This window comes from Oryza sativa, chromosome 10 (genome assembly GCF_034140825.1).
Source record: "Oryza sativa Japonica Group chromosome 10, ASM3414082v1".
Taxonomy (NCBI): Eukaryota; Viridiplantae; Streptophyta; class Magnoliopsida; order Poales; family Poaceae; genus Oryza; species Oryza sativa.
Genome location: NC_089044.1, coordinates 19,317,131 through 19,375,360, shown reverse-complemented (window position 1 = coordinate 19,375,360; position 58,230 = coordinate 19,317,131). Strand labels below are relative to the sequence as shown.

Sequence of the window (58,230 nt, the reverse complement as noted above, 5' to 3'; positions counted from 1 at the left end):
TGCAAGCCTCAGCATTTCTTGCTTGTAACACATGATAATCACAATGGTATGGAATGTGTGTGTTCAAAGAACTTAATGGTTGAACTGCTGGGATTTGTTGGTGGCAATGATTAGGAATGAATCAGCAACAGAGAGAGGACAAATATGGTTGGACCAAAAGTACTATTGTCCCTTATGGCTCTCATCGTCTCACCTATTTCAAAGAATTCAGTTAGGAATAATAATACTCCCTCTGTTACTAAACATTTGACGCCGTTGATTTTTTTAAACATGTTTGACCGTTCGTCTTATTCAAAAATTTTAAGTAATTATTAATTCTTTTCCATCATTTGATTCATTGTTAAATATACTACTACTACTCAAGTTTTTTAATAATATTCACAAATGTTTTTGAATAAGACGAACGGTCAAATATGTTTAAAAAAGTTAACGGTGTCAAATATTTAGGGATGGAGGGAGTAACTAATAAGAGGTCACAGTAACTATGGATTTAGTTTTTTCCTCTTTGAAAATAAAATTGCCCTGGGATTTGTTGTTAGCCTTCGTCTCTTGAGCTTATGCTATACATGTTCGTACATCCATGCGTGTATTGTGTTTTCCTTGTTATATAAAAAGGGGAATACCTATATGACATTCCCTAGAAAATAACCCCGAAATATTTCAAATTCTGGACCGTTGGATCACTTTGAAATTTGTACAACTATTCTCAACCCTAATCTACCTTCTCTCCCTCCCTAATGTTGAGTTATTATCTATACTTTCCCAACTCACCCCCTCGTTTTCCCTAATGCCGAAAGGCGCCACTGGTGCAGGTGAGCCCACCCCCAACCGACCTCCTCCTCCCTCCCCTCTTTTTCCCAAGATGGCGGTGGCGAGTGCCCCTACCCTGCAATCTTCCCTGTCTCTTACGGCTCCCCATCACTACTGGCCATCACTTCCTAATCACAAGCTTCGCTTTGCCCCTACCGGCAACGCTGACCTACCTTCCTTCCCATTTCCGTGGCTTTGGTGTTTTTGTTGGTGCCTCGTTGTTCATGTCCACCGTCTATCGTCGGGGCGCCAACTCCCATAGCCATCCCTCTAAGTCCGGTGATCTTCCATCTCTTTCTCCTTCCCCATCTCCAACCCATGCCAACCCTAACCCAAGACCTTAAATCCTAACTAGTTGGATCACCATCGATCGCTGTAACAGGAGGAGTTAGGGTTGTTGGAACACAAATTGTGAAATACTCCCTCCATCTACTTTTGATAGTCATATTTCTAAATCTGAAAAATTTATTTTTGATAGGCATATTTCAATCCAACAATCTATCCTTGAATTTCTCGAATTTAATGCGTGACTCTCCATTTTTCCACACAAGATTGGCTACAGGGACACCGAGAAATGTAAATACTAATGAATCGCTTGTATACGAAAAATGACTAGTAGCATGTTTGAATGTATGATAAGTAGAATTACTTATTCTTGGTCTGTGTGTCAAGATGAAATATGACTATCAAAAATAGATGGAGAGAGTAAATCTTAAGGTCTGAATTTTGCAATATTGGAGTCCTAATTTTTCGTCGGATGTGATCTGCCAATTTTCACGGAGAATACTACCTTAATATAAAAATATAGCAATCTTTGTATAGTTGATTATGGAAGTCATAAATATATTGAAATACTCAAGACCTCAGGATCTGAGTATTGTCAACTGATGAAGAACATGGAGAGCATGAAGTCACGACCTGAGTTTAGGGTCGCAGCTTAGACCCACACCACCACCCATCAATAATTCCACTCCCCTCCTAAACTCCCCACTTCCCCCAGCATTCACGCCGACCGAGTCACCGACACAAACGCGCAATAATATGTCCTCACCTCGACCCAAAAATCGAGAAAAATCACCCCAAAACAGAACACTGTAGCATCACATTACTACTATCACACATCACTAGAAAACAATCCAAACCACAATTGCAGCAACACTATTACCACTAACAGCGATCATACACTACTATTAAACTAAAAAGAGAAAAAAAAACACTAACAGCGATGCAAATGCAAGAGAAGCTGCCATCTCCTTCCTGAAAAGTCGTGCTTAATTAGTGGGACGGGTGACGAGCAAATCACTCCAAACCTTGCTTCTCCTCCTCCTCCTCCTCCTCCCCCATCTCCGGCGCCGCGCGCCGCCGCCCGGAGGAGAGCTTCTCGCCGGTGCTGCTACTGCTACTAATCCCCACACCCACCTGCTCTCAGCTCAGCTCAGCTCAGCTTCCCAGCTCGGCGAAGAAGATGAAGACGAGGAGCTCGGGGAGGGGAGGAGGGGAGCCGAGGAGGAGGCTGAGGAATGCGGCTGTCATGGCGCTCATGCTCTCCTCCCTCGTCGCTCTCTCCCTCGTCCGCGCCAGGTTCTCCCCCATCGGTAATCGAATCGAATCCCCCCATCCTCCTCCTCTTCGCCGCTTAATTGTTTTTTGTTGGATGCTGCTATGGTGGCGAGGAGAAGGCGAGAGCTGATTCGGAGTTCTTCTCCCTTCCTTCGCAGCTAGTGATGGAGGCGAGGCCCTCAAGCTCAAGGCCGACGAATCCAAGCTCGTCGTCACCACCAATCACGCCGTCGTCAACACCGAATCCGGCGACTCCTCCTCCTCCTCGTCGTCGGCGGCTGGTAATTACGAGATGCGTTTCTTGGATCTTGAGCGGCGCAGTGCAGCGCATTGCTTGGCTGATTCGTTCTTGGCGATTTCATTTCGTATCCGTTTTTTCGATTCGAGTTTAGTTCAAACGAGGACTAGAGGAGAGGAAGAAAAAGAGGAAAAGGAATCGAAGAATCCATGAATTCCACTGGCTGTTTAATAACTAAGAAGAAATTGAATTTGTTTTTTTTTTTGCGAGTTGTTGTCCTAGTTCATAATTTATTTCTTGGGCTTTTTGCGGAGTTTTTGCGCTAAAGAATGGCGTGGATTCGGCTGCGAGATTCCGCGACCACAGATCTAATTAAAACCGATTCTCCTCGTGTTGCTGCAGCGGAGGAGGAGGAGGAGGTCGCCGCTCCGGCGAAGCCCGCCGCCGCCGGCGGCGGCGGGGCCAGGCCGGTGTGCTACGAGACGAGCCGCCGCTCCGACACCTGCGAGGCCGCCGGCGACGTGCGCGTGGTGGGGGGCAGCCAGACCGTCTACGCCGACACGCTTGACCGCGAGTGGAAGACGAAGCCCTACTGCCGTAAGCACGACGCGTTCGCGCTGTCCCACGTCAAGGAGTGGACGCTCAGGCCGCTCCCCTCCGGCGATGGCGGTGGCGGTGGCGCGGCGGTGGCGCCGAGGTGCACGACGAACAGCACGGCCACGGCGTTCGTGCTGTCGACCGGCGGGTTCACGGGGAACCCGTTCCACGACTACACCGACGTGCTCATCCCGGCGTTCATCACCGCGCACCGGTTCGGCGGCGAGGTGCAGTTCCTGGTGAGCAGCTACAAGTCGTGGTGGATGAACAAGTACATCCAGATCTTCCAGCAGATGAGCCGGCACGACGTGGTGGACGTCGACGCTGACGGCGACGAGGTGAGGTGCTACCGGAGCGCGGTGGTCGGGCCGGAGTTCCACAGGGAGCTCGGCGTCGACCCAACCAAGACGCCGTCGGGCTACTCGGTGCTCGACTTCCGCAAGATGCTCCGCGGCGCGTTCGGGCTGGACCGCGCCACAGCGACGCCGAGCGGCGACCGGTGGGACATCCGCCGCCGACCCCGCCTCCTGATCATCTCCCGCCGCGCCGCCCGTGGCCGCGCGTTCATGAACGAGCGCGCCATGGCGGACATGGCGGCGAGCCTGGGCTTCGACGTGCGTGTCGGGGAGCCCGACGCGTCCACGGACACCTCCAAGTTTGCTCGCCTCGTCAACTCCTGCGATGTCATGGTGGGAGTGCACGGCGCCGGGCTCACCAACATGGTGTTCCTACCCGCCGGCGCCGTGCTGGTGCAGGTGGTGCCATACGGCAAGCTGGAGTGGCTGGCCCGGAACACCTTCGCTGAGCCGTCGTCCGCCATGGAGATCCACTACCTGGAGTACGCCGTGCAGCTTGACGAGACAACGCTGAGCGAGCAGTACCCCGCCGATCACCCAGTGCTGCGAGACCCTATGGCCATCCACAAGCAAGGCTGGGAAGCTCTCAAGACCACTTACCTCGACAAGCAGAATGTCCGGCCGCATCTCGGCCGCCTCAAGAACACCTTCCTCCAGGCCCTCAAGCTGCTGCCCCATGACAAGGAAACCATGAATTAGCTTAGCTCATCAGAACTGTTGATCGTCATGGATTGTCATCGGCACCGTCATCGCCATCGCCATGCCATCGTCATGGTGACTTGAATTTGTGGTATAAATAGATAGATAGGTAGCTAATTTTTTTTCTTTTTTCAAAATTATTAGTATTTTGTATTGATCCCTAGCAAGTTGCCAAGATCAGGTATAATCAGTAGCTTATCTGAAATAATCCGTTGCAACGCACGGGTATTTGGCAATGTCTATAGAAACAATGGTGATATTGTTTGTATGCACCATATTTCTTAACATATCAAGTAAGCCAAATTATCTTATACTAGCAGAAACCCATATTTTCATGGATTTCTTCCAAAATGTCTTCTCCTGGCATATGTGTGGTTCATGATCATTATTTTGCATTGGTTAGTCAAGGTTGATGGCCTGTTCTGTGTTAGTGATGTTTTTGCAATTGTCAGGACTTCTCAGGTTGTCATCAAGGAAGCAATTTGCATGTGTTTGATGAATAGTATGACACTAATAGACAACATGTTGATGTGAAGGCAGCACATGGTCTGAAGAACCTGAACAGGGAAGGTGTCATGGCCATCATCTTCAGTAAACTCACCAAATTATTGCTGAGAGGCAGCTTATTTCTTATTTTCAGTATACTCCTACTAACTTTGAATCAAGTTTATTTCTGTATTGCCAGATCCAAAGAAAGCTGTATCAGGAGAATGCAATGGTCTCCCTTAACACTGTTGTTAAGTGAGCTTTTCGCTGACATTAAAGAAGAACCAGCAGCTGCTGACACTGAAACTGAGACTGAGACATCAAGTGCAACATCAGAAATTAATCAATGAGATGATGATAGATCTGAATGGGAACGACTGGAGACATTAGACATTAAGGAAAACAAGGCATATGGTAAAAGTGATGCTGGAAAAGGTTCAAGCCAGAAAAGAGAGAAGACTTGTGCATGAGCATCAACTACTACTCCTATGTGAGAGTAGTATAAATGGAGACAAGAGAGACAGAGGTGAGCTGTATGAACATCCTGATGTTCTGCATCACTGTAGAGACAACTGAATCCGAATGATGTTTCGTTTTGGATCTGCAATCCCCACAAAGAATGACAGTTCAGAGTCTTCAATGCGAGTAAGCGAAAGATGTTGTCATTGAAGGCATTTGTGCAAGAGTATGGGAAACATTGGAAAGAGCACCGAAACCCATCCAGCGAGATAATATATACATTCCAGAATTGCAATTTAGCGCACGTACGTTGCCAGTTCAATATTTTCAGATGAAAGTTTCGTATTTTGAATTGAAGTTTTTGTAATTCAAAAAAAATAAAGTTTTAAGGTCACAGTCGAAAGTTTTGTATGGTTTGAGTTAAAAGTTGCACTGTTTGAGTTGAAAAATTCTTGTGAAAGTACAGGTGTATGTTAGAAACACATGTTCGGTAATTAGCAATCCATTTCTCTCTGATTATGGATTAATTCTTTGTACTTCCGTCTTGTAGTTATATTGTTTCTATGCTAGTTTTGTCATCCCCACCTATCTAACAAGTAGTGGCCACTATCTACCTTGTATGTGTCCATCATTGATGACCAACACTGTACTGGAATGAGAAGCTATGTTTGTTTCATGCACACCATACAACACACCGTTTATCCTACCATCATTGATCAGAGCTTGAGAGTGATGATTTAGTTTTAATCAGTCCATCTAATATAATTATGCTAGTATTAAGAAAAAGAAGGCCTCCCCTATTGTTTCCAGTAAAAAAGTAATAATAAAAATAAAAAGCAAAACCTATACATTCATGCATTCAGCTACCCCTAGAGGCCTTGTTTGATACTCCGTTTCATATTATAAATCATTTGACTTTTTTTAAGTCAAAACTCTTTAGATTTAACCAAGTTTATAAAAAAACTAGCAACATCTATAAGGCCATCCCCAACCCAGAAACTATCCAGTAGTTTCCATACTTACCATGTCATATAGATACTATGTATAGAAACTATATATCTAATGGATAGTATCTTCAAATTAAATTCTCATCTAATTATCTCCCTTCTCTCTCCTTTTATCCACCTATCCTTTTGTCTTCATTCTTAGTTAGATGGTTTTTTTCATGATAAATGGTTTCTTCGTACTTTTATCTCTCTCCTTATTAACTCTATTGCCACGTCAGATTTTTACTTATATGTTAATGTATTTAACAATAAATTAGTTTCATTAAATTTAACATTTAATATATTTTGATAATATATATTTTTTATTAAAATTGTTACTATAGTTTTTTTACAAACTTACCAAATTTAAAGAAGTTTGAAAAAAAAATCAAACGACATGTAATATTAAATGGATGGAGTAATGCCTAAACCTCGGCCCATTTATGGGATAGATGGACCGGGCCCAATGATCGGTAGGCCGCTGCAGCTGCAAGTGCAGCAGCAAGACAACCGGACGGCGGCGATGCAGCCGTCGGCGAGTTGGCTGGGTAACCCAAACTCCCAAAGTGTAGCGTGAGAGAATCAGAGAGAGTAACAGACGTTGGCTTTATCTTTTTTCTTTCTTTCTTTCTTTCTTTCTTCATTCTTTTTCTCCTTTTCCTTTTTCAATAAATCCAATCTGTTCCTTGGTTTGGAGGCTCAAGAAAGCATCATGCTTTGCGAAGACTGCTGCTGCGTGTGTCTTGAGCCTCAAGACGTCCTCTCCCAACACCATTAGCTGGCTGCCAAAGTGCCAAGTGATTGGGTGATGTGTGTATTAACCATATTTTCTTCAATGAAATGTAGCAATCACTATGGGCAACAATATGAGGCATGCTTTTACTCGCAAACCAAATAATCTCCAACGATATGAATTTTATCTTTGTTATAACAAAAGCACTAAAAATTGTGCTTACATTTGTGCATAGTGTTATATATTTAAGTATTTAATGCAACACTTGTAAAGTGATAGTAATAAAATATATGGAGTATAAAATTACAAATCATCTCTTCTAGGTAGTAGGAAAAATAGGGTCACTTCAGGAGTGGAGAAAAGCTTGACGGATGACCACAAAATCACAGAAATATCGCAATCACATGAAATGTGTTATGGACACTTATAATAGACATCGAAAATGACTTCTGAGAACAAAACAAATTGTAGAAAAGCAATGCTATGCACGACATCTATATATATACATCCCATTCAACATCGTGTGTGAGAGGTCATAATTGCGAGCCTAATTTTTCTATTAAATTTCACATCTTTTAACCAAATGTTTCAAATACTACTGTAACATTTGAATGTTGAGAATGACGTGTAATAAGTAGCCATCATATGAATGATTGCTCATGTACGACATAGGATAAACTCATCTAACATACGTCTAATTGTGATCGAAATAAACCCCATATACAATACGTATTTACCACTATTTATCTCTCCTAGAAATCACCATATTATTCACAGGCCACCATTTATAGATGTGCAAGCTAAACTCTCTCTCACCACCACCACCTCCGTCGTTCCCGCTTGTCCCTCCAGATGCGTTATTGTTTACATATTATTTTTCATCTCGTATGATGAATTTACTTTCACACTATTATATTTTTCTCACCCTTAATGACTTTATTGTAGAGATTGACAGTATGTAACCTTCTGCTCCCCTTTGTTTTCACCGTAGTCTAACAAGCTAGTGCCCAATATTGACAATCATAATTACCTCCTTCTAAGAAGAAGAAGATAATCGCATAAAACAACCATCAATACAATTTTAGAAGTATAAGTAACCGAGTAATCCTGACTAGGAGTTTGGTTTCGTGGTCTTATTGGTGGAAAACATCACACACCTCCTCTCTCTCTCTCTCTCGTATTTCTTTTAGTGTGTCTCACGTGTCTTTTGGGGTGACTCCCATGTATTCACTCTATTTATTCCGTGTAAGTTCATTTGATGTAATATATTTATGTGAGCAATTCATTCCTCGGTGATCCGTCTAAAAAATACTCCCTCCGTTTCAGGTTATAAGACTTTCTAGCATTGCCCACATTCATATAGATGTTAGTGAAACGGAGGAAGTATAACAACTGAATAATTTGGATGGTTCCTATTTATTTTTCGTGGGAGAAACGCATTCCACAATACCAATACCAACAACCAGTATACTTGTGTAGCCCTGTTCATGTGAGATGCAATGCATGCATACAGTATACGATACACCGGACGCCATCACCTGGCGACAACCCGCTCTCCCGGTGCACCGCACGTCTACCGCTGGTCGCAGGCGCCCACCCAACCCCAACCCTTCCCTTTGGTCCAGCCGCCCCTGCCCCGACCTCACCAATCCCCGCCTCGTAACGCTATCCCATCTCCTCCTCCTCCACCTCGCCTCTTCCGCCTCATCCACCACCACCTCCTCCCCCCCACCACCCGTCGCCACCCTTCGCCGCCGCCGCCGACGAGGACCACCACCACCACGACGGTGGAGTAGCCGCCCGCGAACACCGAGGCGGCAGGGGATCCATCATCCCACGACAACGACCATGGAGCTCGCCCTGGCCTCCGCGAAGCCCTCGCCCTCGCCCGCGCCCGCGCCCCTCCTCTTCGCGCCGCTCAAGCCCCTCCCCCTCCTCCGCTTCCCTCCCCGGAGACCCCGCGCCTCCTCTTCCTCCGTGGGGGCGAGGCTCCGCGCTGGGAGGCGCGGGCTGAGGCTGCTGTGCCGCGCGGCGGTGGGGGCGGGGGAGGAGGTGTTCGGGCCGAGGAGGGAGCTGGCGGGGGTGCAGCCGCTGGTGGAGGCGCTGCCGCCCGCGGCGAGGACGGCGGCGGAGCTGGCGGTGGCCGCGGCGGCGGTGGCGGCGGGGTACGGCATCGGGCTCCGCGCGGGTGGGGGGTCGAGGGCCGTGGCGGTCGCGGGCGCCGCGGTGCTCGGGGCGGCCAGCGTCGCCGGGGCCGCCGCGGTGAACTCCGTCGTGCCGGAGGTCGCCGCCGTCGGGCTGCACAACTACGTCGCCGGATGCGACGACCCCACCAAGCTGGAGAGCGGCGAGGTGGAGGCCCTCGCGACCAAGTGAGTCGTCTCGATTGCTCGACTATATTGTAGGTGTGCTGCATTGGCCGTATGGCCCGTATGCTCGATTCGATTATATATCAGATGTCTTGACTCCCACCCTGCAATGTGATCTGTATTTTCCTTCCAATTTATGCGCCCTCCTAGCATTTACTCATTTATTTTTGAAGCTCCCATTTGTTTTCGGAATGCTAGTAAAATTTTGGTGTAGCTTGTTTCAGCGAATAAGGAACCTATAATTATTTCGATAATACATTTGATCGGCTAAAATTACCTTTAGGGATGGGACATATAGTTATATTTTTGCACTAAAATGTTTAAGGAAAAGGCTATACGTACTACATTTTTCTTATTAAACTCTCTTTACACTAATGTGTCATGTTATGAGTTCATCTACATTTCCTATAACTCCTATCTAGTTAAATCAAACAGCTGATATCATTTTGTGTAAGAATTTTTAAGTATGTGCAGCAGTGCTCAATGTAACATTGCCCCCACCCACACACACAGAAGCAAAAAGTCTTACCTGTTTATTTTGTTTCAGATATGGAGTTAGTACACAGGACGCAGCCTTCAAAGCAGAGCTCTGTGATTTGTATGCCAGGTGATCCTCTTGGCACCTGTTGTCCAGTTGTTTCCAATGCTTTATTTGAATGTTGGTAAAGAATGTCCATACGGAAATGGCCTCTAAGCCTAACTGTATTTATGACACTAATTCTGTTGTGTTCTATGTGTTGAATTTGGCTCAAGTGCCCTTATTATAGCTATTGTTTTCTCCTAGACACAAGTATTTGTTCTTGGATGTTTCCCCTCTCTTCTCTTAATATTCACCCGTCCCAAAGTATGGTGTTATTTTGCAGTTTTTAGTTGTCGATATGCAATTTGAGCTTCAACCATTACATCCAGTAATTTATATTATTATATACCTTGAAATATACAAAGAACAGCTAAAATATTACGTAAAATAATATTTACTAATATCATTTTTATTGCCAATCTATCAATGCGGACATCTCGATATATATATATATATATATATATATATATATATATATATATATATATATATATATATATATATATATATATATATATATATATATATATATATATATATATATATATATATATATATATATATATATATATATATATATATATATAGTAAATTTGTTTGGTGCTCCATGGTGCCCGGGCACCATTGTTGAAATTGAGTATATACCCAATTCAAATGAGTATGAAACTTTTTCAATTACTTAGGTATTAACATTAACTACTTTACTAACTAGTTCAAAGCATGTTTGTACTGAATTTGAACTTGTTTTTGTTAGATTTTGATTCTAGGTATATAGCATCCATACATATAATTAGTTAGGTATGTAATCATGGATTGTGAAATAAAGTTAAATTTGAGTTGTTTTGTTGATAGGTATAGATATGAATCGAATTATTATAACTAGGTATATACTCACAATTTGAAAATTTTGAAAAATTTGAGTGATTTTGTACATTAGATACCATGGTGCCCGGGCACCATGGTGCCCCATATGAGTGTCCTATATATAGTATATATATATATTTTGTTCCAATCACATTTCACATACCACAGTTTTGTATGTATGTGCTCAGACGTAGTTGCTTCTTTTGGCAAGCTCTTGTACATTACTCAGTAGCTAAACTAGATTCTTCTAAAATCAATCTTTAAAAATCTACCATTTATTGGTTGCATCTTATTGTTTTGGTCATGCAGTGTATATAGGAAGTGTCTTTGCTCCATCTTACCTCCATTTTATTTCCAGGTTTCTTTACTCAGTACTTCCTCCAGGAGATGAAGATCTCAAAGGTGATGAGGTTCAGACCATTATAAAATTTAAAAATGCTCTTGGGCTCGATGATGTAGATGCTGCAAATATGCACATGGAGGTATTGCCTCATGATCCAAGCCCCTTTATATCTTACTTGCCTGAGACGTTCTTCCTACTTTAGTGCCATTTTCACATTTCCTCCATTACTCCTTATGCCTTCGACTTTGCTTGTATAGATTGGTAGGCGCATATACAGAGAAAGGCTGGAAACAAGGGACCGGGATGCCGACATGGAACAGCGGCGGGTACGTTTTTGTGCTGTGATACATAAATGGATGTTTAAAACTTTCTACTGCCCCTGATGATAACTATTGTAAATATTTTGCAGGCATTTCAAAAACTCATATATGTATCAAATCTTGTCTTTGGGGATGCATCAACATTCCTGCTTCCATGGAAACGTCTTTTTGGGGTCACTGATTCTCAGGTATTTTATTATGAAATAGTCATCACCCATTTAAACTGTGCATAGCATGTCGGCATTTTCTGATTTCACCCCATGGAGAAAGCAGATGGCAACCTTAGACAATATTCTAATTATTTGTGTTGATTTTGAATTTTAGATGCACCACTTCCCTAACATAACATTATTGCAACTGTGACTACGAAGGATCTCTAGTGTGCTGTACAACCTCTTTGCATTGTTTTGTGCAGTTCTAGATGCAATGGTTGGGCTAGTTGGCTTGCCTGTATTTTTACACTAGATGCAATGGTTGGGCTAGTTGGTTTGCCTGTATTCATTATAATGGATTGCAAATTTCATGCTCTAGTTATAGAGTACTGAAAAAAAAAGGCAGGTTGTACATGTCATATCAAATTGACATTCCTTTTTCCCCTAGCATGGTCAACATGCATAATTTTTACTAGCATGGGTATCATAGAGTCTCAGACTGGAGTGTTGTTGAAATTAAAGACCTTTTCTGTTGATAGGGTTGAGGATGCGGATTGCCTACAAGCTCTAGTGCATTCACATATCTCGTCTATCTTAGGACATATTTCAGAAATTGAACTGCTTGTTTAAGCCTTATTACTTGTGCTCATAGCTTCTTTGTTTTCGTTCCTTTTTATTTGGTGATATTGTTTGGTGACACTACCATGTTCTTCTTGCAGATTGATATTGCTATGCGGGAAAATGCCAAAATCTTATATGCATCACAACTCAAGTCTATTGGGAGAGGTATCACTGAAATGCATATCTTTGTATTTGTAGGCACCCCACATCCGTATTTGTTATGCTTACAAGCTTCAGTGTAATTATGTCAGATTAGAGACTTAGGGCAGTGCATATAGTGATGCTATCTTATTTTTTGATACACTAATTACTTGATCGGCCTTATTGCATTTGTACAACATTTTTAATTTTGACATTCTGTTTTCTCTAGGTCTTGACATAGGCACGCTTATCGAAGTAAGGAGAGCACAACTTGCATACAAACTTTCTGATGAGGTACTGTTTTTTCTTTCTCGCAATTCTTCTACTTCATTTGGTCTTACATCTTAATATAAATACCTGGGGAAATTACTTAGCTAAGCATGCATGGCTGCTCAGAGTCGTGTACTGGAGACTAGACAAGTTACTGTATTTTGTTTGTGGACATAAATCTCAGTATGCCAGGATAAGAAATGTGGTATCAATCTAAGCATTATATGTTACTAAATAGCATATTGTAATGTTTAAATTCCTTCAGATTGCTGCTGAGATGTTCAAGGAGCATGCAAAGAAGTTGGTTCAAGAAAACATTTCGTCAGCTTTGGACATCGTAAAGTCGCGTACCAAAGCAGCGTAAGGAATCTACACCTCTATGGTGAATTGTCTAAGCCTACGGATTGATTGCCGTTGACAGTTGACATAAGAGCCTGAGCTAACACCTATTTCCTCTTTTCCCAAATACATTTTGTTTCAAACTTTGTTTCATATACATGTTGCAGCTTTAAATTGAACTTTTTACCCATTTTCCCTTAGGTTGATTGATAAGTATTATGTACTTACAAATTTACAGTTTATTATTTCATGGCATGAATGGATTTTTACCTCACTCCTAAACTATATGATTACAGGAATAGCCCAACACAGGTTATTGAAGATGTGAAGAGCATCCTTGCTTTTAATAGCTTGCTCATAACACTAAGCAAACACCCTGATCAAGATAGATTTATTCGTGGTCTTGGACCTATTTCGTTAGGTACGGTGATATATCTTTTTGAAATCATATGTTAATCAGGTAGGACTTTCTCTTAAGGCTGGTCGTTGTGCTTTTCTTGTATAGGTGGAGAGAGTGATCATGATAGGAGGGCTGATGATCTCAAGCTACTATATAGGGCCTATGCAACAGAAGTACTATCAGATGGACATCTGGATGATGAGAAGGTGATTCCATGCATCCTCTTGTTATAATCCCACTTTATTGCTAAACATCTTGATGTAAGTACACCGGTGCTGCTTTGGAATGCTGCCAATCAATGGTGGCAAACCTAACTCATTTAACTCTGCAGTCTAGATCCTGTACCTTGTACTGTTATTCCTGATGCCACTGGAACTGCTGTTTACGGCAGTACTTATAAATGGTGTTTTAGTTGGAACATAACATATCCTGAATGCACGAAAAACAGTCTGCCACCTGTTGTTAAAAACTAGGAGAAGATTAATTGTGCATCTATTTAGTGTATCAAGATCTTAGCAAAAGCCAGTATTGTTAACCCTTGAAAAGCAGAGCAAGAAGCTGATCCGAGACAATCTGGTTCTTGCCATAACCGAAGTGTCATTTGGAAAAAGCATAATAAACCATTCTTATTGCCAGATGACAGTTGTGAATTATGTAACATTGGTTCAGTGTCTTCAATCTACATGGACACTACTCTCCTGTATCGTCAACTTGGTTCAGATCACTTCTTGAAAATTGTTGGTCTAAGTACTCAACAAAAATTCTCATGGTGAGACTGATTAACTATACCCAGTTGGTTGTGTAATAACATGTGCTACCTCTATCCCAAAATACAAGGAGTTTTAGGGTTGGACATGGGTATTAAGAAAGTTGGTGAAATTAGTTGGAGAAGTTGTTATATTTTGGGACAAATTTTGAAGGCTAGAAGTTATATTTTGGGTTGGAGGTGTTCCATTATTGTTCTGTAAATGGTACTAGCAAGTACTCCCTCCATATTTTAATGTATGACACCGTTGACTTTTTAACCAACGTTTGACCACTCGTCTTATTCAAAAATTTTATGCAAATATAAAAATACTTATGTCATGCTTAAAGAACATTTGATGATAAATCAAGTCACAATACAATAAATTATAATTACATAATTTTTTTAAATAAGACGAAAGGTCAAATGTTTGTCAAAAAGTCAACGGCGTCATACATTAAAATATGGAGAGAGTATATCCTTGCTGTTCAAATTTGGTTGTTATTAGTTCATCTTATATTTGGTGCATGGATTATGACCCCTGAATCTAAGTTTATAAGGTATCAAGATAGCATCTTAATAGAAGCCTTTTAATCTGATTACAATAATTCAGCTCGCTCCTTTGAATCAACTGAGGAATATATTTGGACTGGGCAAGCGTGAAGCAGAATCAATCATGTCAGATGTCAAAGCTCAAGTATACAGAAAGAGACTTGCTAAATCATTTAATAGTGAGTTGGCTGCGGCCCCTAGCAAAGCAGCATTCCTCCAAAATATCTGTGAAGAGTTACAGTTTGATCCGGAACTTGCTAGTAAGATGCATGAAGGTACCTTCTTGACACCTTCTCTTGTTACACTATAATTTTCACAGCATACCTGTGCTTAGCTCGACTGCCTAGTCATTTATTGAACGGAGAACTGGTTTTCACCTGATGGCTCTGTGCAGAAAATCACTATACACCATCAGCTCTATGTTGACACTGCTGAATTGTTATCCTAGACCGTATGTAGGAAGTACATCTGTAGCAATTCAGTTGTCTGCATTTTGGTTCATCTGGGCTGTATTGCTTCTCATGATTAGGAATGGATATCCAATAGAAAAGAAATAAGACAAATGTGGTGGGACTAGAAGTACTATTTGTCTCTATGTTCATGTTAAACAGCATTACTATTTGTAAGATAAGATATTCCTCACCATTCCATCTTAAGGTACATCATCACATGCTTTAATAAAGCATCAAAGTCCCAGAAATGCTATCGACAAGTGTGAGTTCCAAGAAATGCCATCCTACAAATGATTTTGTCCCAAAAATGCCATCGCCGTTAGGGTTCTGTTCCATTCTGCGCTGTAAAATACACTGTTCGTCCTATAGAACTTAATGGCGCGGAATGGACGGAACCCTAACGGCGATGGCATTTTTGGGACAAAGTCATTTGTACGATGGCATTTCTTGGAACTCACACTTGTTGATGGCATTTCTGGGATTTGGATGCTTGTCAATGGCATTTCTTGGATTATCTCTATTAAATATTAGTTGGCAAACATGCTTTTTTCGAGATGTTCTCTCCTGGTTGCTTTCCTTGATATATTGTTAATACCCACTCATATTATGCTCCTTCGAACTCCAGACATTTACAGGCAGAAGCTTCAGCAGTTTGTAGCGGATGGAGAGCTGAACAAGGACGAAGTGGAAGCTTTGATGGCATTCCAAGTGCGTCTCTGCATTCCACAAGAAACTGTTGATGCTGTCCATTCAGAAATCTGTGGCAAGTTGTTTGAAAAGGTGATATGAAATATTCTATGTTGCCTGTTCTATATTTCCCTTGTTCAGGCAAAGTTGATGGCCTGTTCTGTGTTAGTGGTGTTCTTACAACCGTTAGTGCTTTGCAGGTTGTCGTGGAAGCAATTTCATCTGTTGATGGATATGACACTAATAGACGACAGGCTGTTAAGAAGGCAGCACAAGGTCTGAATTTGAAAAACGAGTCTGTCATGGCCATTTTCAGCAAAGTGGTATGTTAATCCCCATTACCAAAAAAAAGTGCTAGATGATATTATTTTTCAATATATTCCTACTGTGAATGAAATTCACTTCTATATTACCAAATCCATGACCAGGTACGGAAGTTATTCCTGAACTACATTCAGAGAGCAAAAGCAGCTGGGAACCGCATTGAAACTGCAAAAGAGCTGAAAAAGATGATATCCTTCAACACAGTAGTTGTGAGTGAGCTTTTAGCTGACATTAAAGGAGAACCAACAACTGCTGAACCTCAAACATCAGATGCAACCTCAGAACCTGAAGTCAGCGAGTCTGAGGGGGATGATGAATACGAATGGGAACAGCTGGAGACATTAAGGAAAACTAGGCCTGATAAAGAGCTCAGAGAGAAACTGGCAAAGTCAAGCCAGAAAGAGATAACCCTCAAAGATGACATTCCATTGAGAGACAGAGCTGAGCTGTATGAAACATATTTGGTGTTCTGTGTCACTGGGGAGACGACCAATGTTTCATTTGGAACAGCAATCTCCACAAAGAAAGATAATTCAGAGTATTTAATGCTGAAGCAATTAGGAGACATACTTGGTTTAACCCGCAAGGAAGCTCAGAATGTTCACATTAAGATGGCAGAAAAGGCATTTGTGCAACAGGCTGAAGTGATTCTTGCTGATGGGAAGTTAACAGAGGCCAAGGCTGACCAGCTTGCAAAGATACAGAAGCAAGTTGGTCTTCCTACTGAGTATGCACAGAAAATAATCAAGAATATCACAACAACAAAGTTGTCTTCTGCAATTGAAGCCTCTATTTCTCGAGGACAGATTGGTATACAGCAGGTCCGAGGATTGAAAGAAGCAAATTTTCAATTGGACAGCTTGATTGCAGAACCACTTCGAGAAAACATTTACAAAAAATCCGTTGAGGAGATCTTTTCGTCAGGCACAGGTGAATTTGATGAAGAGGAAGTGTATGTAAAGATCCCAGCTGATCTCATCATTAATGCTGAGAAGGCCAAGTCGATTGTCCAGGACATTGCGAAGATTAGGTTGGATAACGCCCTTGTCCAAGCTGTTGCTCTGCTTCGGCAGAAGAAGAAAGATGAAGTGGTACGTAAGGAATATCCCTGCATATCTCCTACTTATTTGTTTTATGTTGGAACTTAGTTTCTCCAAGAATCTGAAAGATTAAAACACTGACTACAGTTATCAAAGTACTGATTTAGCGTTGACTTTGATCTTGGTGTATATCAGGATTAACCTATTCTTGATAACTGGCACGTCATAATGACAAAAGAAATTCAACTAGAGTATAAATAGGAAAGTTACAATAACTGCACTGTTAGAATTACTCAGCGTTCTAATTTTTACTTGGAATATATTGCCAATGCAGGTCGCATCCTTGAACGACTTGCTTGCATGCGACGCGGCTGTGCCTGCTTCGAAGCCCCTATCATGGCCTACATCAGGAGAGCTGGATGATCTGTACGGCATTTACATGAAGAGCATTCCGAAGCCTGAAAAGCTGTCAAGGTTGCAGTATCTGCTTGGCATAAGCGACGAGAAGGCCGGCCAGATTCGGGATGCCGCATCGGCAGGCACACTATCCGTTGCAACTGAAGAGGAGGATGAATTGGTATTCTAGGGAGGGAGATGTGAAGGTCTTTTTTTGTTAGGTAGCCAGCAGAGTTGAGGACCTACCATACTTGGTGCTGTGGCGCCAACCGCTGCTATTGTAGCTAGGCGCTGGCATATGGTTTTGAGAAGCAACGCATAATCCTGACGTGCGTTAACTGTTTGTATAGACAGAAATTGGCACCGAATTTGGTGACAAATCTCTTTTGCTGCATTTTTCATTTTCAGACCATAGCGAGAGCTTTTTTTTTTGTATTTTTTTTCTTCCCCTTTTCATTATGTATCACAGTCGCCACTGCTACCTCAGTCATAAAATCCGATTTTGTTGTAGCTCAACTGCAGCATATGATATGTGTCCCTTTGTATGGGTCATTGTAGCCAATATGTTTCAGCAATTTTTCTTTCAGTTTACATTATCAAACTGAGTGTGTACACCACACACCAAATGCTATGCGATGGGATTTCAAATTCCAATTCCTCAGGTTATGGATGGAACTTTCTCCTTTTATGACTTCAAAAATAAACGCGGCCACTTTGGGAAAAAAAAAACGGGGTGGGGGTGGGCGATTATGGATGAAAATTTTTCCTTTTATGACTGTAAAGTGAATGTACTCTGCCAGTTTGGTAACAAAAAAAAAAGGTATTCGGCCAGCATGTAACAGCATTGCAAACAGTTCTATACAACAAAATCATGATACAAGACCAGCATTCTCTCCAGAAACATCCATTGAATCAATGTAAACATTTTAGCCACATACAACAAGGGAGTCAAAGCTGTTGTTCTGTACAAGGGAGCCTAATAAGCTGAAGCCAGCAGGTCGAACCGCCCAGCAAGGTTAACCTCCTGTTCTACACATTATCGGGCCAAAATTCCCTGAAGAAAGCCATTTCAAATTCCCTCTCTTGTAACCGCTTCTCTTCTTCTTGCATCTTCCGTATCCTCTTCGCGGCCAACTTGGCCTTCTTCTTCGGTGCTTCCAGCTGACAAGGGCAACACGTTTGAATCAGTTAGTTAGAATCCCATCAGTAAGTGTGATTTACTAAAAGTAGCTTGTTGAAGATGAACAAATACATATCAAAGCAGCAGTATTAGCTACCAAATGAGACAAGTATTATAATGCATAAAGAATAACTGGTACCAATACAATTAGTAACGATGCAAGTAACCACGTTTATCTGTAAAGTCTGAAACCTTTTTACTGAACTACACTATAGAGCAGTCATCAGTATTTTTCAATAAAAAAGGCTATTAAGTAGAACTAATGATAATAGTGAACTATTAATACAATGCTCGGAATGAGAATTACAAGGAAGCCAAAGAAAGTAATTAGGTATTGTATGCGGGTATCATGAATAAACTGGATATCCTTTGCTCACCTTGGGTTTTTTAGGGTCTTTTTCACCATCCTCGTCAACCTTTGGCTTTAGCTTTGGTTCCTTGGAACCCAAACCACGCTTGTTATTCTTCACACGACTTTCTACAGGCTCCAATCTTCCCTGTTCCAGGATTAAATTGGGCTAAGTGAGTATGAAAACAAAAACACAGCATAAAAGGCAAATCTAACCCATAAACTGGCTTCATCCAAGTGACATGCAAACATAGTATGTAACACATATATGACTACTAAACATCAGCTCTTAATTAATACCTATGAACATGCGAGATAATCATTCCGGTCAAAATGATATATAATTTCAGATCCTACTAAACATTTGGAGTTAACAGCCAACTAAGGTAAGCTACCTGCCTACTTGGTTCGGAAACAAATTTTGGCTTTACCATTCCTCCAGAGACCACTAACCATTATCCAGAAACTAAACATATATCTTACGTTGATCTACACATTTTTTTGAGCTTTCAACAGTTCAACTTGCAGTAGCCTTGTCTCAACATTTAACTCTACGCACCATTAACAACTACGGCCCGTTTGGTTGGAGGGAGTTTTAAAGAGGGATTGAGAGTTTAGAGGGATGAGGCTATTAAGTGTTTTGTTTGGTTGGGAGACATGGGAATTTTGGTGGGATTGGGATGGAGAATTGAGGAAGAAACTCCCTCCTTTTCAATACCTGGGTAGGGGCAGGTAATTGGGAGGGAATTCCTCGTTTACTTGGTCTAAGCAAATCTCAGCCATCCGTTTTTATTAATGAGCTAATCTCCAACTAAACTCCCTATCAATTTCCATCACATCTACCAAACAAGACATTGGGATTAAAAATCAAATTCCCATCTTAATCTCATCGTAAATTCTCTCGTGTAAACTCCCAATCCCCTTCCCTCGAGTTACCAAACAAGCCGAGGGAAAACAAAATCACATGCACGATGAACAGAATTAAGCATCAAAGTGCAAAACCCCAAAATATAACTACAATTGGGGTAAATGGACACACACACACACACACACACAAAAGATTTCCGGTGACGCAAGAACAGAGGCGCAAACCTGCTCTTGCGCGCCGAGGCCGGTGCCCTCCTTCCAGCCCGATTTCTTCAGCAGCTGCAGCAGCAACAAGATCACTTAAGATTAGCTCCGGATTCAGGACACGACACGAGACGCACGCACCGAGATGCAGAGGACCAAATCGAACAAAGCATCAAACCCTAGCCCCACCCACCCACCCACTCCCATGGCCATGGGATTCGAACGGACGGAAGCCCAGGTGGGATGGAGAGCTTCGCGCACCTGGAACCCGACGTTGGAGGAGCCGATCGCCGCCATCGCCGCCTCCTCTCCTCTCCCCTCCTCGCCGCCGCGCCGCCTCCCCTCCTCTCCCCTCCTCGCCTCGTGTTCGCAACCGCGACGCGTGCGGCCTCGAAGGCTCGAACCAAATTGGGCCGGGCCTTGTGGTCTCCGGGTCGGTTTCGAACCGGACTCTACTCGATCACCACCGTCCGATTATTCAGATCGGACGGACCACCCCTTCCCACGTCGACGAGCCTCGCCTATACTTGTCGTTCCCAACGAGTCCGCCACGCAGCTGAGACCAACACAACCTAGGGCACACGCCACACGATCTCGCGGAACCCCGGCGGCCGGCGATGTCGACGGTGATGACGCAGATATTTGTGAAAGGGCTGACAGGGAAGACGACGGCTCTGAGGATGGAGCCGTCGGATACGGTGGAGAGCGTGAAGGTGAAGCTCGTGGACAAGGAGGGGCTTCCGCCAGACCAGCAGCCGCTCATCTTCCAGGGGCATCAGCTGGACGACGGCCACACGCTAATCTACTATGGTATTCAGGAGGAGTCGACGCTGCACCTCCTCGGTCGCATCTGTGGTGGCGGCGGCGGCAACAAGAAGCGAAAGAAGAAGGCGTACGCGACACCTAAGAAGGGAAAGCATGAGCACCGCAAGGAAGAGCTTGCGGTGCTCCGTCACTATCGTGTCGATGACGTGATGGGGAAGGTGGAGAGGCTACGACTGATGTGTCCTAACCCAGAGTGCAAAGACGTTGGCGCACTTATGGCGAAGCACCACGACTGACTCACCTGCGGCAAGTGTGGACTTACCTGATGAACTGAAAAGTGGAGAGGAGATGTTTTAAAAGTTGATACCTAGAAATGATAAATCCTCAATTTTAATTTAATTGAATTTTAGCCAGAGGATATGAAATAAAATTAGTACTTCAAAAGATCGTGTGAGAGACGGATATTATTTAACGTTTTCTTTTATCGTTTGAATTGGTTAATTAGTTGCTGATATTTTAATTTGGTCGCGTCTTGATCTTTGCTTGTCTTGAACTGTGTTGGTCTTAGCACTGCACTGGAAAATTCTCCCATGAATTAGTGTTATGGCTATTTGAATTTCTATACTTCTATACATATAATTATTTTGGTTGAAAATATCTGACTATTGACATTTTATTCTTTTTACCGTCTTTAAGGTGTGCTTACTACTATACTTATTAATTAGTTACGCTAATCAAGTTTCCAGATATTCCAGTTATTCCTAGTTTACCTAGGACACGTTTTCAGCCTGCAAATGGATAGAGAGCACTATCCTCAACACAAGATTTTACACAACAGTATACATACGTAGATTAAGACGCATACGAGGAGTATATATATGAAATAAAAATACTACCACAATAAATCTATACTTTCTATATAGTTGGTATCCACTAACAATTATTAATTATTAGAAGCCAAAGCTCAACATGCAAACATACCACATCATCACCCACTAACAATTACTATTCTAGCTCATTTAAAATCCCATAAAAGCATGTCACATCTTCACTCACGAGTAATTACTATTATAGCCTATTTTAAATCCCCATACAAGCATGACACATCATCAACAAGTATGTGTCAAACCATCTTCCTCATATTATTTTTTTAACATTTTAACTTTCATCATTTCGATAATATTTAATATATACTCATCTATAAATCTCACAACAAAGTGCGAGGTATCATCTAGTTAATTATATGCATATATCCAAGTCTACTGTACAGAAGGTGCGTACCGTTGTTGTGCTGCTGCAGTGCAAGTAAGAATTAGGATGTGCCATGGTTGAATTCATAGCATGGAAAACATTTTACTATCGGTTTACCATATAAATCTTTTAGATAATGAAGAGCTTTATTTTAGTAGCATAATGCTCGTACATTGCAATAAAAATAAATATAAAAGCAAACCGAATTTTGGGTTCGCTAGTAGGTACACGTACAAAATTTACATAGTTATGCGTCAGACCCATATATCGCACACACATGATAACTTACAGGTTGCATCTTATTGATAAAATCGTTTATTAAAATTGTAGCTTTGTGAAATACCTGTCTTTTAGTATACTAATAGTTCGAATCATTTTATTGAAATTTATGAAAAACAAAACAAGAAAACAGAGGGTTCCAGAGACGTTGGTGCAAATCTCTGAATTCGACCGAGCAACACACTGCTCAGGCTTGTACCACCTGTCACATAGCACTAGCAGCAAGTTGTAATCACCCCAGAGAAAAAAAAGGTAAAAAGAAAAAAAAGAAAAGAAAAAGGGAAGAACAAGAAAATTTCTTCGCAACTCCAGCGTGTCCAGCGCTTTTGGACTTGTTCGCACTAGCCCGAAACAAATGGAGACTGCTACGGATCGGACGTCCGATTTGATGCAAATTATTGGACGGTGTTGTACCGTATTGTTGAAGAATGTTTCACATGTTTCACCTCTCGATAAAAATTGTCTCAGATGTTTCACTACCAGATAAAAATGTTTCAACACTTGAGTAAAATTGTTTCAACCAAATGCAATAGTAAAACATACTGATTGCAACACCTTAATACAATGTACGCAAAATTGAGTCAAAATAGAATGAAACAACTTGATAGAACAAAGTGCAACCAAAAAAACAAATAAACTGTAACATCACTAAAATTCCTAACAAAACCCACCTCTGTCTTCTATTCCGGTCACCGAAATCAAGCGGCCAACACGGCGAGACAAGTGAGGTGTGGTGATGGTGTAGACGAGGACAAGCAAGCAGCCATGTCGAAAGGGCGACCTCGCCAAGGCCAGTCGCATCGGCATCCGGTCCAACGCCTCCTTCGCATCGTGGGCTCGTGGCTGCTCCACCAGTGGTGCCTCATTTGGTCCTCCCTTTCGGGTCGGCCTGCTCTGCCTCCGCCGGTGTCCTCCTCCCTCTTCACGCTGCACCGTCAGCAAGGTCGCCGGCGTCCTCCCCCCTCTACACGTCGCGCCGTCAACGAGGTGCAGAGCGTCCGCCTCCTTCTCCATGTTGCGCCGCCCCATCACCGCCAGCGTGGTCACCGTCATCCTCCTCCCTTTTCACGTTGTCGTTGGTGTCCTCCTACCTTGCCGCTACGGTGTTGATGGGGGAGAGAGAGAACAAGTGGCTGAGAATTTGAGATAGGGATAAGTTTGATGAGAAAAAGGTACGTAGAAGAGTGGTTAGGTGGGACCCACTCGGTGGTGGCGTCCGATTTTTTATCGCGTATCGAACGCTCGAGTCAAAGCATTCCTGAAACAAGTAGATGTATTTTTGGATTCATCGCCGGAATCGCCACAGAATGTATCCCAAACTATTTTGGGATTCGTATGAATTTGTATCCGGGTTGTGCTTTTGCCGTCGTGTCATACCCTTTTTATACGTCGTTCCCGGCGCAGCCGTGCAACACCAACTCGGTCGATCTCGACGAAACTGCGGTGGCAGCCGCCAATTCCAGGGGAAGAGGATGCAGCTCCTCGTGGAGCTGATCAGGGGGGGAGGTGGGAGGGGGGTACGTTGACACTGGAAGTGGAGCTGATGAACCCTGAGTTCCACTCGACACTCAAGGCTGTTGTTGGCCCGATCTTTCAGTGAGTTGAGATAACTACGATTTGAGAGAAACGTTGACGACCCGACTACAACCGTACAAGACGTTGTGTTGCGCCTTAGCGATCGATACACCTCTCCGTTGGTTGTTGATCTTGCCGATGCAGATCAACCTTGTTCCTGCAAGCAAATCGAAGAAACAAGCAAGAACAAGATAAAAGCAATCTGAATTACAAATAGGAATTGAGCATAAATGATAAGTTGGGGTTCCGATTACAAGCAGACGGACGGTCTAGCCCACATGCGCGCTGCAAGGAAGTAGCAATAGCTAAACTTTCATCTAAACAAAACCCGAAAAACCCTGAAGGGGTACCTAACTATTTATAGAGGTAGGAGGACGACCAAGATTGTCCAAGGGTCGTGCTTCACCAGATTGGGATGCATCCCACATGGGCCTCACTTGGGCCGGGATCCCAGACGAGGTTACAAGCCCATAGGCCCATTACAGGTGACGCAACACTTTGCTTCTGTGATTATGGCCAAACGAGATGGAATTCCGAGATGAGGTTGGATCCGTTGGAAAGAAGACTTCGAGAGCTTTCCATCAAGTACTCACGGGCCCAAAACGGAGCACGTATGTAGATTTGGCGGCCGTTTGAAGTCAGCAATGTAGCACGTGGCCGAATCAGATTGCAACACATGGAGGACTTGATCTTGATGTCTTCTTGTTAATTCATGATGTGAGCAACGGTTGTATCTATAATAGCCATGGTCACATCAGGAGCCGTCGGACACGGTGGAGAGCGTGAAAGCAAAGATCAAGGATATGTCGGGGATCACGGAGGACTTCTGGTTGAGATACGATGGGAAGCAGATGGATGAGGTCGGCAGTCGCACGCTGGCCGATTACGGCATCCATGATCCTGCTACAGAGATGGAGATCTTCGTGAGGGGGCTGATGGGGAATACTAGGACGCTGTGGGTGAAGCCGTCGGACACGGTTAAGAGCGTGAAGGTGAAGCTCTAGGAGAAGGAAAAGATGTTGCCGTGCTAGCAACGGTTGATCTTCCAGGGGTGGCAGCTGAAGGACGGTGACACGCTGGCCTCCTGCGGCATTTGGAAATACTCGAACATGAACCTCTGCTATCACTTCGCTGACAGTTGTGATTGCATCTGCGCACACATCGAGACACAAAGACTAATTCAAAAGCATCAAACCCTAGCTCAATTACATTCCACGCAGCCTGCTACTGAGATGCAGATCTACGTGAAAGTGTGTTGATGAGGAGTACAGTGACACTGAGAGTGAAGCTAAGAATGGAGCCGTTGGACACGGTGGATCGGTCGGGTGACTATTCCATAAGTTGATGTCTTTAGTGAAACATTTCATGAAACCGCAACAATAGTAAATGGTTTTTATCACAAAAGTGCAACTTCATACACTTGATGAATTTTAGGCCCGTTAGTCAACTCTGGCACGCGCAAAACTCACGTCGTTACGTGTCGGACCCACATGTCACATGCATGGTGAGTTAAAGGTCACAGTTAAATCGTTTGCTAAAGTCGTAGCTTTTCCCAACTAAAGTTGCCGTGAAGAAAAACAAAACAAAACAGAGGGTTGCAGAGATGCTAGGACAAATCTGGATTCGACCGAGCCATAGGGGTGGGCGTTCGGTCAGACTAAAAAATTCCCTTTGGTTTCTCGGGTAATTCAGTCTTTGGAAAGTCAGGACCGAATTTCATAAAAAAAACTCAGGACTGGCAAATTCGGTCTTGGACTCGGTCTAACCGAAATTTCAGGAGAATGAAAAATTTTGACAGCACTTCCCTCTTTTTAGAAATTTTTCACAGACATATATATCACAAAAATACCAAACAATAGGCAACATCAAGCACCAAATTATCACAGGATAGATCTCAAGTCTGAACCTCACAAGTCACAACAGCCACAGACCCACGGTACAAGGCGGAGGCGGGATGGAGGCGCAGAGGTGGGATGGAGGCGGAGGGCGGAGGCGGCGGCGGCGGTGCTGGCGCTGGAGGCGAAGGGCAGAGGCGACGTCGAGGCGGAGGCGGCGCCGGTGCTGGAGGCGGAGGGCGGAGGCGGCGCGATGCAGGCGAAGGCGGAGGCGTGGAGGCGACGCGATGGATGCGAGGCAGTGAGGGGCTGAGCCGCTGAGAGACCTGAGAGCGACTTTACTCGGTTGCTCCCTCTAGGGTTTGTTCTATTTAGTGGGCTTATTAGGCCTCGTACACCTGTTAGGCCAAATTTCAGTTTTTTGGGGTAATTCGGTTAACGGAAGCCTATGACCGAATTACCCGAAAAAAATTCGGTCTTTTGATGGCTGATATCGAATCACTAACCGAATTTCTCGGTCTCGGTCTCGGTCTTTTCGGTCCAGTTCTTCGGTTCGGTCTTATTTTGCCCACCCCTACCAAGCCACATTGCTTCGATCCGGCTTGTACCACCTGTCACGTAGCACTAAGCACTAAGCAGGTAGTAACGAACCCAAAATAAAGTGTGTTATGGAAATAGATGTGCAGCGGAGACACGAATTTTTACGTGGAAAACCCTTTTGGGAAAAAACCACGGGCGCCAACCAACAATAATTACTATTGAGGAGTTGGATACAAACGCAGAGATACATTGGGCTATCGTACCCTCCTAGTGCGGCTTACGAGGGATATACACAGGAGAAAACTAGGAGTCGTCGTGAATAAAGACTAAGAGTTATACTAGAAAACTAATCTAATAGTCAGGTTCTATTAGAATACTATAATCCAAATATATTGTGAACCCAAAATTCAAATCACATATTTAAAAGGGAAGAAAAACATAAACAAAAAGGGAATATGAAAAGAAAATTTCTTGGCAACTCCAACGTGTCCAGCGCCTCTGGACTCGTATATATGTATGTTGGGATTCATCGCCGCAGAATATATCCCAAATATATTTTGAGATTCATATCCGAACCTACTTTTGCCGTCGTGACTGGTTCGAACTCCAACACCAGAACCGTTCTGACCTAAGCCTGCCCTGCCCTTTATATTATTTATATACACGTCGTTCCGGCAAGTCACGCAGCCGCGCAACAACCAGAGCAACACCAGCTCGATCGTGACCTGGACGAAACTGTGGTGGCCGGCGGCGACGATTAATTCCAGGGGGAAGAGGATGCAGATCCCCGTGGACCTGATCACGGGGGCCACGTTGACGCTGGAAGTGGAGCCGTCGGACACGGTGGAGAGCGTGAAGGCGAAGATCAAGGCCATGTCGGGGATCACTGAGGACTTCGGGTTGGCGTACGACGGAAAGCAGATGGATGAGGCCGACGGTCATCGCACGCTGGCCGACTACGGCATCCGCGACCCCGCTACGGAGATGCAGATCTTAGTGAGCGGGCTCAGGGGGAACACCTGGACGCTGTGGGTGGAGCCGTCGGACACGGTGGAGAGCGTCAAGCTACAGCTCCAGGAGAAGGACGGGCTGCCGCCGTGCCAGCAGCGGCTGATCTTCGAGGGGAGGCAGCTCGACGACGGCGACACGGTGGCCTCCTGCGGCATCCGCAAGCACTCGTACCTGAACCTCTGCGGCCGCCTCGCCAGCTGCGACTGCATCCGCACGCACATGGAGGCGCAGAAACTGATCCAAGAGCATCATCAAACCCTAACGACTCGACCTGCTGCTACGGATGAGATGCAGATCTTCGTGAGAGTGCTCGGGGGGAAGAAGGCGACGGCGCTGAAGGTGCAGCCGTCGGACACGGTGGGAAGCGTGAAGGTGAAGCTGTACTACAGGAAGAAGAAGAAGACCATGCCGTGCAAGCAACGGCTGGTTTTCTCCGGTATGGAGCTTGCGGACGACCGCACGCTGGCCTCCTACGGCATCGAGGAGGAGTCGACGTTGTACCTTTGCGTACGTCTCGAAAGTTGTATCTGTAGCTGCAGATATCTCAAGTCATGGATACAAAATTAAAGGCACCAGATAGCTCACCCATCAATCACGCAGTAATTGCAATGGTAAAGTAAGGTATTCTTTATAAAACATGTACATCTCAGCAATAGACTAGATTAACAGTAAACCACCTGATCAATAGTATGTCTACATGGGTATCTATAGCTCTCTAATCCATTGCCTCGTTTTTCTCTATAGACTATCTTCAGTTTAGTAGATAGCTTTACTCTCTCTCTTTATTTAATCTCTTCTAAGTAGAAAAATATACCGACATGAATCTCTCATAGAGAGCCATAGATAACTATTGTGGGTGCTCTTAGTTAGCGCTTAATTTCTTTCATTGTTCGAGTCGATCAATTAATTAGTTGCTCGTTATTTCTGGTATTATGGTTCCGGCCGTGTCCTGATCTTGTACTGGCCTTGAATTCTGGTGATGTTTTGCTTGTTTAGTAGTAGTAGTACTCTGCAGAAATTCTTCCAAAGAACAGTGTGTAATCAGAGTGTTCTATGTCTTACCACTTACCATATGTTGTTTAAATGTTTATTAGTCGATGCCAATAATAATCATCTAGATAATCGAAGACGATGTATCGTGGCGAAGGGCAGGAACCCAAGACCTCGCGGGGTTGCAACCTTTGGGAGAGTGATTTTTCTGGAGCTTTCTTTTGCCGACATTGGCTCTATTTGATCATGTCCTATACATATTTTTTCTGAGGCCCAACCATTAGCTCTACTCTATCAATATGGCTGTGTTCTACTGGTGGGGAAATGTCTTTTACTCCCGGTTGGTAACCAACCAGTACTAAGAATCCAAGACTAAAGATCGCTATCTTTAGTCCCGGTTCAAATACCTGGGATTAAAGATCCTCGGTTAGTAACACCAACCGGGAGTAAAGAGGAAAATCTTTGGTCCCGGTTGGTGAGGCTAGCGCCACGTCTCTGGTTCCTATCCTTTTTTTTTTTCATTATTCTTTGCATATTGATTTCACACCAATCTCACCAAAATCATAAAATCATCACACATTTCAAATCTCCTCTCTCCAGGCGCAACGACCAATGGCGGCAGGGAGAAGGATGGTGACCGGCGGGGAGAAGGGGCGGCGGATGGAGGAGATCCAGCTGGCGCTAGAGGCCACCGTGCGCCCGATCCGTGCGAATGTCTTCCGAGCCCACGCACGTATGGCGCTGGCGGCTGATTCAGTCCACCGGTGGCAACGACGACACTAGCAGCTCGTGTTCCATCTCGATCGAAACTTGATGACAGATTCAGACACAAAACATGTTGATTACACGATGGTTGCCGCTTTGTAACACGAACTAGGTGAACAGATGCTGAATTCAGAATATCCAAAGAACATGACAAGATTTTCGGCATTGCCAACTCATGATATGGTATTAATCACCTGGAATAAACTCATATATTCAGTGCATCCTATTCAGACGTTTTTATTCAACTATTCCTTTGAGTTCAAATTTCGCATCGGCCAAGAACAGGCACCAACTCTGAATCTCTAATACTCAAACGCATTCATCGAGATTCGAGACAACTGAATAATAAGCTAATTCGATTGAGATTTGCATCCATGGCTTGCCATTTCATCAATACCCATTCATCAATCTGAACGAGCTACCTGGACAGTAGCTGAAGCAGTGAGCCGGCCTGGTCCGGCAGCCATGGAAATCGTTGCTGCTGGCCGCCGGCGCTGTGGACACCGGCGGCCCGTACTCGCCACCGGCATCTTCGCCGGGAGGCTCGGCAGCGGCGCCACGAACCGCAGCACGCTGACGGCCTCAGGCCGCGGTCAGCGCGCGCTCCATGTCTGCGCCGTCGAACTCGCCGTTCAGCCGCGTGTCGGCCGCGTCGAGGATGTCGCCCCCGCCACCGCGCGCCGCCCGTGCGTGTCCCAGACCCACTGCACGAGGTGGATCGCGTCCTCGCCGCCGTTCATGACCACCACCGCTGGACGCCGGCCGCAGGAGACCTTGTACAGGAAGACGCCGAAGCTGTCATGATGCTCCTGCCCGCCGCCTAACACTTCCACCGCCGGCGACCAATCCCCCAGCGGCGGCGTGCTGCTGGAAGAAGGGAGGAGAGAGAGGGGATAGAGAGAGGAGGGAGGAGTGAGGATGACGTGTGGGGCCACACGGACCCTCTATTATTTTTGTTTCGTGTGTAGCTAACATGTGGGTCCTACGGTTTTTATTATTTTTCTCGGATCGAATTTCCACGTAAGCGACACATCAATACCACGTGGAACGAACACCTAGTTAAAGGATCCCACGTAGACGCCACGTCAACCAAAACTGGGCACAATATTGCCGAGAGACCCCATATTTGTACTGATTTTGTAAGCTAGGGGATGTGTTGTACCCGGTTTTGCATTTCAAAGATAAATTTCGGACTCGACGATAAATTGAGGGAACTAAAGTGAACTTCTCCCTTCCCCTTTATCTATAACTAAACGATTACGATAACAACTATCGACATCATATTAAGTAACCTTGGTTTTAGTATTAGCATTCAAATACAAGTAAACAAATCATGCAAGAATTAAACCATATATAACAAGTAAATAAACCATACTAGTATTAAACCATACATGAACGTTCAAAGTAAGTAAACTATCACGCTAAGCATATAGGTATTTTTTACCCATAGGTAAGGGGTACGAGTGGCTAAAGAACTAATACCCATCTATCCAACATGTAAGGATTTTTTTTCTGTTGATAAATCCATAGATACAAGAATTAGATCATATATGACTCCTAATAAAATAAAAACCTATAGAGTCTCTGGTTATGGATCTCTGTTGCCATCTCTACCTGGAGGGTAGCAGAGGGTCTCTGTTATGGATCCCTGTTGCCATCTCTACCTGGAGGGTTGCAGCCTTCGTAGCATCGTGTGCCCGAGCTACCGTTGGGACGAGGAGCAGGATATCCCACGACGGGAGGTCTCCCTGCATCAAATTATACAATTAAATTCCTCAGTCTATTCTCTCTATTCTCTAATAATAGAGATTATACTATATCCGTCTCAGAATAAATTATATTTTAGACATCAATTTAAGATATTCTAAATTTATTTTATAACTAAGGTAGTAGACATTAATTATAAATTTACAATAGTAAAAAAAACTTATTAACTCGTTTACCTGAAGTAGTATGCAGGGCGCAGATGAGCGCGATTACCATCAGGAGCACCTTCCAAAGGGACATGATCTCGACTTTCTTCTCACTCTTTTTTTCCTCCCTCACTGAAACTGCACCTCGCTTTGTTGCTTTGGTCTAGTTCTTGAGGTTCAGAATTTATAGCACCTGCAGGACAGGCAGGGGAGTACAATTCACTGTCATTGACTAGGGGTCAACGGCCCTTCTTCAACAACCAATTTGGCACTAGCAAGCCACAGGCCCACAGTCCACATATATGTTCACATGAAGCAACCACCCATGGCCAAGGATAGTGGATGTAACTGTAAGGGTGTTCTTTCGAATGGAATACAACTTGTCAGCTTTAGGGTACCTGCAGTTCTAGTTCGATTAGTATGGTCGAACAAAATTTTGATTTGTTGGCTACAATATGTGACATGGATCGTTGGACCCTTATAGAAAAAGAATCTCTAATCACATGCGTACATCCCTATCTTGTGCAGCCAACCAACAGCTGCAAACCATCTTTTTAACGCTAAGTTCGACTCTTCTTTTGTGGTCGATATTTTACTTTAACATATAACAATTGGTTGCTGCAGTGTGTTGTAGTCGATTTTTTCAAGCATGGTTCGATTTTACCCGTACAATTTGTGGGGATTGGAACCCCTCCCCCGGCCCACAACACGCAAAATAGAGCGAAGATTTAGCGCATGACTAATTAAGTATTAGCTTAAAAAAACTTAAGAAATATGTGTTAATATGATTTTTAAGGCATATATATATATGTATATATATGTATATATATATGTATATATATAAATATATATATATATGTATATATATATGTGTGTGTATAGTAAAATTATATATATATACACACACACACACAATATATATATATATATATATATATATATATATATATATATATATGTGTGTGTGTGTGTGTGTGTGTGTGTGTGTGTGTGTGTGTGTGTGTGTGTGTGTGTGTGTGTGTGTGTGAGATACCATGTTTATTAGTTTGGGAAACATGCGTCAAAAAACAAACACATGATATGTTGCATGGTAGAGCCTCTTAGGCTGCGTTCGCGAGGAGGGGTTAGTTCTCGGCACGTAAAACGAAACACTTATTATTGCATGATTAATTAAGTATTAAATATTTTTTAAAAAAATAGATTAATATGATTTTTTTAAAAAACAACTTTAGTATATAATTATTTTTTTTAAAAAAAAACATACCATTTAGCAGTTTGAAAAACGTGTGCACAAAAAACGACATGGGAGAGTTGGAAAAACTAGGGAAAGAGCACACCCTAGTCGACTTGCCAGCTATGTAGAGACTAACCTCGCATAACAATTGAGACAACGAAGGTTCTAGCTATTAATACTTCAAAATAATATTTATTACCTTTTTTTTTTCATTTTCCTTACCCTTATGTATAGAAAATATTCCTTTTGTAAATGCAAATAGTTAATTTTAAGGCGTTGTGAAGCTTTACATTTGATTTTTTTCTTTCCTCTATTTTAGCAAATCAGCTGTCTAATTGACAATCTAAAAAGCCTAGCTATATTTATTGCTTGTTGCTGTACATGCCAAGTTGGAGCCAGGATGGGACCTGCACGAATTGTGGGTATTTCCATTGGTCCATCCTGGAGGCTTGACCGATTTCACTACATCCGATTCATCCTTCTCAAGCCGGCAGGTTCGTTGGCTGATCACTGGTCCAAGTGTCAACATTCACTTATACTAATACATAATAAATAGTAAAAGCATTTAGTAAGAAAAAAAAACACCGGCTTGTTGGCTTATCGTTGGTCCAGTGTCACCATTCACTTGATAGATACTCTATCCGTCTTAAAATATAATGCTCTGTTTAAATTCATAGTATTAGGATATACCATATCTTGATGGTGTAATTAAATAGCAAAAGCATCTTAAAGATAAAAAAAACTAGACGAGCGGCTGGGCGTGGGTGAGCTCCAGTCTTATGTCCTCCCCGTAAAAGAAAAATATAGAAGAAGGAGCCCACATGCCCCACACTTACGTTGGTTAACTACTCATCACGTAGAACTTATGTATGAATGAGCATAGTAATTCTATCCTACATTCTCAGCAAAATTATTAGAACAGCAATACAGCTTGTCCACACTTATCCTTATAAAACACACACAAGCATCTCCGAAAAATTAAGTAGTATATTTTAAGATTAATTAGATAATCACAAGCATCTCACTCTCAACGTATATTTCATTTATTTACCACTTAAAATATAACCAATCGTAAATGCGAATACACATATAAAATCTACAACTTAAACCTGAGTACTTAGGTTCTATCATAAGGAACGCTGTCAACATATATGTTGCCTTTTGCTAGAAAAATATTACTCCATTATTCCCAAATTGATAAAAACTAAAAATTTTCAAATTATAACCGCATTGACACAGGTTTTAGTCTCATTTGGGCCACACAGGGGCTTGATTGAACCGCCATGCTGGCTTAGAGCTGTGACGGCCGGCCGCCGTCTCGAGCGCCACACGGATCGATCGAACACCGTGGCACTCACGGACGATAGAGAAAAGCTATGCAGAGCGTCAACATGGCAAAGTAATCTAAGGGCGAAGTAGAAGAATGCCTCTGATCTTGGTATGGAAGATATCTTGTTCTTTTCGAAAAGAGGGTGCTGGAGTAGAATTTCATGGTCCCATTGTTTTATGCACCACAAAATTACGGTTTCGATAATTGCACTCAATAATTCAGATGTGGCTAGGCTAATGTTAGTTATTTCAGCACTGTCTTGGTTACATTGACCATGTGATCTGACTGACTACATGTTGTTAGCTTTGGAAGGCCGTCAGAGCTAGACCCGAGGAGGGTCGGAATTCTGATCTCCGATGACATGGCAATTGTTCTCCCTTTGCGGCCTTGTTCGGTTAATCCGGAGGGATTGGAGGGGATTTATTCCACACTTATTGTGGTGTGAAATTATTCCCCCTCAATCTCCTCCAATCCTCTTCAATCCTCTCTAAACCGAACAAAGACTACAGCTTTCTTTCCTCATAGTGGACTCCGGATTCCATGCCATCGCTGCCGCGCGCACCGACGTCTGACCAAGGTCCGGCCGCCATCAGCGGCGAAGAGATGCTCGCCGCGCGCACATGCCTTTCTTACCAACGGGTGGCCTTACTGTTGGTTCATCTGGCATCTCGATCAGGCGCCGTACGTTCGTTCGTTCATGCGGCACAAGCATTATTACGGCGATTACTGACGAATTGCCACAAGTCCGGCGCGCGGCATGTCAGAGATGCAGTGTAAAGTGGTTCGAGATGTCACATGTGTTCGATCGACGAGTCCGCCGTGGCTCTCTCTACTCGATCGGTTCACTGTTCAATCTGCGCAAACGCAAGCGTGATCAAATGGCCGTCAGAGATCCCAAAGGAGTTCGGAGTTTAAAACTCCGACCCCTCATTGACATCATGTTATGGTATATTTCAGTTAGGGCTCTGCTGAGATCAGCTACCATGCAAATCCAAGAAACACTGCAACGTGATCAGTAAGGCAGTAACCTCCTTAATTTTGGAGGTTTGGAGTCGTTCATGGCCGCACATATTATATATATTGTTTGACGCAACACAAAACATTCCAGCAATTGTACTCAAGAATTCATCACCGCCTTGGTTAGATTAATTATGTTACCTGACTGCGGGTTTTTGTTATACGCATGCAGTGGAACAAGCAAACCTTGCATGGCTTAACATGTTTTCTTGTTTTGAAAACATGCACATGACATGATACTGAATCAGGTTATGCTACAGAAGGTTTTGATTGTTGGGTTCTTGTTTATCTGTTTGTTGGCATTCATCTCCCAGACATCACAGGAGAACTTCGAAAATTCAGCATAACATTCTGCTTCAAATTTTGGCAAATTTTACGATTAACTACTAACTACAGACTACAGTAACCAGCAAGGCTAGAGCTGCTGTATGCTGGAGTGCTGGTATATCGCCAGAGACATGTTAGACAGGGTTCGGAGAATTAAACTCCGACCACGCCCACGCGATGGCCCACATGTTACCTAGTAGCAAGGCCACGTGGCCTCCTCTTTTTGTGGGCCGTCCGGTCCATTTAGTGCGGCCCATTTTCAGTGGGAGCTTGACCTTTCATGCGTGCGTCAGAAAATGGAATAAGTTCAATTTTTCTCCCTTAACTAGTGACAGAATGTTATCTGTATCCTTCAAACGCAATACCGGATATCTCGACCCCTAACTATTAAAACCGGTGCAATTTAACTCCCTCGGTGGTTTTGGAGGGTGGTTTCACTAACATGGCGTCTACGAGACAATATTGACTAGTCTATGGCGTTGACGTGACGCTTAGGTGGCATTAGAGTTATATGTGGGACCCATTTGTCATTCGAAAAAAAATATGGGGCCCACTAATGTGTGGGCCCCACATGTCATCCTCTCTCTTCTTCCTCCCTCTCTTTCCCTTCTTTACAGTGATGGCGATGGGCGGGGGCTAGAGTGGTGGCGGCGCTTCGGGCTGGAGTCGGCGCGGATGGAGGCTGAGGAGGAGGAGGCAGCAGTAGAGGAGATGGCGGGCGGTCGAGGGCCGGAGTGATGGCAGGTCGGTGGAGAGCCCGGCGGTCGACGGTGGCTGGCGGGGAGAGAGCTAGTGGCGGAGGCCGCCCCCATCTTCCTCTCTCCTCCTTGCCGGGCTCCGCACGTGCCTAGCCGGATCGGTGGAGCGGAAGACGCGGTCGGGTCCGTACCACGGGCTGCCAGAGGTGGATGGCTTGCGCTTCGCGGCGGACTTACGGATAGTGATGCGGACGCCGCGTGACCATCACTGCGAAGGAGAGCGCCATGGCGAGCGAGTGAGCGACTAAGTCGCTCCACAGCTCCGGGGTCTACGCCAGCGGCTGCGGTGGTGGGTGGCCATGGCAAGTTGTTAGGGCCTCGCCTGCCCACCGCGATCGTCGCTCCATCGCCCTCATGCCCGCCGCCGTGCGGCCCTCATCGCCGTCGAGCCGCTACCCTCGTCGCTGCCAGATGAAGGTGAATAGAAAGAGGAGACAGGGAGATAAGGAAGAGGGAAAGAGAAGGAAGAAGATATGGAGAAAGATGATGACCTACATGTCAGTGGGTCCCATAATATTGTTTATGTGAATGACAAATGAGTCCTACGTATACTTTTTTAATTCTAATGCCACGTTAGTGCCATGTGGGACGGAGACCAGATCAAATATCTAATCCAAAATATTTGCGCATTTTCTAAATATGGCATATCATCGTCTGAATGTATTTTAAGAAAAGTATAGGATTTCTTAGGGGGTGTTTAGATTCAGGGGTGCAAAGTTTTAACGTGTCATATCGGATATACGGACACACATTTAAAGTATTAAACGCAGTCTAATAATAAAACAAATTACAGAATCCGCTTATAAACTGCGAGATGAATTTATTAAGCCTAATTAATCCGTCATTAGCCAATATTCACTGTAGCACCATATTGTCAAATCATGGAGCAATTAGGCTTAAACGTCTCGCAAATTAGACGCAATCTACGTAGTTCGATATTTTTTTAGCCTTTATTTAATAATTCATGCAGGTGTTGAAATGTTCGATGTGATAGAGTGAAAAATTTTAGTGTAGGATTTAAGGGAGTGTGGTGAAGCAGAATTTATAGGGAAATTTAACTATTTGTCACTTTTGCGTTCGACAATTAACCAAATACCCTTCTTAGGTTTGCACTTAAGAATTTGCCACTAGAGAGAAGCTTTTGTAATTTTTTGCCACTTCCTGCACTGTGCAGCGCCACACATGCATGCCAGGGTGGACCAGGCACGTGAAATGACCAATCTACCCCTGCTAGCAATTGGCTGTATTTTATAGGCTGAATCTGGATGGATGTTGTTCACTGTTATGAGGTGGTCATTGATGATCCGAGGACAACCTGCTCGTCCTTGTATAAAAGATCGAGTACCGCCAAGTCGAATAACGAACCAATATTTGAAGAAATATATCCACCGGATGTTATGGGTAAGGATGATGATTACCCAACACCGAGTACCCTAATTTTATCCCTCTCTTTTACGGTACCAATAGCAATTAACAAATTAACTTTCTGAACTTGCCAGGCAGCGTGAGGTCACCAACGATCTGAATCAGCAGCTAATAAAAATCACAACTCCAGTAATTAATCTCAACACTGATGGATTAACCAGACTTGCATATATAGATAAAATTCAGCAGCAAACAAACCAAATAATCAAGAGCTCGGCGTATAACAGTTGAAGACCAAACCCTAGATAAAATAATCCTCTACCCGTGCTTTCTACACGATCAGAAGAAAGGGCACTAACATGTACCAAGTAGCAAGACCAGGAAAATAATCTCCAGACCTAGCTTCTTCTCCAACCTTCACAGCGGCAGCAATAATGTCAATTCGCAGATGGGATCGCCATCAGCTTTCCTGGAGAACTCTCAACAGAACAACACAAAAATTCCTCCCCTGTTACAGGGCAGATAGTAAAATGTACTAATTACTTGGGTAATCCAGCCGCTAATGACCCTATTAATGATAGTTGGTTAATTAGCCTATCGGTACAAGAACCGAACCTATATATATATATTCTTTGAATTGCTCCTGCACGGCCACTTGTATTTCTCCAACAAAAAATGCCCGGGTCTTGGACACATCAAAGGACCTGTTCGATCTCTCAGTTGAGAGAGAAATTTCCAGCGCACATATAACGAGAAAGCTCATTAGCACATGATTAATTAAATATTAATTGTTACAAAATTAAAAATTGGATTCATTTGAATTTTTAAACAACTTTTACATAACTTTTTTTTATAAAAACACACTATTTAACCGTTTGAAAAACGTGATAATGGAAACCGAGGAAGTTGTAATTTGTAGTTGAAAAAAAAAACTGGGCCTAAGATTAAAAACGGTATTTAATTTGGCTGGCATTGTTGGGATGGTGCCACCCAAACTTAGCTCGATTAAACAAGTTGATGAACTGATGTAACCGGAATGGTGCCATTGATCTTGTTGTCTTGCAAATTTAAAAAGGATAGATTGGACATGTTGCCGATTTCTCTTGTTATCTCTCCAGTTAAAATTATGACTAAGATTCAATGTGTTCAAGCTTATCAACTCAGGACAGTACCAATTGCTAGCAGGGGTAGATTAGTTATTTTTTGCGTCAGTTCCATGCTGGCATGCACAGGTGACGCTCTACAGTGCACAAAGTGGCAAAAAAAAATACAAAAGCTTCTCTTTCCCATGGCAAATTGTTAAGTACAAATCTAAAAAAGGTATTTGACTAATTGCCAAACGTAAAAGTGACAAATAGTTAAATTTCCCGAATTTATAGGCACACGAAGATGTCCTGCATGTGCAAACGTGTACGTATATATACGTCGTTGTTGGTCAGTATAAGTAGTCTTCAGTATAAGTTGCTTGACTTGGAGTCTTGGATTTTTGGCAGAGTGCGGAGCTTTTCTCTGGGCAGCAGCTGTCAGCCCGATTTTTCCAAGCTTTTTTTCTCACAGGACTGGAAGTTCTGGAAGGGTTTGATTCCCTTGTGAAAGGGATGCCACGCCCTTGCTGTCGGAAAATATATAGACAACCAGCCTCATCATTTACATTAGACATGCAGGATCTTAATTTTAAAATTAATTTTAGAATATTATTTCTAAACCGCTAAGAACATGTATATAAGCCACTTTAGCTTATAATCAGCTCATAGCAACCGATTGATGGGGACAAACTGAATGTGCAGTGCAGCTGGCTTCCAGATTTGTCCAATCAGGAGGTATTTGAGTTGAGTTGAGTCGAGTCTCATGTCGTGTTTAATTTGGTCCTCAATATATACTTGCTTGTTGCACACTACTCGGTCTGCAACTGAACAGAGAACACCATTTTGTTCCCATGATCTGCAGTTTTGCATGCACGTCACCGTGCGTATATGCATTTGAGCCACGATTTGTGACTTGATCCAGAGTATCTCGCATGAAAAGTACCGTAATTTGTTAGTTCGAGAAAAAGAGGCTGAGTGTTCAGAACTTAACGTTGTTGCAGTTAAAATACAGCTATTGAGAGTTTTGATCACCGCAAGCTAGACGAGAGTAATTTTCTCATTAAAATATAAGTGCTGATGTTATATTTTCCTTCTAATCCATAGATTAGATCAAAGGAGCATGCATGAAAGATATACACACCATGCTCTCTTTTTAACAGATGCTTTACTGTTCTTGAGAAGATATTATTTTACTGTATCACGGTTCTAGCTAGCCTTCATGTTTTACTGTGTATTTTCAAAGATGATTTATGCTAATAAGGTTTTAGGTTTTGGGTAAGGGCCAGGGTGGGAGGGGAGGGGAGAGGATGGTTTTAAGCTTAGAGGAATAGCCTTGGGCAATGAGATGATAGGGTGCAAGGGAGGCTGTGGAGTTAGGAGATGACGAATCCTGCGGCTCGCTGCTAGAGACGGGGATCGAAGAGAATGGCGTAGAGGAATGGTGCTATCGCCGGTTTAACCCTTGTTCGGTTACACAAGTATTCAATCCGGGCCGGGAATAACAAGTATAATATGAAATTTATGATAGATACAACGAGAGGTCGGGATTTATTTTGGGCCGGAAACTAATTTGCTCATGATAGGGACAATAAGAGACCGGGAATTAATCCACCAGTTAAGAGGTGTGGAACTAATCCGGATATTTTGTTGTACCTAATATAAGTAAATTGGTTCCTGATCTGGAATAAATCCCGGTCTCTTGTTATACCTATTATAAATTTCTTGTTATACCTATCATTCCTGGCCCGGAACGAATCCTTGTGTAACCGAACAATGCCTTAGGGCTCCTTTGGATGCAGGGGGAGGAAACCCCAGGGAAAAAGTCCCGTACAGGGATTTTCCCCTGTACCAACCGATCCCCTTCCACCTCCAGAGGAATCACTCCTATTAGGGGAATTTTCTCTACTACCATTTGGGAGTAGGGGGAGGGGGTTGATGGGGGAAGGGGGATTTAGAGAGGCAAACTGCTAAATAGTGTTTGAACAACAAAACATGTCTTTAGAAATATTATAGAAATTTCAGGAAAAATAGAAAGAATATAGAAAATCCATATAAATAGGAAACAACCTAAAAAAATTCCAGAAAAAAAAAATAAAAACATAAAAAAAATCAACAAGTATTAGAAATTCAGAAAAAACAAAGAAATATAGATTAGTTTATGTGGAAACCAACTTCGTGACATGACATAAGTCAAACTTTAGAATCATCCATATCATACAAAATTTAGAATCTTTGGAATCATCCTTGCATCCACAAATATAGAACTGTACATCATATTTATATAGGGTTACAATGTCTTGATCAAGAACACAATTTAAATCTTTATCTCTTCTATCTTCTTCATCATCTCTTCTACAAATCTTCATTTGTTCTAATAAATCTGCCAGGATGAAAAAGATAATCTGAAATTTAAGTAATAAATATAAAATAGTGATACTTCAGCAATCAAATTTGAAGGACGGCCATTGATACTAGCTTAGGAAAAAATGCATGCACATCAACCAACATATTGCAATTGTCAGCTTCATCAGCGTAAACAAACTCTTGGTATAAGCACTTTCTTTTTAGATCAAACACCCTACATGCAGATACACACCATTATTTTTAAATCAAACAATTTGAAGTCCATGTTTTTGTATTGATAGTTTTCCAACAATACTCTATTTCAAGTCCATATTTGAAAGTAAGTTGAGCATGCAATTCAAATTGAATCCTTTGAATCCTGGCAAGAGGAAGAATGCAAGAGCACAATTATGAATTATCATTATGGACATGATAAGGAAAAAAAAGTAGTAGTAGTTGTTGTTGTTTTAATTAATCAGTACTACTAGGTCACTTTGTTTGGCCAGTGTATTGTGCAGTGAGTGAGAGAGAGGAGATTGAAATACCTGTGTGTGCGTGTCTTTGTATATAGGTTGCTGCCAAAGCTTGTGTTTTTTGAATGCACAATGCCACCTTGCTCATTTTCTGCTGGTGATACATGACATGAAACTAAAGTTTAGACTAATGTATAAGTATAGAGCATAAAAGACTTCATTTTTGTAGTAAGTATGAGTTCCTATCAAAAATATGATTGTTACCATTTATTTAGTCCCAACATGCATGCTAAATTGACCACTAATTCTACAGTTCCCTGACAGAGACTACAAGAATGGATTAGACTAAAAAATGCCTCCAGAAAAAAAAACTTGATGCTAGCAGCTCAACCAGTACTAAGATCTACCTCTAGGTTAACAGAGCTGACAGCATCCAACTAAAAGAACTGCATCTCTAATTAACTGCAAAAAACTGTTACTGGTTTGCAGACTAAAATTTCTCATATACCTCACCAGTTGAATGATCCTCACTGCATGTGTGATAATTCCTCATTTCTTGGGACTGGTGCATTGATCTCACATATTTAGACTGCACTAAGCATGATAATTACACTGCAGAAAAAACCAGAGCACAACCTACTCCATCAAATTAGAACATCATCTTACCAAAACTCATTCATGATCTAAAACAAGAGCACCATACGCCCACCCATATCCCCTTCTGAATCGCTTCCATAACAAAATGAAATGCTACTGCAGGGTACAATACTACAATGTATTAGAAAGAACAGGAGAACAGATTACAACTCTCCCAAACCAAATCAAGAAACATACCATACATACACCAAGAAAACTGAAGTACTGAACGAACCCCCAAGAATCAAGCAGCAGCTACAAGGGCATGCACAAACCTAGCCGGGCAACCGCCGGTGGGTGTCGCGCAGCGAGGAGGAGGAGGCGGATCTGCGCCTCAGCGCCTCCTCTGCCGGTGAGTCACGCCGCCTTGGATCCCCCCCTGTCCCCGCCTGCTTGGAGCCGTGTGCCCGCGCTGCCGGCGCGTCGCCTCGTCGTCGTTGCCCCGGCTGCCGTGGTGCCACGCGTCGGTGCCTGCGATGCAAGCGCTGAGACCAGAGAGCGAGATTGGGAGCTAACTAGAGGAAGCGGAAACCCTAGAGGAGGAGGAGAACGGAAACCCTAGGAGGAGGAGAGGAGGGGAATGAGGAGAAGGGCTTATCCTTCTCGCCGGAGGAGGAGTCCCGGCGGTGGCGCGTCTCGCCGGAGAAGGAGGCGCGGCGGCACCCGCTATTGTTCGCGCGAGAGAGAAGCGACTCCGGTTGTGCGAGCGAGAAGCAGCGGCGGATCGAGAGAGGAAAAATTCCCGACCTCCGGAGGTCGGGGACCTTTCCCTAGGGTTTCCCCGCGGATTGGGCCAGGAAATCCACAGGCTTCCAAATGGACATGGAATAAAACCCGTGACAATTTCCCCCACGGGCCTTTCTCCCAGGGAATGGGCTGGGATCCCGGTGGGATCCCGGGCTGCCTTTGGATGCACGGGGAGAAAACCCCTGGGAAAAAACCCCATACAGGGATTTTCCCTGTACCAAGTGAATCCCCCCAAAATATCTAGGGAAGCACTTCCCGCTAGGGGAGATTTCCCTGCTACCATTTGGAAGCAGCTCACGGGACTGGGGGATGATTAGGGTTTTTAATTTTTGAGCCTACTCTACCAAATAATGGCTAGTTGGAGCACACACAACAAGATAAAAAAAATGTCTAAATAAACATAACTGAGCACAAAAATAGAATAATTAAGTTAAAAATGCAAGAAAAAAAATCTGAAAAATCATATGAACTCCAATTAGAGCAATAAATTCTAGGTAAAATAGAGAACATTATAGATACAAGCATCAACTTAATTCATGAGATGATCAAATTGAGCTACCATCTACAGTATTTAGCCAAGTATTATATGAGCATCCAAGAAATATCACTTTCAGCAAATACAAGATATAATCATACAATTATCATTTACAAATATCTTGGATGTGTTTTCCTCCTGCATTCATAAGCATCAACTATCTCCATCGCTGCTCCAAATTGAGAACAAGGCTGAATATACAAGGGCAAGGCCTGTTGCCTACATCCAAGAATTAAAAACACAAGTAAGGGTGCAACCTGTAGCGTTGGTAGAAAAAAAATCATTCAAGTACTTCTTGTATAGAAAATGCAGACTAGAGTATAGCTCTGTGTGGGACAATCCTTGTTTATGCCAATCCAGAGATTCAAATTGAATCATGGCAAGAGGAAGAGTGCAAGAGGACAATTATCATTATGGACATGACAAGGAAAAGAAGTGCATCTCATATATATACCCCCTATGTGAGTCCTCATTAGGTAAACTTTTGCAACATTTTCAGCTGAACTGCAGTGCCATTGAGCTGCTGTTTAGGTGCAAACTGATTAGACAGATTAAAGCCTCATGCTACTACAGTTTGAGATGCAAATTAATGCGCAATGCTTCAGACGGACCGTGGCCATCTCCAGCTAACTCTGTCTCTTAGTTTTATGCCCCCAAGCAAGCACACAAACACTGTCATTAGTGTAGATAGTTATGGTTAGCACTTAGCAGTACTAATTAGTAGTAGTAGTTGTTGTTTTAATTAATTAGTACTACTAGGTCACTTTGTTTGGCCAGCGAGGTCCTATCAAAAATCTGTTTTTTACCATTTATTTAGTCTCACATGCATGCTAAATTAATCACTAATTATACGGTTCCCTGACAGAGACTACAATAATTAATCAGAATTAAGCTAAGCTAGGACCATCAAGAATAGAGAAGAATTAAACCAGATTAACTGAATACAAAGAGTTGTAAAATTTACATCTGCTGAAATTGAATCAAGTATACAAATAGCAGAGCTTTCAAGTTAAATTGTAGGGCCATCAGACATACCTATGCAGCAATTTGGCTCCTCAGAAAAAAAAATAGTAGTAGCATTAGCTGGTCTAATGGATGAGCGATATAGTGTTCAGCTTTGAAGGGTTGTTGTCAGTTTAATAATGAATTTCATGAAGATATCAGAACATATACTATTGCTAAACATAAAATGTTCCTAATAACTCCAGCAAAAATGATTCTCTGTCCAGTAAAAAAAGATTCTCTGTTAGATCTAAAAATATTCATTTCACAGAATCATGGTAAAACTAGAGCTAGAGATGAGAAAAGGGAAACCAAACGGAGCAGAGAAAAAAAACTAAATAGTAATCTTGAGTGAAGAAGTTGAGGTTTACATACCAGTGCATGCTAAAGTACAATAACCCTTTGCAAATTGCGTATTAAATTTAAATTAAATTATGGCAAGAGAGGAAGTACAAGGAGGCATACTTGACAATTCTTGTAGTTGATCTGTCGAAGCAGTGAACGCGTGTGTTCCCTTCTTAATCAATGTTGTTTAATTTACCACGTAGCTTATGTGTTAAAGCATATGAACCTGCACAATTGTAAATTGTCATCACACATGCACGATAACCTACTGTCCATCTTGACTGTAAGCTCTAAGCACTGACTAATGCTATCCTCTTTTGGACATGTACTAGTGATGGATAGATTCCCAAAATAAGAATAATATGTTGTCTGTTAAAACTTGCAATGATGAGACCTGGGCTCTACTGATGGTCCCAAATTTCCTGTGCAAAGACATTACTAATCAGTTTTTGCATGCAAATTTCACACTCCAGAAGAAAGCAAAGCATTGGTTTCTCCTGCGGTTCGTTAGATCAACTCTTTTCTGAGCCTGAACATGTCTACCAAAAAACAAGAACTTAACAAGTCTTTGCAAAGATCATTCACACAAACCGTGGTTTCTCTCATTAGTTCCACATTCACAAGATGCAAAAATTAAATTTCCAGTCAAACCAAACTGAACCATAAACAATCACAGCACAGATTTGGGATAAAGGACACGAACCAGTCGAACTGAGTCACGGTGCTGGCGATGCTTAGTGACGGCCACTGGAGAACCGCTCTTGGTGGCTATCGAGGTTGACCTGGGGGATGGGGCACTGGCGCACTGCCACTGGAGAGAGCGCGTCGTGTTGCTTCAGGTGGGAGCAAGATTGACGGTGGCTGTTCTAGAGAAGCTGTTGGGGGAAGATGAGAAGAGAGGATTGAGCCACTGAGCCAAAGATCTGAGGGGAAACCCTAGAGGAGAAGAGCAGAAACCCTAGGAGGAGGAGGAGAGGAGGGGAAAGAGAAGAAGGCTTACCCTAGTACGGTGGCAGTGCTGGTGGTGTCTCGCCGGAGGAGTCCCGGCGGTGGCGCGTCTCGCCGGAGGAGGAGGCGCGGCGGCGCCCAACATTGGTTGCGCGCGAGAGAAGAGACTCCGCGCGAGAGAGAAGCGGCGGCGGATCGCGCGAGGAAAAATTCCCGATCTCCGGAGGTCGGGGTCCTTTCCCTAGGGCTTCCCCGCGGATTGGGCTGGGAAATCCCTGCCTCGTGGGCTTCCAAATGGACAGGAAATAAGCCCGTGAAAATTTTCACCGCGGGCCTTTCTCCCAGGGGAATGGGCGGGGATCCCACCGGGATCCCGGGCTGCCAAAGGAGGCCTTAGGGAGCCGGGAGGAAGAGAGGGAAGGAAAAGAGACGTGCTAGGGCGGGGAAGACAGGTGGCTCTCGACGACAGGGCATTTTCGATCTGACGCTTGTGCCAGTCAGTGAGGAGAGAGGGAGAGGAAGAGAAAAAGATTAGTTATGATTACTGTAGCGCATAAATCTTGAGGCAATCTAGACCGTTGAAAAAGGACTAAAATTTGCAAGTATTTTTCATGTGATTGAAAACTAGACAGCGTCCCTTTATTCTATCATCCGTAAGCAATACAATAATTGTGTAAACTCCATAGCTATGAGTTACAACAATCTATATCAATCAATGATGGTAATCTCTTGTCTTATTCATTCTCTGCGTCGATCGATCATCAGTTTCCATACTTGGCCTTGTAATCCTGCCACAGCTGCTGCACGGTCTTCCCGGTGATCTGCACGAAGTAGTCGACGTTGTACCCATTCTTCAGCTTAGCGTTCAGGTCGGCAACGAACCCTGGCTTGACGCTGTCGCAGTAGTCGAAGAACCTCGCCGTCACGGAGTAGCTGTCCTCCCAGCTGTTCCCTTGCCCCGGCTGCACCCAACCAGCCGCTGGGTAGCCGGCGCGCAGCCGCACAAAGTCGGCGATCCCCTCGTACACCCACGAATGCGCCCCGTAATCCTGCAGCCCCCACTGCCACACGTGCACCACCTCATGGTACAACACTCCGGTCACCTATGAGAAAAAATAACTTGATTATTTGGAAAAACTAGAGATTGTCGTAAAAGTTGTGGTTGATTAGATTTAATTTTGTTTGGGGACATCGATCGGGGTTGGAATTCTAGTCATCTATGGTCACATTTATTAAAGTGGGTGTGTTTAAGATGATGGGAAAGAGAAAAATTGAGAAGATATATAAAACAAGATGAGCAATTAGTGTATGATTTAATTAAGCATTAATTATTTTAAATTAAAAAACGAATTGATATATTTTTAAAAATAACTTTTCTAGAACTTTTTAAAAATAAACACAATGTTTGGGACGTGCGTGCAGAAAACGAAATAGTTTTACTCTCTTTAATTTAGCCATTGCCGAACGAAGTCTTAGTAGGAACACCGTAAATATTATCGTTGATTGTCACCATGTTTAGATCCGAAGTTTTTCTTCAAACTTCCAATTTTTCCATCACATTAAAACTTTTCTACACACATAAACTTTAAACTTTTTCATCACATCGTTCTAATTTTAACCAAACTTTTAATTTTGACGTAAACTAAACACAGTCTAAACACAGTCTAGGTGTATAGTTTGGATGGTCAAAATTTTAGTCAGTCAACATGGATGAGCCGGAGTCTATTAATTACCTGCGTCTTGAAGTCGTTGCCGGTGACGCCGGCGACGTAGCCGGCGCCGAGCGTGATGGTGTTGCCGCTGGTGGAGGCGATGCCGTCGACGTCGCGGACGGCGAGGACGACGGCGTCGACGGGCCTCCGGTCGGCGGCGCTCGGCTGGCTGAAGATGCTCCAGGTGAAGGAGGAGGCGGCGGCGAGCACCTGCTTGGCGTACCCGGCGCCGTACTCCCGGTCGAACCGCTGGCCGCCGGCGGTGCTCGCCGCCTCGTTGCTCACCTCGTAGGTGACGGCGGCGGCGGGCGGCGGCGACGACGACGCGGCCACGGCCAGCAGGATGGCTGCCACGACGTGAAGCTTCATGTCTGGTGGTCTTGGTGAGTTATGTGGGCAATTGGTGAGAGGAAGTATTTATAGCCAACATCGGGATGTCTGAATTTCTTCGAAAAGAACATCAGCAATGCTAAGTACGTATACGTATTTGTTAGTACTCCCTCGTTCCAAATTAAACGACGACCTCTTTTCTAAGAAAAGCTCTAATAATCAAACTAACCATATATATGCTAATTATTATACAAGTTATATGACTAGATTCATATTTAAAAGTACTTTCGTGTGATGCTAATTTTATATTTTATTAAAAACATAATATGGAATACGTTAATGGTTAAAATATATCATTAAAAATTATATAAAAAATATATTTCTTACAATTTACAACGAAGGGAGCAGTACTCGGTATCACCAAGCCAATTAGTCAAAGCATCCTGACCTATTCTCACAAAAAAAAGGGAAAAAAGAGAGAAAGAAAGCAGCCTGACCTATTTGGTGTACTAAATGATAAATTTCTTGACTTGGACTTCCGCTTTTGGATTTCAGCAGAGTTCGTTACGAGTTTTTCTCTGGGCAGCAGAGCTGTCAACCTAAATTTTCCAGGCTTTCTCTCGAAATATCGAATTGATGTTTTTGGATGATTCGATCCCACGGTGAAGTGAACGCCACGTACGGTTTCGGTCGGAAAATCGACTGCGAGTGCACTGCAGCTGGCTGCAGATTATTATTATTTTTTTCCCCCAATCAGGAGCGAGTCTGCTCAGTCGCCGGTATGCAACTGAACAGGGAACACCGTTTTTTCTGCACAGGATTTGCACGCCACGTACGTAGATTTAATCCGTGATTTGTGGCAAAATTTAGAAAATGGTTTTCAACAGTGAGTTCGGATTGAGACATCCAAGGTCTCGAATTTCTCCTGCAGCTTCTGCAAAACGCCGAACTGCTCCAGCTAAACTGGTTGGTCGGACTGCAGACTGCCTTGTCTGTATCGTCTGATTCCGATCAGCTGCCTGCCGGCTTGCAAATCAAACAAATCGCTCCATTATCTTCAGAGTTTAGACCATATGCTGCACAAATGTGTACAGGTGGTGAGCCAGCGATTCTGGTTTAGGCGTTACCTGTAATTAACCAGAATTCAGGTTTTGTCAGTGCCACCATCAAACGAAACTCTGAATCTCCCAGCCGTCACAAGTTCAGAAAAGATATAATTCAGCTAGCTGCTTCTCCAGATGTTTCTAGCTTGTGGTAGGCCGGTCTATCTGAATTTCGTACGCTGCAGGACACCAAACAGAGATCAACATTTATGAAACAGCAAAGATCTCGTACATGCCCCCATCTCCAAGATTATATTGGGTCATCTGGTGAAATTAATCTCCTGGCAAATTAAGTCAAGATGCACCGTCTGCAACACGAAATGTAATGTTGACACGCAAATGCTAGAAAATGATTTCAGATATGGTTTATATTAGGACTTGGGAGTTGGGACACGTATGTTTTATGTTCAGATAGGGTCTATTCAGTCGTAGAGAAGAAAGTGAAATTGCGAGCAGATCTGCAAACATACATTAAATGATGCATCCAGAAGAGTTAGAAGTCATGACACTACTATAAGTCAGATTAAGCTTGGATTATTTCCAGCGTTTCCTTGCCGTCGCTGCACTTGTTTTATCCAAGACTAATACTGTAAACAACTTCTGGTTTGATTGGAATAAATAAATAAATATTAGGTATGACACGTATGTCCACATCAAATCTTCACGGGCCAGCTTCCTTCCATCAGATTTGAGAAGAAACATAACCAATCTGGACTAATTCCAAGTCAATTGATTTGACTATAGATTAAAAATCATCAGCTAGCTGATCACACTTATCCTCGAAAACACATTTCTCTAACCTATATAAACCCTGCCATTGTTATCGAATTTGCAAGTGCATCCATAAGATTTTTATTTTTTTTTTAAAAAAATGAAGCCTTCTCACGTGGCCGCTCTCGCGGCGCTCATGGCCGCCGTGGCCGCGACGGCCGGCGCCGTGACGTTCGACGCGACGAACACGGCGTCGAACACCGCCGGCGGGCAGCGGTCGACCGGGAGGTCGGCGTGGACTACGCGAAGCAGATGCTCGCCGACGCGTCGTCCTTCATCTGGGACACCTTCGAGCAGCCCGGCGACGGCGGCGACCGGAAGCCGGTGGACGCGGTGACCCTGACCGTGGAGGACATCGACGGCGTGGCGTTCACCAGCGGCGACGGCATCCACCTGAGCGCTCGGTACGTCGGCGGCTACAGCGCCGCCGGCGACGTGAGGGCGGAGGTGACCGGCGTGCTGTACCACGAGGCGACGCACGTGTGGCAGTGGGACGGCCGCGGCGGCGCCGACGGCGGGCTGATCGAGGGGATCGCCGACTTCGTCCGACTGCGCGCCGGCTACGCGCCGCCGCACTGGGTGCAGCCCGGGCAGGGCGACCGGTGGGACCAGGGGTACGACGTGACGGCGAGGTTCCTCGACTACTGCGACTCGCCGGCGGTGGTGCAGGGGTTCGTGGCGCAGCTCAACGGCAAGATGAAGGACGGATACAGCGACGACTTCTTCGTCCAGATCTCCGGCAAGACCATCGACCAGCTCTGGCAAGATTACAAGGCCAAGTACGGCGGCTAGCTGACGTGACGTCAGCTCCGGCGAGGTGGCCATATATATATATAGTACTATAGTAGTACTGTAGTTAGTATCAGATATGTGGATAATAAGGCAATAAATAAAGCCATGTTTGATGTCCGAGGGACTGTTTAGATTGTAGCTAAAATAAATCTTACCAAATTTAGGTAAAGTTGTTAAATATATGCATCCATTTAGTTCATTATTAAACTCTGATAAATACATAAGAAATCCTGTCAAAACTTAACAATATTGTTAAATTGCTAAAATTTTAGCATTAATAAAATTTAATAATATTTATTTTAACTATAATCTAAGCAGGCCTGAAACTTTACTGAAAATTCAACGAAATACTACTGCCTGATCTTGTTATACTCCATCTGTAATCAATTTGTGCTCACTGTCAAAGCTTCAAGTACTGTCCTGTCAATCTATCATGACTCCATAAATGGTTACTCCTAAATGCTACTACTTCCTCGATGCCATTTTAGGATTTAAAGTTTGTCCTAAAAAAACTTCTCATTTTAGAGTACATATTCATTTTTGCAACAGGAAAGATTTGAAATATTATTGGTGGAAATTGGCTGGTCACACATGTCCCATCTCCACTGAGGTTCTCTGCAGTACTGCTCACTAACATGTGGGCCCCACAAATCCTCGGGCCTACATGTTAGTCTGCAGTGCTGCATGCGTAGTACTGAAGAGGATCTGAATTGTATCTAATTATTGGCAACATGGAAATTAATCTCTTGGCAAATTAAGTCAAGCTGCACCGTCTCCAACACGAAATGTAATGCCGACACGCAATGGCAAAAATAATTTCAGATGTATATGCTTGATATTAATTAGGACACGCATATTTATATTATGTTCAGATAGAGAAGAGAGGGCCCGTTTAGTTTCCAAAATTTTTTCCAAAAAACATCACATCAAATCTTTAGACACATGCATAGAGTATTAAATATAAATAAAAAGAAAAAACTAATTGTACAGTTATGGGGAAATAGCGAGACGAATCTTTTGAGCCTAATTAGTCCATGATTAGCCATAAGTGCTATAGTAACCCACATGTGCTAATGACGGCTTAATTAGGCTCAAAAGATTCGTCTCGCGGTTTCCCGGCGAGTTCTGAAATTAGTTTTTTCATTCGTGTCCGAAAACCCCTTCCGACATCCGGTCAAACTTCTGATATGACACCCAAAAATTTTCTTTTTCCCAACTAAACACACCCATAGTGAAATTGCTAGCGGATCTGCAAACATACATTAATTGATGCATCCAGAAGAGTTAGAAGTCATGATACTAAAAGCCAGATTATTTTCAGGCGTTTCCTTTGCCGTCACTGCACTTCTTTTATCTGAGACTAATAAACAACTCCTGGTTTGATTGGAATAAAAACAAAAATAAAATATTAGATGTCCATATCAAATCTTCACGGGCCAGCTTCCTTCCATCAAATTTCAGAAGAAATATAACCAATTTTGACTAATTCCAAGTCAATCGATTTGACTATAGACTTAAAAAAACAATCACCTAGCTAATCAAACTTATCCTCGAATTTCGAAAACACATTTTTCTCTAACCTATATAAACCCTACCATGGTTAGCAAAATTCCGTAACAAACATCGATAATACAAGATCATAAAAAGAAAAATGAAGCCTTTCCACATGGCCACTCTCGCGGCGCTCATGGCCGCCGCGGCCGCGGCCGCGACGGCCGCTGGCGCCGTGACGTTCGATGCGACGAACACGGCGTCGAGCACCGCCGGCGGGCAGCGGTTCGACCGGGAGGTCGGCGTGGACTACGCGAAGCAGGTGCTCGCCGACGCGTCGTCCTTCATCTGGGACGCCTTCGAGCAGCCCGGCGACGGCGGCGACCGGAAGCCGGTGGACGCGGTGACCCTGACCGTGGAGGACATCGACGGCGTGGCGTTCACCAGCGGCGACGGCATCCACCTGAGCGCGCGGTACGTCGGCGGCTACAGCTCCAGCTCCGGCGACGTGAGGACGGAGGTGACCGGCGTGCTGTACCACGAGGCGACGCACGTGTGGCAGTGGGGGCTGCAGGACTACGCGGCGCACTCGTGGGTGTACGAGGGGATCGCCGACTTCGTGCGGCTGCGCGCCGGCTACGTCGCCGCCGGCTGGGTGCAGCCGGGGCAAGGGAACAGCTGGGAGGACAGCTACTCCGTGACGGCGAGGTTCTTCGACTACTGCGACAGCGTCAAGCCAGGGTTCGTCGCCGACATCAATGCCAAGTTGAAGGACGGGTACAATGTCGACTACTTCGTGCAGATCACCGGGAAGACCGTGCAGCAGCTGTGGCAGGATTACAAGGCCAAGTACGGCAACTGATCGATCGATCGATCAATGCATGCAATTAGAATGAATGCCATGAGATCAATTACCAGCGTTGATTGATATATATATATATATATATATATATATATATATATATATATATATATATATATATATATATATATATATATATATATATATATATATATATATATATATATATATATATATATATATATATATATATAGATTGTTGGAACTCATAGCTATGGATTTTATACAATTATTACTTGTATTGCTTACGGATGATACAATAAAACAAGTGTACCATGTATAAAATATAGTTAAAGTTTGCAGCCAGATGGATTAATTTTGACCAAGTATGGCTGAGCCTTGACCGTCATTTAAAAAAAAATGAGTTCAAATTATAGATGGCCATATGGCCCGACGGCTCGACGGCCCAGCCCAAGGCACGGCAATTTGGCCCGGCCCAAGCACAATACGGCCTGACTAGGGTCGTGCCCGTGCCGGCCCGGCCCGACAGCCGTGCCGTGCCTGAGCTACTCCCTCGGCACGGTGGGCCGGCACGGCCTAGCACAATTGAAGAAAAATAGTAGAGGGATCCAAAATAGACTTAATCAACCATATAAGACAAGACCCAAAGAGAAGAGGAATACAAAATAGACTTATTGTCCAGCCATATAGACACAGCCCAAAAAGTTGAGGGAGGAAAAATAGACATATTCTTTGGAGAAGCATAATGGACTGTTATGTCTTCGGGCCGGCCCGGCACGACCCGAGTATTATTGGGCCGTGTGTGCAACCCGTGGGCTGGCACGGCACGGCATGGCCCGATGTATAAGTCGGGCCGTGCCGGCCCGAGTGACCTCGGCCTAGGCACGGGCGTGCCTGGCCGAGCGGCTCATTTGGCCATCTATAGTTTAAATTGACTTGGTTTCTCTACTATATACATATAAAAACCTAGCTAGTAATGGTGATGGTGAATCGGTCATCCGATCCCCTACTGTGGTGGGATCTTTTAAGGCTGAATAAATGAAGTTTTTTTTTCGAGGAAGAAAATGCTTTATTGATCACTCAAGAGGTTGGATACAATCATGATCAAGCAGCTCTGTGATACAAGGAGGAGCTTGCATACGCCACACAACACAATGTTTAGTACGCATCGCTAATTGAGCTAATTCAGGAGCTACTTTATTACATTATCTTCTAATTTTCTCGGTACGAAACGCCGGGAGTAGTGTGATTGCCGCCTTTGCTTCCTTGAAAACATGGCACCAAGATGACCTGTTATCCGTCTGCGCCACCATAGATCTGACAACACTCACACAATCCGCTTCAAGAAAATAGGGTATGGGACGATTAATGACTTTGAAAATGCGACATACTACCTATGTCCCATAATAATTGTATTTCTAGGATTCAATTTTGTCTTAAAATAGTTGTCACAATATAGTACTAATTGTCTTACCAATCACTTCTCATTTAAATTTCTCTCTGTTTTACCCTCAACCACCCTCTCACTTTTATCTATATACCATTTAACGAGGGATATCATAGTTTTTCTTTTCAAATCTTAATATATGCCAAACAACCTAGAATTACAATTATTTTAGAATGGAGGTAGTATTTGATGAGATAAGTTGTTGTTAAGAAAAGAAATAGGAAAGTGGAATGAAATCCATACTATGCTTAGAAGATGAGTCTGAGAAATTTTCAAAATTTAAAATTTAACCAATAAGATGACTGAGAGGGACCCCCTTAACCTTAGTATTTAACATACAAATGGTTGCATTTTGGGATTGATGAAGTATGAAATAGTTTTCTCACAACATTGACTTCCGTGCCAAACTTGTCCACGAGTGGTGCATGGTAAACGCGCGTGTGTACGTCTATTCGTCTACTCTGTAAGTTCACTTTTGTATATGGAAATTGATATAGGTGAACTTATTCTGAGATGGAGGTATACCAATTAGTCGGATAAAAAAAAGGTGTTGCATGTATACATATTGTGTTTCAACATATTTTTGTTCCAATTTTGCTATATATTTATCGACAAATTTTCTCCCAAAAATTTGACATATATAATTACACTACAATCGTACTCCCTCCTTTTGAATGTGGGCAATGCTAGAAAGTCTTATAATATGAAACGGAGGAAGTAGTGTAATTACACTATAACTTGCACATAATTTTCCACCGTTATATTAGTTTCAAGATTTATGCAAGTGAAGAAGGAAAAAGGTCACTACGCGCACACATGTAAGAGGATTTGTTCCAACAACCTCCGTTTCATCGAAATAGCATGTTACGGAGAGATTTTTGAAAGTTACATGCAAGTTATAGTGTAATTACATCATGATTGTACTATAATTATATATGTCAAGTTTTTAAGAGAAAATTTGTCGCAAATATATAGGTGACCCTGTTCTGTTCTGATATTGCTCTGGCCAGCCCATTCCCAGGGACCCAAGCCTAGGCAGTTTCTTGGGCCCAAATTAAATCTGCCGCCCCAATATGGAGTTTAGTTCAGTTTTGGCCCAAACATCAACTATACTATGTGATACCTCGCGCTTTGCTGCGGGATTTATAGATGGGTATATGTTAAATATTATCGAAATGATGAAACTTGAAATATTGAGAAAATAATGTGAGGAAGATAATTTGACACATACTTGTTGATCTCTATAATATACTACTCCTCCGTTTCACAATGTAAGTCATTCTAGCATTTTCCACATTCATATTGATGTTAATGAATCTAGACATATATGTGTACCTAGATTCATTAACATCTATATGAATGTGGGTAATGCTAGAATGACTTATATTATGAAACAGAGGAAGTAATATTGTAGATAATGTGTCATGCTTGCATGGGTTTTAAATGGGCTAGAATAATAATTGCTAGTGGGTGAATATGTGGCATGCTTGCATAGGATTTTAAATGGGCTAGAATAGTAATTGCTAGTGGGTGATGATGTGGTATACTTGCATGTTGAGCTTTAGCTTCTAATAATTGTTTGTGGGTATCAACTATATAGAAAGTATGGATATGTTTTTCGTACCAGTAGCAGTAGTTCCTAATGTTCTTATCATCTCAAGCCAAACTGACAGATCAATGCTAGTAGTAGTAATTTCCAATGTGACAAACGCTCAGCTCAACAGCAAAAGCAATGCGTGAGAGGTGAGAAGATGACAACCGATCCAACTTAGATTCCTAGATCCCATATCCATGCATCAACCTATGACAATTACGGAAACGGCACTTGGATTCAGATTACGCTAGCTATGTTGTCCTAACCCAGCTTAATTATGTGTAACACGATATATATGATATTCCATCTTCATGTGCAAACAAACTTGTGATATTTTCACCACCCAAGTTTTTACTGGGGTTACAAAACCAATGAAATTTGGCTGAATTTACATGGCTTGCTAGGTAAACCAAATTAATGCCACAGTTAACTGCTTCTCCTCGAGCAAGTCCTTCTATATAATACACTTGCCACAACACTCACAAGATCAAAATTAAGCCAGCGAAGAGCTCACTTTGATCCAGCCATGGCGGCTAACGTGAAGGTATTGGTCGTGCTCGCTCTCTTGCAGCTGATGTCCCTTCACGCCGTCGTCCATGGCGGCGACAATGGCGGCGTCTCCGCCGTGGCCACCGGCAAGCACGAGCCGAAGCCGAAGCAAGGCGGCGGCGGCGGCGGCGGCGACGGCGGCTGCCACATCAGCGGCTTCCTGCACGGAAAGGCCGGCAAGTGCAACAGGGCGCACGGCTCCGACTGCTGCGTCACCGGCCGCCGGTACCCGCAGTTCAGGTGCTCGCCGCCGGTGTCCTCGGCTAGGCCAACGCCGGCGACGCTGACGCTGAACAGCTTCGCCCGCGGCGGCGACGGCGGCGGGAGGTCGTCCTGCGACGGCCGGTTCCACCCGGACACCGCCATGGTGGTGGCGCTCTCCAGCGGCTGGCTCCGGCTCGACGGCGCCAGCCGGTGCAACCGCATGATCCGCGTCGCCGCCGGCAACGGCCGGTCCGCGCTGGCCAGGGTCGTCGACGAGTGCGACTCGGTGAACGGCTGCGACGCCGAGCACAACTTCGAGCCGCCGTGCCCGAACGACGTCGTCGACGGCTCGCCGGCGGTGTGGAAGGCGCTCGGCCTCGACGAGGGCGTCGGCGAGTTCAAGGTCACCTGGTCTGATGTCTGAAGAACCAGCCATGCCGTCATGGCCACGTCACACACACATATATATATATACACATTAATTAATACATACGTTACCCTGCACTTACAACGGGTATACTGTCGTATACTAGTAGAGAGCACCGTAAAAGTTGTCGTCGAATAAGCCGTTACTCTGGCATTTGTCATTTCCCCAAAAGTGCTCATTACAGTGTGTGTTTCTGTTGTTACATTAAATTTTCTACTCAACATAATGCTTATGTTGAATGTGTACTGTGCTGCTATCTTTCATAAAGAATGTTGCTATGTTAAGTATGACCCTGTATTCTCTCGTGAGTTGTGAAATGACCTGTATCTTCAGTTGATCCATGCAGCTAGTATTGAAAACACAAAAGCTCTCTAAAATGTAAGATAAACTGTAAGCAGGACAGACAAAATGCATGCAGCCTTACATAACTGTAACTCTATAGCAATATCCAGGTGTAGAACAGTAGTCAGTCTACAGAGCTATACAGCATAAATAGAGTTATAAGAGGTGTATATAGTCCTGTAATGTGATGCCGTTTTAGTATTATTTGCACTAAAATAATTTAGTGCTAGTAGATCTAGCATTTTGTGGGAAAAATGACTCATTATATATTTCAGTACTTTAGTGATGGCACAGCTATCATGATTAATTACAAGATTTCAGAAGAAAATAGGCCAGACATTTTGTTCAATTTTTTTCTTTTTTAATTGATGTCTATGCAATTGTTGAAACCCTGAAATTTACAACTAGCAAAGGAGGTTAGCACATAAAGGCACTTGTTCAATATGTGATACACTAATGCAATGAATTTCATTATGTGTAATGTTTACTTTTGCCATAGGATACTCCTTTACTGCATCTTCGATCTCTATGACAACACAATCAAGTGTTCTAATCCACATCAATAAATATGTTTTGAATCCTTCCAATGATAGAAATGTTTGAGTTTTATCCATCAGTCCAAACTATTAGAAAATGACAACTCCAAGACATGAACTGTACAATAAAATTATATAGGATATGTGATGTGTACAGACAGCAGTCCAAGAGAAATGTAAATGAGCTGGGACAAAAACAAAAGAAAGAATCTCAGTTTTCCACTAAAAGTCACAGATAAGAAAAACACTTGGATTCAGCTTTTTCAATTGCATATACCACAGTACCTGAAATATTCAGATAATAACATTGTTAGTATTAGTGTTGCTGCAGTGCTGCTACTAGTATTAATAAGTAATAACAGTGCGCTTTGAGATTTTGGGATTGAATTTTTTAGATGAACATAGATTCATGGAAACTGCGCTATATATGCTTCCTGATTTTTCAGTGGTACAAACATAATCTTTCATAGCGATCACAAGGATGCCAATTTTGACCAGCTCAATTAAGTTTCAGTTTACTTTTTTGAGATAATGACCAATGCTATTAACTACTCCGTTGCTCAGTGAATCACTGGCTAGTACCAAAGCTAATATTGAGCAACACAACACAACACAACACGACACTGGTCTTAACATTATCAAATGATTCAACTTCTAACATGCACATGGAAACACATAAAATTTCTTGGTCAAAACACTAATAACCTTGGGATCGACAAACCAAGAAAAATCACATTGTGTTACATGTCCAGTCAAAACACTAGCATACGAATTGCTGGAACATCCCACATAGAGCTCCCTATATATGCCACACATGCATGTAATTAACCCCATCCATTCAACATGAACTTGAATTCATGAATTTGAATTCCATCAAAGAAACTTTGAATCATTGTTAAAAAGAAAACGAAGAAGAAGAAA

General features: G+C 43.3%; 8 protein-coding genes, 2 long non-coding RNA genes and 1 pseudogene across 10 annotated transcripts; 7 read left to right on the top strand and 4 right to left on the bottom strand.

Annotated features, from left to right (window-relative positions):
* Positions 1-2,099: 2,099 nt before the first annotated feature.
* Positions 2,100-4,571, top strand: LOC4348978 (alpha-1,3-arabinosyltransferase XAT3-like). Its single transcript, XM_015759450.3, has 3 exons — positions 2,100-2,405; positions 2,529-2,651; positions 3,011-4,571. The coding sequence occupies exons 1-3, from the start codon at positions 2,276-2,278 to the stop codon at positions 4,258-4,260; spliced, it is 1,503 nt and encodes a 500-aa protein (XP_015614936.1). The 5' UTR covers positions 2,100-2,275; the 3' UTR covers positions 4,261-4,571.
* A 3,997-nt stretch (positions 4,572-8,568) lies between these two features.
* On the top strand, positions 8,569-18,043 carry LOC9270830 (protein TIC110, chloroplastic). The gene is made up of 15 exons (XM_015758675.3): positions 8,569-9,296; positions 9,841-9,900; positions 11,096-11,219; positions 11,338-11,406; positions 11,490-11,588; positions 12,272-12,338; positions 12,544-12,608; positions 12,850-12,944; positions 13,220-13,344; positions 13,429-13,529; positions 14,682-14,895; positions 15,698-15,852; positions 15,960-16,082; positions 16,188-17,174; positions 17,458-18,043. The coding sequence occupies exons 1-15, from the start codon at positions 8,773-8,775 to the stop codon at positions 17,707-17,709; spliced, it is 3,060 nt and encodes a 1,019-aa protein (XP_015614161.1). The 5' UTR covers positions 8,569-8,772; the 3' UTR covers positions 17,710-18,043.
* A 312-nt stretch (positions 18,044-18,355) lies between these two features.
* On the bottom strand, positions 18,356-20,511 carry LOC4348976 (uncharacterized). The gene is made up of 4 exons (XM_015758679.3): positions 20,381-20,511; positions 20,141-20,194; positions 19,077-19,196; positions 18,356-18,680 (listed from the first exon to the last, which is right to left on the bottom strand). Exons 1-4 carry the CDS (start codon positions 20,414-20,416, stop codon positions 18,549-18,551), a joined length of 342 nt encoding a protein of 113 aa, XP_015614165.1. The 5' UTR covers positions 20,417-20,511; the 3' UTR covers positions 18,356-18,548.
* Positions 20,512-20,594: 83 nt separating this feature from the next.
* LOC107277614 (ubiquitin-ribosomal protein eS31 fusion protein) lies at positions 20,595-21,416 on the top strand. The gene has a single exon (XM_015758677.3). It carries the CDS (start codon positions 20,737-20,739, stop codon positions 21,178-21,180), a length of 444 nt encoding a protein of 147 aa, XP_015614163.1. The 5' UTR covers positions 20,595-20,736; the 3' UTR covers positions 21,181-21,416.
* A 5,344-nt stretch (positions 21,417-26,760) lies between these two features.
* Positions 26,761-29,340, top strand: LOC107279205 (uncharacterized). The gene is made up of 2 exons (XM_015758676.3): positions 26,761-27,986; positions 28,966-29,340. Exon 1 carries the CDS (start codon positions 27,142-27,144, stop codon positions 27,940-27,942), a length of 801 nt encoding a protein of 266 aa, XP_015614162.1. The 5' UTR covers positions 26,761-27,141; the 3' UTR covers positions 27,943-27,986; positions 28,966-29,340.
* A 1,124-nt stretch (positions 29,341-30,464) lies between these two features.
* Positions 30,465-31,209, bottom strand: LOC4348975 (uncharacterized). Its single transcript, XR_001540643.3, has 2 exons — positions 31,074-31,209; positions 30,465-30,878 (listed from the first exon to the last, which is right to left on the bottom strand). It is a non-coding gene; the product is annotated as an uncharacterized lncRNA (long non-coding RNA).
* Positions 31,210-42,833: 11,624 nt separating this feature from the next.
* Positions 42,834-45,389, bottom strand: LOC136353611 (uncharacterized). The gene is made up of 4 exons (XR_010736929.1): positions 45,241-45,389; positions 44,944-45,115; positions 44,361-44,466; positions 42,834-43,112 (listed from the first exon to the last, which is right to left on the bottom strand). It is a non-coding gene; the product is annotated as an uncharacterized lncRNA (long non-coding RNA).
* Positions 45,390-45,793: 404 nt separating this feature from the next.
* Positions 45,794-47,290, bottom strand: LOC4348974 (uncharacterized). Its single transcript, XM_015757601.3, has 2 exons — positions 46,922-47,290; positions 45,794-46,291 (listed from the first exon to the last, which is right to left on the bottom strand). The coding sequence occupies exons 1-2, from the start codon at positions 47,267-47,269 to the stop codon at positions 45,950-45,952; spliced, it is 690 nt and encodes a 229-aa protein (XP_015613087.1). The 5' UTR covers positions 47,270-47,290; the 3' UTR covers positions 45,794-45,949.
* A 1,858-nt stretch (positions 47,291-49,148) lies between these two features.
* On the top strand, positions 49,149-50,199 carry LOC4348973 (uncharacterized; annotated as a pseudogene).
* Positions 50,200-51,517: 1,318 nt separating this feature from the next.
* On the top strand, positions 51,518-52,561 carry LOC4348972 (uncharacterized). The gene has a single exon (XM_015757796.3). It carries the CDS (start codon positions 51,548-51,550, stop codon positions 52,247-52,249), a length of 702 nt encoding a protein of 233 aa, XP_015613282.1. The 5' UTR covers positions 51,518-51,547; the 3' UTR covers positions 52,250-52,561.
* Positions 52,562-55,746: 3,185 nt separating this feature from the next.
* Positions 55,747-56,428, top strand: LOC107277335 (putative ripening-related protein 4). The gene has a single exon (XM_015758511.3). It carries the CDS (start codon positions 55,778-55,780, stop codon positions 56,426-56,428), a length of 651 nt encoding a protein of 216 aa, XP_015613997.1. The 5' UTR covers positions 55,747-55,777.
* The last annotated feature ends 1,802 nt before the right edge of the window (positions 56,429-58,230 follow it).

What these genes read in the sequence shown, in the direction of transcription:
- LOC4348978 (XM_015759450.3), top strand. Translation starts at nt 2,276, where the DNA reads ATGAAGACGAGGAGCTCGGGGAGGGGAGGAGGGGAGCCGAGGAGGAGG. An exon ending in CGCCAGGTTCTCCCCCATCG is followed by an intron (nt 2,406 to 2,528) that starts GTAATCGAATCG and finishes CTTCCTTCGCAG; the next exon opens with CTAGTGATGGAGGCGAGGCC. An exon ending in CTCCTCGTCGTCGGCGGCTG is followed by an intron (nt 2,652 to 3,010) that starts GTAATTACGAGA and finishes GTGTTGCTGCAG; the next exon opens with CGGAGGAGGAGGAGGAGGTC.
- LOC9270830 (XM_015758675.3), top strand. Translation starts at nt 8,773, where the DNA reads ATGGAGCTCGCCCTGGCCTCCGCGAAGCCCTCGCCCTCGCCCGCGCCC. An exon ending in AAGTCGCGTACCAAAGCAGC is followed by an intron (nt 12,945 to 13,219) that starts GTAAGGAATCTA and finishes ATATGATTACAG; the next exon opens with GAATAGCCCAACACAGGTTA. An exon ending in AGAAGAAGAAAGATGAAGTG is followed by an intron (nt 17,175 to 17,457) that starts GTACGTAAGGAA and finishes TTGCCAATGCAG; the next exon opens with GTCGCATCCTTGAACGACTT.
- LOC4348976 (XM_015758679.3), bottom strand. Translation starts at nt 20,416, where the DNA reads ATGGCGGCGATCGGCTCCTCCAACGTCGGGTTCCAG. An exon ending in GCCTCGGCGCGCAAGAGCAG is followed by an intron (nt 19,197 to 20,140) that starts GTTTGCGCCTCT and finishes ATCCTGGAACAG; the next exon opens with GGAAGATTGGAGCCTGTAGA. An exon ending in AAGACCCTAAAAAACCCAAG is followed by an intron (nt 18,681 to 19,076) that starts GTGAGCAAAGGA and finishes TGCCCTTGTCAG; the next exon opens with CTGGAAGCACCGAAGAAGAA.
- LOC107277614 (XM_015758677.3), top strand. Translation starts at nt 20,737, where the DNA reads ATGTCGACGGTGATGACGCAGATATTTGTGAAAGGGCTGACAGGGAAG.
- LOC107279205 (XM_015758676.3), top strand. Translation starts at nt 27,142, where the DNA reads ATGCAGATCCCCGTGGACCTGATCACGGGGGCCACGTTGACGCTGGAA.
- LOC4348974 (XM_015757601.3), bottom strand. Translation starts at nt 47,269, where the DNA reads ATGAAGCTTCACGTCGTGGCAGCCATCCTGCTGGCCGTGGCCGCGTCG. An exon ending in GCAACGACTTCAAGACGCAG is followed by an intron (nt 46,292 to 46,921) that starts GTAATTAATAGA and finishes TTTTTCTCATAG; the next exon opens with GTGACCGGAGTGTTGTACCA.
- LOC4348972 (XM_015757796.3), top strand. Translation starts at nt 51,548, where the DNA reads ATGAAGCCTTTCCACATGGCCACTCTCGCGGCGCTCATGGCCGCCGCG.
- LOC107277335 (XM_015758511.3), top strand. Translation starts at nt 55,778, where the DNA reads ATGGCGGCTAACGTGAAGGTATTGGTCGTGCTCGCTCTCTTGCAGCTG.